Raw genomic sequence first — 72,089 nt, 5'->3', positions numbered from 1 at the left:
CGATTAATTATCTGAGGGAACCATTGACCGACATAATTGAACAAGTTCAATCGGATCGAACCGATCTATTCTGCCAAAGAACCATTGACAGACTTAGTTGTAACAACGAACACACAAAATAAATACAACAAATCGTTTAACATTGCATTTGTGTCCTCAACCGGTGGCTGTGTATCGCTCCATTTCTCTAATCGCGTAATATTATTGAACGAGGGCCTGCGATGTACGTTACCAGGGAAGATGTTCATGTTGAACTTGGGTGACCTTGTCCGACCTTGTCCTCATGATCGACTGAGTCAGCTGATCTGGTTCCCAGGCTGGCGGGGGTTAAATCCCCTTTTCTTGAGCAGCCTCAAGGTGCAGAGTCATGCCGTTGCTTTTAGCTCCCTCCCTAACGCTACGTTGCATTTTAACGTGTGTGTGTTTAGTGTGTGTGTTTAGTGTGTGTGTGTGTGTGTGTGTGTGTGTGTGTGTGTGTGTGTGTGTGTGTGTGTGTGTGTGTGTGTGTGTGTGTGTGTGTGTGTGTGTGTGTGTGTGTGTGTGTGTGTGTGTGTGTGTGTGTGTGTGCGCCTGTGTGTGTGTAACCCTGGATACATGGTTAAACACCAGTTATGAATAATACACAGGTAGGATGTCAAACACACAGCTGTACAGCACAGAGAGAAGTCACTTTGCTTTTACACTGGAATGAAGAGAGACAAGGTTAGCAGAGTATATGTGTGTGTATACGCATGCAAGAGTGCTGTTGGTATGCATGCGTGCACAACTGCGCATGCATGTGAGTGTAGGCGAGTGTTTTTGTGTGCTGCATGTGTGGTGTGTGTGTCAGCAGATTTGGTTATGTGTGTGTGTGTGTGTGTGTGTGTGTGTGTGTGTGTGTGTGTGTGTGTGTGTGTGTGTGTGTGTGTGTGTGTGTGTGTGTGTGTGTGTGTGTGAGATCAGAGGATGTTCCAGGATGTTTCTCACGAGGAGGAAGTGCCTGCTTCCTCTTTATCTGCCAGGCACGTGCATGTTTGCTCACGCACGTTTCTCCATGTAGCTGATGAATGGCTTTAGCACCACCACCCACAGTGTGTGTGTGTGTGTGTGTGTGTGTGTGTGTGTGTGTGTGTGTGTGTGTGTGTGTGTGTGTGTGTGTGTGTGTGTGTGTGTGTGTGTGTGTGTGTGTGTGTGAAACAATTGTTTTTCCTTTAAAGGCAAAAGTAAAACTGTATATTTACCTCAGCAGCCCAATATCCTGACCACACATTATTGTATTTTCACACTGAAAATGGAAGCCAGAAAATAAACTTCCCATCAAATAATCTCTAAGAGGTCTAGTATGGATAGATCTGAAGGGATGGCTTAACTTGGATTTAATCAAACACCATCTTCATTGAGTTACACCCCACCTCAGCCCCTGGGACTGCTTTCATTTTTCCTCAGCTTTAATTTGGTTTCCAACTCCCTGCTCTTCAGAGTTTGGGAGTACAAGACACGAGAGCTAATTGATGGAATTATGGGTAATAAATGATTGACGATGACAAGAATCGTAGCATATATTATCCTTCACCTACTCGTCTTCAGTCTGGAATATCTCAAGCACTCCATTGGGAACGTGTGTGTGTGTGTGTGTTTGAACAGTTTGGGTGTGGGTTGATTTAATATTCCTCTCATGTATAAAAGTTGGTTTCAATTTGTGGGTAAGAACTCCTCACTGCTGAATACCTCAAACCCCTATTTCTCTTTCACTAAAATTCTCTCTCCCTAGGCATTTGTCTCACCCCCTCTCCCGGTCTCTCTCACTCCCCCACCCCCTCTCTCCTTCACTATCTCCCTGGGTCTCTCTCTCCCCCACTTTCTCTCCTTTTTCACTGTCTACCTGGGTGTATCTCAATCGAAGACTATCTCCCCTTCATCACTGTCTACCTTGGTCTCTCTAACTCCCCCACTCTCTCTCCTTCTTCACTGTCTACCTGGGGGTCTCTCTCTCTCTCTCTCTCCCCCTCTCTCTCCCCCCTCCCTCTCTCTCTCTCTCTCTCTCTCTCTCTCTCTCCCTCCCTCCCTCTCTCTCTCTCTCCCTCCCTCCCTCTCTCTCTCTCTCCCTCTCTCCCTCCCCCTCTCTCTCACCCTCCCTCTCTCTCTCTCTCTCTCTTGCTATATCACTTTCCTAGGTCACCAGATTTCCCAGAGTCAGCGTGGGGACACGCTGTTCCCCTCTTGACTTCTTTACCTCTTGAACTAACAACCCCACTCCCGCCTCCCACCCTCCCTCCCCCACGTCTCCGTCTCCCCCAAATGTACCATCTAGGAATGCCAGCTGTCATTCACACCTCCCCCCCCCCCCCCCCCCTTCCTTATCCTCCTACCTACCGCCTTCGGAAAACGCTGCAAAACACTGCGGCGCGCGCACAACAGTGAAAGTAGGCTCACGGCGCACGGGGCGTAAGCTGATAAGCATCGGCGTGTTCCTGTTGTAGTGGAACTCATCAAACATTGATGTCAGAGTAATTGGTTGGTAACCGTTACACTTACTGGCCCATCAATAATGGCAGGGAGGGAGAGAGAGAGAGAGAGAGGTGTCGAGTTACCTGGCCCCACGGATAATAGGCCACAGTGTTAGCCAAGCAATCTGCTGGATATGGGCTCGCAGTTATGAAAGGAGGGGCAAAATATTTATGTAGGGTCGCATTACTGGGACTTTGGAGCTACGGCGGGAGAACACAACAGGGCCGGTCGATGGGGGAGTCAGACACACACGTGGCGCTGGTTTAGCTTATCTGAAGGATCTCCACCTAATATGTTGTAATGGGTTAGTTGTAATGGGTTGTTTCTGATCAAAGCGTGGGGAAAACCCACTTGGATACCTTAATGTCTGAAGAGTGGTTGGTTTTGTTTTAGTGCCGAGGTATTCACCCCTTCATGGCCAGTATAAGATTTGTAGGATTTGTATTAAATTTCCAGTTAATCCTCCAAAAACCTTTTTAAACTGCAGTCAGTGAAAGGAGTACACACAAATCATAATACATACCTGACTGTCTCATCAACAATATGCGGTAAGATTGAAGATGTTAGAAACTGCTGCCATGTAGTTTATGAATGTCCAACTAAACCTCTTGTTCTTAAAACACACGTCAAATCCCAGATGGATACTTCTGCGGATCCCAAAAAGGCGCCGAGGGGTTTCCCTAAAGTTCTTAAGTTGGTGATTTACGACACATCAAAAGTGCAATCTGGTTTCTGTGTGACTAGCTTTCCCGCTCTGGGTTTCTGAGATGCATAGGGAAAAGGTTCCTTGCTGGCATGGATCTATAAACATTCCTCAGTCCCTGATGACGTGCTACTCCACTATGTCCGCTAACATTGATCCATTGAGTCGTACAAGATGCAGGATCTCCGTACAGAACACACAATACAACTCAATGAACAATATCCTGGAATAAAGCCGTTTCATTATCAAGACTTTTCATAACGCAGGGGCTGAGAGAGAGAGCGAGTGAGCGAGAGAGAGAGCGAGTGAGCGAGAGAGAGAGAGAGAGAGAGAGAGAGAGAGAGAGAGAGAGATAGAGAGAGAGAGAGAGAGAGAGAGAGAGAGAAGAGAGAGAGAGAGAGAGAGAGAGAGAGAGAGAGAGAGAGAGAGAGAGAGAGAGAGAGAGAGAGAGAGAGAGATTACTTCCTCTGTATCGGGTTTAAATGGTTTTGGGGACTGCATTGGGTTTGGGATGCTGTGTGGATTTCAGAGTAGCCGCAAGAGCCACCAAATACCTCCAACTGTGAGGGAAGCTCTTGTAGGAGCACACCACGTTTAGGGGGTAATAGCAACACTAATTAAACAATTTGTTTTACAGCCCCTCTAGTGCAATTATGGTGCTTGGAATGTGCCAAATCATATTGTGCTTCACATTAAAAAAGGGAAAGATTACCCACTTTGTGACCGGGTAAAACAATGACAACGATCAAAAGGGAACCTAACCCTCAGCTCTTCTGTATTTATCCACTTATTCCTCCTTCTATTCCCTTTTTACCACTCCTTTCCTCTCTTCCTCCCTCTCTTCTCCTCTTCCTTCTCTCCTCTTCCTCCTCCTCTTCTTCCTCTTCGGTCCTCCTTCATTTCCTCCCTCTCTTCGTACCTCCACCCTCTTCTACCTCTCCCTCATCCTCTTCCCCCTCCTTCTCCTCCACCTCCTTCCTCCCCTCTCCTAATATTCCTCTTCTGTCCTCCTTCCTTCCTTTCCACCCTCTCCTTTTTATGCCTCCTCCCTACTCAACTTCTCCCTCCTCCTCCTTCTGCCTCCACCCCTTTCTCATCCTCCACTTCCCTCCTCCTCCTCCTCCTCCTCCACCCTCCATCAGGATATTGAATGTAATAAAGAGGTTCCCAGGGGCCACCTTAGCTCTCCCCTGCCGCCAGGGCCTTGTTCACTCTTGAAGGGCCAACCAACTGACAGCTCTCCCCTACCCAGCACAGAGCTCTCCTTTAGGGTTGATTTCTGCCTTCCTCACGGGGCTATAGGATGATCATATAGAGTGGCTTTTCCCTAGGCAGCCACATATGTTTTTTATGGTTATAATGTATTTAATGTTTTAATGTGTTTAGGTTATTTTTACTTTCGATACTTTACACTGCAGAAAACCAAGGGCCCCTTGGTGATAGCAAAGACTCTACTCTCTCCGGTTGTTTGTTCATGGATTCTCCTTCCACACCCTCACTTGTCACTCTGTCTCGACTCTAGCCAACCATTAGTTTATTAACTCTTAGCTCTAGACCAGGGGTCTCAAACTCAACTTACCTGGGGGCGACGAGTCTGGGTCAGACTGGGCCGCATCAAGTATTCCACAAAAAAAAGTAGCACAACTGACCCAATCTAAGTTAATGATCGGGCTACAATGAGATCACGTTGGCTATGAAATCGCCTACAGGGGACATTTCAAAGTGGTCGGGGCGTTTTAGCGTTCTTTGGCTTTTGTCGGGACTCAGGACACGCAACTCAAAATTGGGACTGTCCCAGCAACACTGGATCATCTGGTAACCCTATCGCAAGTGATTAAAAAGTGTGGCAAGCGACTGGGCAAAAAATGTGCGTTTGACAACAACGCGCAGGCGGCACCAACACTAAACTTTGATGTCAAGTAGGGGGCCACAAACTATCATCCCGCGGGCCTCAATTGGCCCCCGGGCCACGAGTTTGAGACCCCTGCTCTAGACCTACCGTCTCTGTGGGATTCCTGCTCTGTGTCTGTATTCAAGTCAAGTTAAGTCAAGTGAACTTCATTGTCTCTATTTCTATATTTGTCACTATATCTTAACTTTTTCATTCTTTCCATCTACATTTTCTTTTAACCCTTGTCAAAGTTTTTCCCTCAGTTTGAATTTCTCCCATTATATTTCTCTCTCTCTCTCTCTCTGTATGCCACTCCTTCTTTCTCTGGTTCTCCAGGTCTTTCATTCTGTCACTCGTCCGTTGCCTCTCCCTGCAGTATCAGGAGGTAAATCTGTCTTCGGCACTAGTTGAAAGAGAAGGAACCAAAATAATAAAAGGGCCATCTTCCCAAACAGCGGGGTTGGTGACGACAAGCCTCGTCTTGTACCTGATGAACATTTGTCTGTTTCACGTCATGAAAACAAAGACGTCTTCCAGCTAACACATGCCACATTGGCTCCCTGCCTGGCTGGTTCAAAGTCTGTGGGAAAGGCCCCGCGCGGGCAGACCCTGGGTCAAGGTCACGTTTCATTCAGCCATTCCTCCAACGCCAGGGAAAGGTCAAAAGTGATGCAATAAAAGACAGCAAAAGGTCACCGTTTCATTTTTCAAATGCATCATTTTATCACCATTCCTATAAACATTCGAAAATAAAACAAAAGTGGGCTTAGCCTATAAATCAGGCCATATACATCCGCTCGTCAAAGTCGAATGACGGCTTTTATGGCGTGTCCTTTACTCTCGTGAAGCCACGCCCCCCACCCCGATGACTTAGGACCGATCCCCTTTATATGTGTGTGTGTGTGTGTGTATATATATTTATGTATGCATGCATGTGTCTGTAACTGTGTATGTTTGTATGTATGTATACATTTATGTAAGAATGTGTGTGTGTGTTTGTGTGTGTGTGCGTGCATGTGCGCGTGTTTGCGCGTGTGTGTGTGCGTGCGTGCATGTGTGTGTGAGTGGTGTGTTTATTGCTCTGCATTAGGTAATTGCTAAACAAGAGCGGGGTGGCTATGGGACCATTCAGAGCTGATGGTCAGCGGCGCTCGTCTTTGTGTTGCGGAGGCCGGCCGTGTTTTAAGACTGACCCTGGACCCCTGGGGTTTACGACGGGAGACCCTGCTCGCGGTGCTCATCGTCTGGCCGCTTTAAAAGGAAGACCACCCGCGGAGAGCAGAGAGAGGACTGGGAGGAATCCCATCAGGCCGAGAGCTCACCAGTTTACCAGCAGAACCCCACTGATATTATGGTTCGGTTTTACTTAAAGAATGTTCTTTTTTTATTTCATTAGCTCTTGTTTAATTAAACATGTATTTCGTTATTTTTTTTAATAATTGTAATATTTTGGCCACTTATTTTCTTGATTGATTGTCATTGCCCGAACAATCTGCCACATGTCCCTCGGTGTTCCCTAAAAAGGTAGGTAAGTACTAGTGCTTGCTAGCTCCCTCCTCACACCAAGAAAGCCCCCTGTTAAGCCCCCTGTATGCTTGCAGCATACCCACAACCTGGACCAAGTCCACTGAAACAGTGGCTAGAACCTATTCTTCATTAGTCCGCTTGGTTATGAAATGTTATCTACTCATGACTCTGTTTGTGTTGTATTTTACGTAAATGGGGCACAATAGTGGTTAGGATGTTACCCGCCGAAATGTACTTGTTTCAAACTGCATAGGCTTCGGTCTACCAGTAGAAATGAAGTCACTGCAAAACCCATTGGATAAAGTCTCTGCTTAATAGTGAAAACATAACCAATCTGTTAACTGAGAGGATCACTGTAAATGACCAATTAAGAACTACAGTGAGGTCATGATGATGGAGGAGGCTTTATTATGTCAAGAAGAAGAGACACAGAAAACTTTTATGAGGGAGAATGGAAGAGATGCATGCTACGTATTATCATAGTACTACTCATTTTACTGCAAAACTGATTAGTGATATTTTCAGGGTTGCACGTCTCTGTAAAAATATTAAAAACATTTCCGAGATCGAGCCTTCATGTCAATATTCCGAACTTGCCAGCAACGTTGACCTTCAACATTGTTGTAATTTAGTCTTGCCTTTCTGATCACTAAAGGCAAGATCATTATACATTTATTTTTACAATTTTTTTCTGACCACAGTTTCAGCCGTGGCCAGGTGTGAATATCACCTCTGCCTATATCTCCCCTTTATAACCAACCCACTGCCAAATGCCAAACATAACACATAAGTAGAACAACAAGAAACCAACAAACACGCAGTCCTAAAATGACGTTGGGGCTTGTGTCGATTATTCATGTTATTATGTGCATACGGTCTTGCCTCTAACCGACCCTGCATAGTTTGTTATATTAGATTGTTGGCTCATTAATATGAATAACAGCTTAGGGAAAAAGGAGGGCAATGAAAAATGCATGCTATCCCAAAAACTAAAACAACAACAACGGAATAAACCCACGCCAAAGAGCTAACAAAGCCTAGCTAGGGGTAGATGTAGCAGAGATGTTCTACGTCATCCATCGGCGGTTCTTGGATGGGACCTTCAGGGGGGCACAGCTACCAATGAGGATGTGACATGCACATGGTGACTCACAAACATGCTCCAACCCCAGCTCGTTTAAATGAAAAAGGCTTGAGAATCAAACCCAGCGACAAGGAGCTGGTGATGGTGGGTTATCCGGTCCGGGGCTCCGGACAACTTTCCGTCATTCTGTTCGATCAGTCAGTCTCGATTGCTCAGGTCTGTCCTTGGAACACCCTGCTACTTCAGTTTGAATTGTTATTGTTTCTATTTTCTGATCCGGATTTAACCACTTGCATATGACCAATGATTGTCCTATTTTTGAATATCTGCAACTCGAATCTTTGTACCTGAATAAGTATTGTATAATTTTGATGATTAAACATAATGGTTTTTTTAGGGGTGCTGAGAATAGATTTCAGGGTAAAATTAGCCCCAAAGAACTGCACTGATTTACGGTAACATTTTGGATTTCTATTGTACCGTGTTTTCCCTTGTATTTCAAATTTGCTTTATATTTGTGAATCCTATTCTAGCTTTTTGCATGCTCTTACAAAGTAAATGTACATATCTCATCCCAATTTCAGCCTTTGAGAAAGACAGAGGTAATGAGCGAGCAAGAGATATGGAAAGAGAGAAAAGAGAAAGAGAGAAAACTGTGTACCTCTCGGCCCACGGAAACAAGCTTAGTTACTTGTTGAAGAAAAAAAGAATCCGATTTATACAGGATTAGAATATCAAAATATGTTTTCCCTGCAAAACATTTAAACATGGTCATTTAAGTGTGCTCTGTGTCAGAAGAGCCATTGGATCATGTTTCACCAACGGATGTGATTCAGATCAATCAGGATCAATACTTTTGCCAGGGAAAGTGGTAAACATGTTTTCCTTGTTTGAATGTACTGCACTGTGTTTTTACAGCACTGTGGCTGCCCAGAGAATCAGCCAATTGGATCACACATAAGTCCACAATGAGCTCCTGGCCTGCTTGAATGGCATATTGTTTAATGTGTGTGTGTGTGTGTGTGTGTGTGTGTGTGTGTGTGTGTGTGTGTGTGTGTGTGTGTGTGTGTGTGTGTGTGTGTGTGTGTGTGTGTGTGTGTGTGTGTATCTGTAAAATAACAGCATGTGTTAGAAAGAAAAACTGTGTGAGGGAATGTGAGAAAGACTCAAAGAGAGAGGGATCAAGAGAGAGGAAAGAGAGAGAAAGGTAAAGAGTGAGAGGGGATGAAAGAGCAAGTGAGAAAGGGAGCGAGACAGCGAGAGAAAAGGAAAGATGGAGAATGAGTACAAAAGAGAGGGAAGAAAAGAAAGAAAACGCAGTGTGTTAAATACCTGGTGTGAAGTGGGGGGGAGTTTGGTAGGGGGGGGGAGTTTGGTAGGGGGGGGGGGAGTTGGGTACGGGGAGCGGCGGCCCCCCCTACTCACATTATTCCTATGATCCGTATCTGCGAGTGGATCGTTCATCTCGTTCTCCGATTTGTGCGTTCCCAATTGCAAGGTCCGACTGGAAACGATTTTTTAATTTGAGCGAACGAGATCTGAAGATCCGGGTCGGAAAACAACGTTCTGAACCTAGCATCACCCATGTTAACATGGACCTAGTGGGACCCTGTCGCCCTCCGCGGGGTCACCTCCCACCGCGTGATGGTTGGCAGAACCACACGAAGGCGCTAGGCAGACTGCTATCGGCGCTAATGGCCGCCACGATCGAATCTTTGGTGTGTGTGTTCCATTAGTGTGTGCATATGTGCCCCTGGACCATGGGTGACAGCCAGGTGACCCGTCACGTTTGCAAATTCTGGGTCTGTGCGACTCCTATTGACCACTTTTATATAAATGAGGCATTCTCTACTGGAACGATCAATTTAGAGAGGCTCTGGCCAACGGGAAGCAATTTAATTGGTGGGTGGTCCATTTTAGGGGTCTAGCACTAGGGATGTGTCGGTCGCGACTGATTCGTTACAACGAACAAATCCCGAACGTGAACGACAAGAACTGGTTCGCCAAAACAAGAAGAACTGGTTCTTTGATTCTTTTTTTTTTAACATCAACCAAACATATGGTCACGTAAATAAAATATACAAACGAACAGAGCTCCGTCTCCCCGCGAGTTATATTGATTGAGTCTACAACTTCCTCAACGATTCAGCCAATGAGAGGTAGCAATGGTGTTGGAATGGCACCTGGGTAAACCAATGACAAGGCGGTACCGTCGAATATGCGCGCCTTCTCTCTCTGACGTATCTTGGGTCATACCATTCGACTCATATATCCCCCTACATTTTTTCGAAAATAGACTTGACCTCCATCTGTTTATTGGATAAACGCATTTCCCAATCCCAGGAGTCTTTGCTCCATTCTACGTCAATTTAAGAACAAACAAAGAAATTTAACTGCAGTTCGTATTTTTTATTTATGACCATGCAAGTACTGTAATGCCTGAACAATGAAGAATTAAATGTAAAGTAAAATAAAATTATAAATGTAAAACCATGAATGAAATATAGAGAGTAAGCAAGTGGTATAAATATTGGTGGGACGTTCGACATACTAAATAGCAGGCATCTCCAAACGGCGGACTGCGGTCTTGACGGTTTTATCTGGACCCACGACCAATTAAAAAAAAAAAAAAATTATAAAAAAATGTTTTTTTATTTTTTATTTTTTTTAAGATGTAATCTGACGTAACGAACGAATCAAAACAAACGAATCAAATAAACGAATCGTTATAGTGAACTGAACTGAAAGAACTAGTTCCCGGAAAAGAATCATTTTGCCCATCCCTATCTAGCACACTTGGGAATGAGACAGAAGTGAGGCAATCCCTCCCTGAGAGGTTATCAGAAGACACCAAAGAACACCGCTAATGGGAACCTAGAATGACTTGAATCCGGTGGCAGCCTGACCTATACGAGCTTGGGAATGTCTCTCTCTCTCTTGAATTGTTCCATTGCATGCAACAGTGTAGCCTGTTAGTGCAGTCGGATTCTCTTAGCCTCACGATCATCTTTTCCTAAGTCCTCTTGAATTGTCCTTCACAACATCTTTCTTTGACCTATTGATGTTCTCCATCAAGGTCAAGCAAAATACATTGGCAGAGGAAACAGGACAGGATTTATTTGACTATTGTTTTGCCCGCTGTGTGTTCCCACCCTCCCACAGCGGTCAGCGGTCTCGGTTGGCTCCCTGTTAGCTTAGTTTTAACCTGCCATCTGATCTCCCTTATAAGACGCTGCTGCTTTTCCTCGTTGATTTGGTGCGATTTTGAAGGGATTTACACTACTGTATTTTATTGATGTCATTCGAGGCAGGTCTGTTAGCATGAACAGGCAGGCCAGCTAGCAATGAAGACCAACTAGCTATCGCTAGTCTCCAGTGTTGACTTTGCTTTTATGTCCCCTTGTTCCCTATTTGGTACTCAGTTGTTTTGTCCTCTTTCCAAGGGGCTGGCCACCAGTGTTGGGAAAGTTCACTTTCTGCGTGAACTAGTTCAAAGTTCAGTTCACAAATTTTAAAAATGAACTAGTTCAGTTGAACGTTCATAATTCAAAATTTTGAACTAAGTTCACAGTTCCAAAAATGAACTACTTCATAGTACAATTTTTCAATATGTTGCTGTGAGCTATTATATTTTTCCGGTATTTTGAACATGGAGCGCCCTTTCTGGTTTGTCTAGGATGAAATAGATTGGTTGAATCAAGTATCGTAGCGAAATACAGTTTCTATCGTGTTTTATTGCACATTTAGCGCATTTTGTACATCCCATTGATTTCTGTTGGAAGACTCATTGCTCGTTGGCCGGAAACGGAAGGAGGGGGTGTTCCCAATTGGTTGTAGTCTTTTCGCTTGGTTTTAGCCCTACTGTTGAGACGGAGAACCGAGCAAAAAGAGAAGCAATGATTCAAGGAGATATTCCAGTCCGCTGAGCTATGAGCAAGAGAGCTAACGTTATGGATTGTACATATTTATAATTCAAAATTCGTCCCAGCCTTTATAAAATAGATAACAGAGATAACGGAGATAACCATGGCAACCGGTCAAACAAATTTTCTTTTTGCGATCATTCTGCGTGTGCATCCGCCGTGTTGATAAAACAAATAACCCCCCTATTGAACGAAGTTAAACTGAGTGAGCGTGCCGTTCACAGACACCAGAATGAACGAGTTCACAGTAACGTTCAGCAGGCAGTAATACAGTACGTTCAGTTCACGTTTGCCCAAAATATGAACGCGTTCAGGCACAACACTGCTGGCCACAGTGTGGTGGAGTGGTTGGGATAGCGGGCCCCATCTTCACTTTGCATGTTTTTGATTTGGTTGTGAGGGAGTTTTTGCACCATCACCGTTTGTTATTTCCTTATCATTTGTGAACTGTGAGATTTCTTTATGTATCCAACAAGGTTGTTTTTGGCTGCTCCATAATAGTAAGTAAACCGGTCAGTCCACGGCCATCTCCATTTCATCGATAATTTCCTGTGTGTGAAAGCAACTCTCTTTTCTTCTCATTTTAATAAACTACTCTCAGCAACCGTCGTATTGTAAATGAACCCATCTTGGCCTTAAACTCTTTTGTCTGTAGGAACTAGGGATGGGCATAATTAATCGATGCTCGATAATCGATCGTTAAGAAATGCGTCGATCAATTTATATTGTTATCGATCAAAAGGACGTTGTGTTGCATACTGTGAGTCTTGAAGCATTTAATTGAATATCACTATGTGGGAGAAATACCACCCTGCCGACTGGTGGAAAGTGAATGGAAGAAGGTTCCTGTCAAAGTTAGCGCGACAATACCTCTGCATCCCCGCAACTTCGGTCCCGTCAGAGCGGGTGTTTTCTGCTGCTGGACTGACAGTTACAAGGCTGCGTTCGCGTCTGACCCGCGAGCATGTTAACATGCTTATATTCCTAAATAAAAATATGTAGGCTGGAGTTATGCTATGGACAGTAGGGACAGTCACCACCGTATGTGAGTCGCTCTTTTTATTTCTTAATGTGTTGTCTCTCGCTCCGCTTTTCTTTCGGCTTGGTGCCTCTTGGAGTCGTTACATTTTGCCAAAACTGTGATATTTTAGCAACAAGTTCAGCCTTATATATGTTCAATAAGGTATTGCTTTTAGATAGACTAGTTCATGCAATTGTTTGTAAATGGGTGGCTCTTCTTTTTGTTGCGAGCCTTTTCCGCGCGCCGGCTGCAGCCTATAGGCATTATATGTCGGCCTTTTTTCCCCCGTTTTTTCAAAACAGTTATACCGTTTAATGCCCACTTTTAGCCAACTGCCTTTGTTTGATTATTGTTGTCCGATAAGTTGGCTACTTATTGTAATTGGAATAGGCTACAGATTTAGTCTTGTTGAATAGTTTCCAAACCTGTAAGAGCGCCTGTAGGCGCATTGTTCGGACTTTACGAGCGCCGCATAGGCCTATAAACTATGCCTGTATTTATTATTTTAAAACTGTTAAACAGTTGTAGGTCTTCAAGTTAACTGTATTGTATTAATGTTGGCCCATACATTATTGTTGGAATAAAGATTTCATTGATAAAAACATGCTGCATTTTCTACCAACGGGAATTTCAATATAGCCTAGAAAAAAGTTAATGATTAATCGATAATTGATCGATAACTCTAGCGATGCTCGATCAAGGAAATTTCTTCAAATGCCCATCCCTAGTAGGAACAGTGTTCCATTTAAAGCAGATAACCTGATATATATCCTTTGGTGAAAGGCCCAAGGGGGCGTTGTCTATTTAGGCCTTAATCTTACTCTAGTATTGTAAATGAGTACCAAAGAGGAGAGAGAGGGGTGGGTAGACCATTAGCTTTGTCTTGTGAATTAACCTGGACTATACCAAGACTATTGGTAGAGTTTTGGTGCTAAGTCATCAATCCGGTGGCCGCCTGACCTATAGGAGCTTATGAAATGCAGTAAACGGACCTAACCAATGAAGCCGCCTCCATCCATACAATCACACATGATAATGTGAGTGAAGGTGTGTAAATACAAACGTGAACTCCAGGCAGAGACAGAGATTTCCATTCGTCAGCACTGGCCCCCTCAGGGTATAAATGCAGGCCTATGAGAAGTCCTATGGTTGCCTCTCTCGATATTGGCAGAAACTACAGAAATTTACAACGGGCGATTTCACTCAGAGAACTGACAGTAAGCTTTTTGAATCCAGGTCTTTATTTCAGGATGAAACCAGCACACCGGTCCCGGTGATCTCACTGGCGTAGCTGGCAACTCTGTGTTTACCTGCCATATGATCCCCCTTATAAGACAATGCCGCTTTTCCATTGATTCAAGCCAGGTCCGTTAGCACGGCCTGCTAGACCAGCTATCACTAGCTGGTCTTCAGTGTTGTCTTTGCTTTAACGGTTCCTTGCTGCCTCTTTGGTACTCATTGCAGTCAGTCCACGGCAAACCCCCCTTCAATACCCTCTGCTATTAGTCTCCTATTATTCTTTTTTGCTTTTAGCAACCATCTGTGTGGTTATAAAATAAAAGCATCTTGGTTTGTTGCATTTTCATCAGAGAACCGCTGTTGGGTCCACTTGGTATAAGTGCAGGCCTATAAGAAGACCTGTGCTTGCTTCTCTCAACATTTCAACAGGCAATGTCACTCAGAGAACTGATAATTAGCCTTTCGAAAACAGGTCTTTATTTCACGATGATAAGCCTTTCATGCATGCTCATTTTCGTACTCTTACTCTCTGTTGGAAAGGCCTCTATACAGGAGTTGCCACTCTCGTCCCCCGCTACCACTGGCGTGTGATAATAAAGGACAGATGCTGGCTGTGGGGGAAACCATCAAATCTAAACCAAATTGTTGATATTTCCTACCGTTTAAAAAACGTGTTAGTACTATAATCAAATGTATGAATTGTGAATGTGATTCTCGATTTGCGCTCTCCGGCTGAGGTCTTGGAGGGAGTGCGTGTGCAAGATGGACGGCAAACCCCCTCTAACGATTTCTTAAATGCCCCCGTGCAGGTACGTGCTACTGCTGCTGACGCCAACAACAGGTCAGCAACTGACATTTACATTAACATTTAGCAGATGCTTTTATCCAAAGCGACATACAATGCGCACATTTTTCAGAAGTAGGATACTACAATATATTTCCGTCGGTACAGTAAATGTATTCATAGAAACAAGTGCCAAACACTTACAATTGCTAGGTTAACCCATCCCACGTATACAACAAAGATAGCTAGGACACAATGCTACAAAATGCTAAGTATTATATTTTAGTGCCAGGACGTACATTACAACACACCATAAGCGCATACATTAAAATCAAAGATGCAATCAAATGTTTTAAGATTCGCTAACCATTGCTGCAAGAGGATTCAATAAAGCTCACTGAATATATAAATATGAGAGAGAGAGCGAGAGCGAGAGCGAGAGTGAGAAAATGCTGCAGTCTGTATTAGTTTGTTTTTCTTGAACTAAAGGTTCCACCTTCTCGTACTGCATTAACAGCCACTTACTTTAACTTTTGCTCACTTCGGGTAGTTGGTTTTCAACCAGGTCCCAACTGCTACCTTAATCTTTCTAGGCTGCAGGCGGTGTCTCGTTTAGACCCCTACCCTATGCACATAGGCATGTGCATTGAAGGCTTACCCTTTGCCTGCTACATCAGCGTCTGCAAACCTGGGAAGGCTACTTAGCACCCTGATGTCAGACTAAACGTCTTCCAAGTGGCGCCTCACAGCCTTCACAATAAAACAAACCTTGCGTGTAATATTTGGGACCCCGAGGATAATGTCACATCTCAACGTCGTCATTCAACCCGGTTCTACCTCGTTGTTCTACCTCGTTGTTGAAGGACTTCCTGTTGAGCGCCGGGGAGGGGAACAACCAAACCATATTTTTTTATCTCGAACACATACATGCACACGCACACGCACACGCACATGCACAAGCTACAGAAGCTCCTGTGTTCTTTCTTCATTTTGTACACTGTACAAACATACATTTTCCCATAATTAACTTGGAACTTGCATGTCCACACCTGATTGGCTTGTGTTGAAGACTGAGGGTTGAAGGGTAGAGCAAGTGGCCACCAACTCTGGACGTCAACGTGATGGAGCACACGCACCAGCACACAGTATTTGTGTGTTTGTGTATAGAAACTTGACAAATGCTTGTTTTCCTCTCCTCCTACATATTGTCTATATTTAGTGAGGGAACAGCCACGCTGGGACTTTGCTAATAGGGGAGGTTTTTTTAATATAAGTATTTAAATCCTACGTATTATCAGCATTCGTATGTTATCGACTTTTTGGGGTTATCTTCCACAAATCCAGATCCAGAGTTTTCAAAGTGTGAAGCACGCCCCCAACCCCCAGAGGCATGACAGAGGGGGGCCCGGCTGACCTGGGGGGGGGGGGGGGGTATTTAGTTTGGAACTCATGTTTTGATGTCAGAATGTATTTCACTGCGGAACAATAAACCGACTATGCTTTCACGTGAGCAATGGTGTTCATTCAGACAGAGTCTGTAGGTTTAAATAATGGAGAGATATTAGAGATGGACCAAAATAAAAACAGATGATGCTCCAGAGACAAACCAGACAAGTGACAGGAATGAACCAAAAACCAAGTCATGAAGATATCACGAAGCCTATCGCTCTCTTGGGTTCACATCGAATGTGGGGGGAGATGAGGAGAGAACAGTGTGTATTTTCATGTCTGAACACACTTGACAGTATGAGACCCAACACATTAAGAAGACACTTAGAGAAATGACATCCCAGTTACGTCAATAAGCCACTTGAGGTCTTTCAGAGAGAACTTGGTGAATACCGTCAGCAGGAACATGGCTTTGTAAAAGATGCATCAGTAGGTAATCATCGCATCATACAAAGTCGCATATTGAATGGCGAAGTGCAAGAAACCACTTTGTTGCCAAATATCTGCATTTGTACATTATATATTATTTCTTTATTCATTTCATGATTGAACCTTAGTGTAATAGTTCTAGCAAAGTGATTGCAATTTCTATCTAAATTGTGTCAATATTATAAAGAGCACACAGACTGATGTAGCAATCTGGTGACATATTTCACAATAGTGGTTTGATAAGTTTAAATCACTTTTTTTGTTTGCACAAGAGAAATAATAGAAGGAAGCTGAAAGTTTACACAACCTGCATGAAACTTAGAACTTTCATTTCTACACCTGATTGTCTTGTGTCGAAGACTGAGGGTGGAGAGAGTGGCCACCGACACTGGATATATAAATGTGATGGAGTGTGTGTGCTCCATCACGTATACATCCAGTCATGTACGAACCTTCTGTTACAGCACGAGGTTCGGGGAGCCCAAATGCATAACACACACGAGGGTTGAATGTTTATTTGATGGGAACGGAGCAGAGGCTGGTTGATGCGGGAGGCCAGCCGGGTCGGAGTAGGAACCAGGAAGGCAACCTGTAGGAAAAGCGCTGTGGTAGTGAGATGGTCTGGATTGGAGCAGAAGGTCAGAACCCGATAGACTTGAGTACAAGAACAAAGATACATTGGAACCAGGAACAGTACCAACAGAGGTCGACCGTTTGGCGATCTGGCAATAAATTATTGAGAAGCAGGAGTATATAAACAGGAAGTGGGATTCGGATGATTCTCAGGTTTGTCTGGTTGAGGTGGAGAAGGAGGAGTCCGAAAAAGTTGGAGTCTGCTAGGTGTCTTCCATGCCCATAACATGGAACGCAAAGGCAGACAAACCACACAAAGTGATCCTAGCTCCCGCTTGGATCGACGGCAGATGCTTTAACACTTTCTGGTCATAGGTCGTAAACAAGCGTGTGTATGCAGCAGATAAAACCCTTTAGTTGTCATACAAATATCGAGAAACGTTGACATAAAACGTGTTCGGAAACATTGAGAGTCAGCGTGTCAGCGTGTCTGTTTTTCGCAGGAACGTACAAAAAGCAACATCTCCTGCCCGGGTTGTCGGAATGGCGCATCGGTTACGGAAATAGAAGCGCAAATTGTTTTGAGCCATAAAAAGTTAGATGTTAAAGCGTCAGAGGCTTCATACAAAATCTATACCATTCGATATTTGATTAATTATTATTATTTATAATTGGCACACAAAACTATTTTGGGTTGTGTACTTTTCGTAGCATAAAATAATATCCTAAGTATAAGATTCTGCAATAGTTTTCATAGTAGACATTTGATATACATATATACATCAAGAGGAGTCTCTGAATGGATATCTGTCCTTCAATACTCAACTGTTCATCCGATTGACTTGGAAACGAGGTAGGGCAGTGTGGTGTGTGAAGTAGTGTTTTGGACCCAGAGGGACCCCCGACCCTGGGGAAGGAGGGTAGGGGGTACACACTGCTCCTGGATTCAAGCACGGGTTGGCACGCCGCACTGTCAGAGACCATCAGCGTCACACACCCGTACGATCAATACCTTCCCCCCTTCAAGACCACCGGGGCCTGTGCGTGTCCACAAATAGAACGCCACACACTTCAGTCACTCACTTTTTTTCGCCCTCTCTCTCTCTCTCCTCCAACAACATACTTTTCTGCCTTTCTCTCCCTCGCCCCTTGTCCATCACCCTCCCTATCCATCGCTTCCTCTGTTTCACCCAATGCAGCCAGATCTGTCCCCCTATCCTTTTCTCTCACTTCCTCTCTTCCTCCCGCTCCTCACCTCTGCCGCAATGCTATGCCTCGCATCCAACACCACCTTCTCTTTATTTCTTCCCCTCTTTCTCCCTTTCATCCTGCCTTCCCACCAGTCTCTCTCTCTCTCTCTCTCTCTCTCTCTCTCTCTCTCTCTCTCTCTCTCTCTCTCTCTCTCTCTCTCTCTCTCTCTCTCTCTCTCTCTCTCTCTCTCTCTCTCTCTCTCTCTCTCTCTCTCACCCTCAGAATAAATGACTTTCAGGGCGGGAGGACAAGAGAGCGATTCCTCCTCTTCCAGCTTTGCTTTCTCCTTGCCATATAGTTTGACGAGTAAAATGTATTTTGTTCAATAAATACTCTGCATAATTCCCTATGTTTGAAAGGAAGACATTTGTGGGGTTTCTAGAGATGGTTTGACTGACATACAGACAGAAACACTAATCGATTTACGCTACACCCAAAATCTATATTCTGCAGTCCCTCCACACACACACACACACACACACACACACACACACACACACACACACACACACACACACACACACACACACACACACACACACACACACACACACACACACACACACACACACACACACACACACACACACACGCCTGTCAACTACAGAGGTTATGTGCTCGATTTGAAATGATTTGAATCACTTTTTTGTCACCCGAAATCAAAAGCCTTGTGTTTCGCTTCGCTTCTTGCTCAGACATCTTTTCAAATCCACCTAAATGGGTAAAGATTGTAACTGGAAATCTGTCCAACGAAAAGACAGAGAGGCTGACATTGACCCCTGCTGAACAGAACCATCAGTCAATGAATTCATGCACAAAGCACGACACGACAACAAAAGGTCAACTATGATGCTAATTATCAAGCTGAAATTATATCTCTGCTAACTGGGTGTATTCATAGCAGCTGCTGAAGCCCTCCGTAGCTAACAGCGCACTGTGAAATATAACACAGCTCACAAAGGCAACGCGAGGCATTTCTATTAATTAAACCAAACATTGCTTTAGTGTTTCTGTGATGATCAACACTGACATGCAGGTAAAGAAAGAACATCACTGAATCCACAGTGGCAAAAGTGTGTGTGTGTTTGGGGTGGGGGGGGGGGGGGTTTGGGGGAGGCTTTCTCAGGCTGCTCTCTCAACACGACGATGTGTATTTTTTTGGTCTCTACACCCCTGGTTTTTGAAAAGAATGGAGCGTCCCCTGTCGCAAATTAATCTGTTGAGCGTGGCCCATTCAGCCAGCACTAGGAAATCCTGAGTTTCTTCCACCCCGAGCTCCACTGAAAGAGAGCGTTACGTGACTGGATTCCAGAACGAGGCTTCCATAACGTTCTCATGCCCACCGCTCGCCCGTTGGACAATGGTACCAAAGTGAAAGATATGGATTTTTGTATTTTGTCCTGGCGCCTTCAACAACAGCCATTTTATGTGTTATGAGTTTCGACGATCCGTCCTCGTCTGAATTCGCTTTAGCCTGCCGTATTGAAGTGAGCTCACTTTGTTCAAGGTGTTTATGGTACGACATGTGGCCATGAAGGTAAAATTAAAGCTCTTTTCTCAAATGGTCATTCATTTTAAATATATCTCTAACAGCCTTCAACAGACGAGCGTCGGTGAGTCACTCGAAGAAGTATGAAGAACTGTTATTCCAAAGCTCCCACTGTTAAGTTAATGAAAATAAATTAAACGCAGGCATCCACATCAACGCACGACAGACACTCGTATAGATCTGAGGAACATATCAAGCTCTAACAGAAGATCCATAAAAACATTCAGAGGAAACTTTAATTGCACATTTAAGCACAAGGAGAAAAGAGAGGGGCGGTGTGTGGTAGAGCGGGTTGGCTGGTAACCCGAAGGTTGCTACTTCGATCACCGGCTCCTCCTCGCCGAGTGTCGAGGTGCCCCTGATCAAACTACCTACTTAACCCTCAATGTGTTTTGTTTTGATTCAGACTCGAGCAGAAATGTAATTCAAGACGGAAACTCGTATAGACTGCCTGTGTAGCTGTTCCGGCCTTCGTTTTTAAACATGCATATTTGCTGCTCATGTGTATGATCCAAAAAAGTTCTTCTTAAACTAGCATCCACTCCATCTGCACCTCGTCTCCAGATATTAAGTTATACTTCATAGATAATAGCGTTATCTGTAATGTCCATACATAAGAGTCATTCAGAGAAAATTTTCAGCTCCACGATAATGCCATCAGTGTGACAGCTCTGTTTGAGGTGATGGAGGAGGGAGGAGGAGGGAAGAGATGAGGCGCCATGACAACCACTGCTAACACACGGACCGGGAGGCTGGGCTGTGTTCGCTCTCTCCCTCTTTCGCACTCTCCCCCCGTCTCTCTCCCTCACTCTCTCTCCCTCCCTCTCCCTCTCTGGTACAAATGCACACATTTCTAAAAACATTACCTTTTCAAACCCATGCATTGGCATATGTATGCATGCATATGTAGTACAAAAACACACAAAAACACTCACACAAAATGACCCACAATATACCCCTGGCAGACATGTCATAAATAAATAAATGAATGAATGAAGTCCAACAGGAAGTGACAGTGGAAGACGGATGAGCCACTCAACGATACCTCATGGCCGCCTCCCAGTGGAGGAAGACCATGAAAAACCACAGCAGAGTGACTGTGTGGGCAAAGACCTTCACACCATCTAATATCTAACACTCTTTCACTCCATAAAGAGGCTTTAACTCTGGATAAATGGTTCAAATGGTTGATAATACGTTTAACACCATCCAAAAAACCTTGTATCTACCCTTTCATCTGTATATTTATATCTATATATCCTAATACATAACCTCGTCACCCCCCTATCCACTTCTAAACTCATCCATGAAAATGCATCCAGCCACTCATTTATCCATCATCCATCCATCCCAATAACCAACCATTCATCCCTCCATCTTAAAAACATCCATCCCTCCACCTTGACAACAATTCATCCCTCCATCTTTAAAACATCCATCCTTAAACCCTCTATCCCTCCATCTTGACAACAATTCATCCCTCCATCTTTAAAGCATCCATCCCTCCATCCTTAAACCATCTATCCCTCCATCTTGATAACAATTCATCCCTCCATCTTTAAAGCATCCATCCCTCCATCTTGAGAACCATCCATGATTCATCCATCAACAAAACAGTCCAACGATGGCAGTACCCATCTGTCCATCCTCTCAATATGCCACTATCATAAAGTGCTTCCTCTGCCAATATTTGTGTTTGAGTGTGGGCATGGGGGGGAGGGGGTTAACATCTTGTTAACATCCTGTTTCCCGGATGTAACGTGTGTGCGTCTGCGTGTGTGTGTGCGTGTGTGTGCAATGTGTGCGTATGTACGTCTGTCAAACTCATCACATGCGGTCTGACGAGGGGGCCACGGACACGCAGGAGAACATTTAACACCCAGACGTCTCAGGGCTGCGGACACTTCCAACCTCATTCTCCGAAACGGACCAAAGGGAGGGACGAGCACCGGGGCAACTCATCTCTGAGCTCTGAGATATCTCAATCATCTTGGTTATTCATTGCCTCGGAGCACCTCACATCCTGTTGTTGATACGGCGAGACGGAGCGCGCCGCCTCCTTCTGAAGGTCAGGGCAACCTTATGAGCGGTCAGAGAGCTTAGTTGTTCAACTCAAGGCCTAGAAGGTACAATGAATCATAGGGACTCAGGAACCTTGTTTCTCCTCTTACCTAGGTTGTACTTTCAGATGGACTGAAAATACGTTTTTACCAAGGTAGGCCAATTTCTACTATTAAACATATTGTTACGTGTCAATATATATTTGTCATACACACACACAAACACAAACACACACACACACACACACAGGTTATATGCTTTCTATACATTATATAGCATCATCTTTACAGTTAAGGTATGGTCTTTTGTGGAAAACCAAAACTCTGTTGCTAAGTTACTGGTTGCCTTGAAGCAATGTAAATAGAGCATCTTCTGGATCAAGCAGCTGTTGTTTGAGGTGACGAGGAACTCTAGTGGTTGCCTTAGGTTCACCAGGGAGGACTTTGTCCTTACCGTTGGGTGACAGCTTTTGGTTGTTCTTTTCAGGGTCACTAGGGGCCTTAAGTTGGACTTGATAGCAGTACAACGTAGGGAACTGAACACATTGAAGGCATACTGTACTTGCATGTGTTAAACACGCTGTCTGCTAATACAATGACACAGACTCCGATAATAGAGAACAATCGAAGTATAAAAGGCTCTACCGATATAAACAAACAACTGTAAATAATTAGAATGCCTAAGAAGTGTTGATTCTTAACCAATCCCCAATGACTTCATATTTACATTCTTATTTCAAAAATGAATTAACATAGTCTCTGATCCCGTCTGGCTCAGACTGGCAGAGCAAGGCATTAACATTGCCAGGGTGAGGGGTTGAAATCCCCATGGTAAGAATGTCTGTCCTCACGGAATTGTTTGCGTGCGTTAAAAGCATCAACCAAATATATGCAAGTATATATGCAAATATGCAAATATATTTGCTATCCCAATGATGAAACTGGAGGTCACTTCAGGAATATACAGACATCCATTGAGTTGTTGTGTGCAATGTTTCCATAGTAACGCCAAGTCCACTTCCTGGTCTCCGACCATGCCATTGATATCATGAATGCTTGCTAGACACACACACAGAGACAGAGACAGAGACAGAGAGAGAGCGCTAGTATTCTCTACTCCATGTGTGTCAGGTTGTGCTGCAGGGGCCCACCAGACTGCTTTGATTAAAGGGCTGGGGGGCCAGTATCCTCAAGACCCTCTCCCCATGGGAAACCTAACACTGCACGACTGATGTGTAATTGTCATCAATCTGCATGGTTAAACGGGGCATCGCTCACACCCGAATAGTATGTACGTTCATCCAAGGAGGACAAGGTTCTTGGCTTGAACCCCAATGTCCGCAGTCTACCTGTGGGCATCCCCGAGCAAGTAGGAGTCAAAAAGAATGAACAGGTGATCAACCTGCAAAGAGAACCTGAGAACCTGCAAAACTGTGTGCGAGTGTGTATTTCTGCGTGTGTGTGCGCATATTTTTGTGTGTCTGTGTGTATTTGTGTATTGTTGTGTGTGGTTATTTGTGTGGGTATTTGTGTGTGTGTGTGTGTGTGTGTGTGTGTGTGTGTGTGTGTGTGTGTGTGTGTGTGTGTGTGTGTGTGTGTGTGTGTGTGTGTGTGTGTGTGTGTGTGTGTGTGTGTGTGTGTGTCCGTGCGTGAGCAACAGCGTCTTGGTGTTCAGGTCCTTCCTGAACCTCTCCATCGGCCTCCCTGCCATGCGTTGTCGCCACAGATGTTTTCAACTGTACCAGCCAATCAGCAGCGGCGGCGGCCACCAACCCTGAGCGACCTTTAACCTGCGTGTGCGGTGCACGCCCACGTGCACACATATAAAACCCAGATGGCGAGGCATCATGAAGGCGTAGGGGTGCATGTGGCTCGCTGGTGTTGGATTTCCCCAGAGCTAGAAGGTTCTTTACAAGATGGAGGTGAACCATTTCCTCCTTGTTTATAATAGATTCACCATTTAATCATTTAGCTAGCAGATGCTATAGGGCTTATGCATCAGAATGCATCATGGGAATTTTTGTGCTGGATACATCATTGCCTCATTAAGAGCAGGCGATGGAGTCGTAGTAGTACTGGAAAATCCTAAGCCAACATACACAAAGTATAACTTTGTTTTGCCACGTTTCAAATGGAAAACACAGGATGACAGATGACTTTAAGTTAAGATGAATGACTAAAACATGACCAAACCTACGTTAGTTCCAACATTAACATTCCAATGCTCCGATGCCCCCAACATGGCGCTGGTCTTTGGGATGTGACGTTGCAGTCTGAAAGCCCTGCCATTCAGTGACTCACAGTTCAAACACATGTCACGAGGAGCAGGTAGGGGTTAGGCATCCTGCTCAAGGATCAGCACCCCCTCTAAAATAGCTTCCTCGAGGAGGGGTCCTTCTGGAAACGATACAGAGAACGATCGAGAGGGGAGAGCGAGAGTGTGAGCAAGTGTGTGTCTGTGTGTGTTTTTTTTTGTGTGTGAGTGTGTACTGTGTAATTCAATAGAAGGGGACAATGGACCGTACCATGTTATACAATAGACCATACCATGTGACACACTAGATCATATCATATGACACACAACAGATCATATCATGTCGCACAATGTATCGTACCATGTGATACAACTGGCCGTAACATGTAACACAATGGACCGTACCATGTAACACACTGGACCGTATCATGTGACACATTGGACCATACCAAGTGACACAATGGACCGTACCAAGTGACACAATGGACCGTACCAAGTGACACAATGGAGCGTACCATGTCACAATATGGACTGTACCATGTGATACAATGGACTGTACCTAGTCAAACAATGGACCATACCATGTGACACAATGGATCGTGAAATGGCGCACGGCGAGACCGTACCATGTCACACAATGGACCGTACCATGTGATACAATGGACCGTCCCATGTGATACAATGGACCGTCCCATGTGATACAATGGACCGTCCCATGTGATACAATGGATCGTACCGTGTGATACAATGGACCATCCCAAGTAAAACGACCATGCGATACAATGGAGCGTACCATGTTCCAGGTGCATGTTTCCCCTCCCTCTCCTCAGCGCTCCAGAGGAGAGCGTCTCCATGTGGCGCGCTGCTCTGTGAAGAAACCAGAACCTCCACATCTGCTTCCACTCAAACCAATCAGGAGCGTGGTGCGGCCCCGGGCCGGCGTGTTATTGAAGGCTTGGTGGGGCCCGTGGAGGCGCGGTGGAGGCCCAGGCCCGGCCCCGGGCCTGGGCCTCCACCGCTCTCCTCTGAGGAGGACCGAGCGTGATGTATACAGACGTGGAATTCCTCCATCCAGTTGTTTTTTTCTAAAACCGGGTCGCAAAGTACTTGGACCTTTTCCCGATTCCGGTTTGTATGCTTTGGTTGTTCTGGGCCTCGCTTGTGTGCACCGTAAGTCACTTTGGATGACGGCGTCTGCTGAATGACTGCATGGAAACGTGGATTCCAGTCTGTCAAGCGCTAACCCGCGGACACCTCAGCCAAAAGGGGTTGGAGCATGGGAAAAGGCCTGTTAAACTGAATCAATCTCAATCACAAAATTTAATCTGCAATACGTACCCTTGAGACTCTTATAATGAATTTGTGTTTTTTTATGTTTTTTATCATTTGAAGTATATTTTCATTTTAAACTCTATGTTTTTATGTATACAAGTGTATTCATCTCCTTCCGACGCATTTGTGTCATTATATTATTACTTTTATGTCTACTATATTTCCATTTATCTTAAGCAGTTTGATTGCGATAAACGCCAGGGATTAATGAAGTATTCTGAATTTGAAGTGCCATCATCACCAGCGCATCGGACAGAAATCAGGCTACCATTCAACGGCTGCGCATTGCACGTAACCGACAACTATTCAGTGCAAAACTGTTTTTTTTTTGTTTCAAACTTGACAAGTACAGTCACAACGGTGCAATCATCGTCTTCGTATTACACGGCAATGGTGATTGATTTTAAACTAAGTATCGAAGCGTTATAACTGTGGGGCTCGTGGCTTTCTCAGCCAACTGCACACCAGGAACCCTCACCCAATCAGCCCGCATTCATCAGATCTTCGTTCCTTTATTTGGCTTTGGGCAAACTTAGCCGAGAAGTGTGTCTATAAAGAGCCAGGGGGCTTTTAGGAAGAGGGAGAACACCATCACCCAGAATCACTAAGAGCCAAACTTGGAGCACTTCTTTCCCCGGGTCCCCAGTCCGGCTCCCGGGAACAGCTCTGTGTGCTTTTAAATAATTTGGGGGAGAACCTTTCGGAAGCTTAATAATTCACTAAAGCTTATGAGGACTCTCTAGGCCCAACACTGTGTGACATTACTAGTTTTGTTACCCTGTGGCCGTCTCTCGTCCAACCTTCCTCCCATCTCTCTCTCCTTCCTCCCTTTCTCTCCCTCATCTCCTTTCTCTCCCCCATCTCTCTCCCCCTCCCAACCTGTCCCCTGTCTCTCTCCCTCCAGTCTCTTTCCTCCCTCTGCCTCTGTTCCGTCTCCCTTGTCGGCTTCAATCTCGTCAGCTCAGGGGCCCTGTGTTAGCAGAAGCAGCCACCATCTGCCCAAACTTATTTCAGAAGAGGGCTCCATGTTCTCTGTTACACTGTGGCCCGGGTGTGAGCTAAACGGGGAGGCTACCTCCGCGTGGGGGACAAGGGAACCGGTGAAGCGAGAGTGGGAGAAGAAGAAGAAGAGAAAACGAGCCCACAGTTTTTTTCGCCTCTCTGCGCCTGACGTGTGTGTGCGTTTTCACACCTATTCAGTTTCTGCGATCTGACCTACATATTCGGCCTTGAGTCTAGAGTTTCAGCTTTTTGATTGGTGGACGGCCGGCATAAGGCCCGCCCCGCTGTTAGTGGTTGGCAGATGGCGGTCGATCATTTTCAGGTGTGGTCAGCCGAGTGGGAAAGAACGTCGAGGGAATTTATGAATTTAATAAAAGGAGAAGAATATTAATTATCTCATTTATATTGCACGAAGATAATTCTTGAGAGTGCTCTATGTTACAAAACATTCATAAAGTAGCCTGAAAAAGGCTAAAATAGCATTGATTAATAATGAAATACAAATATAGATATTAAAATATGTGTAAAGATGGATAAAAAAAAGGAGATAAAGAGTGCCAGGAGCGCTGATTGTAGCAGATTTGGCAGTGTTCGCATGGATCCAGGAACACAAACCTGCTTATGTATCTAAGTTTTGCAGCATTCATATGTACTTGGAAGTCAATATTTATACAGTCAAAATGTTTACTTCTGCTCACATTTATATATTGCTTGTACATCTTTTCTATTCGCATTTTGTGTATCGAGATATTAGTTTCTGCATATTATTTTAAACCCGCTTTGTCATCCTGTTAAGCCGAATACTTTTCCTGAAGGTCTGTTGTGATACTGAGGGATGAACAAAGAGTCATCTCATCTCAAGCATTCACGGTGTCGCAATCCCTGCTTTTCAATATGGGACAACGTGTTGCTCATAAAAAGCAAGGCTCACTACAGCCCGGCGTCTACCATGGCCTTCCCTCATCTCCTCCCACGCATCACACGTCCTACATCATCCTAGATCATGTGTCCGGGCCCCTGGACCCATCCACAGGGTGTCAGCCGGGTGAACCCTGCCCAAGGCCCGGACCCTCCTCTGGGGACCTTGTCAGCCGTCTGCCCCCCCCCCCCCCCCCCGGATGATGGAGGAGCCAGCGTCACCTTGTGCTGCCAGCCAGGATTCATCCATAACGCCATCACCTTCACTTGGTCGTGCCACGCCTCTCAGGAGGGGCGGATGGATGCCCCCCCCCCCACCCCCCCCCATCACCCAAGGACGGCTGGGGAATGGCGCTCAGCCCGCTCTCTTTAAGGGGCCACAGCCTCGCTCTCACCTGTCACTCTAAATCTGTTTGTATCGTACCCCCGAAGACAATGCGGCTCGGAAAAAAACAAATAAAAGTTGCAGACGCGGCGCCTTTAGGACGGGACATCACAGAGACTGAGTGATGGCCGAGTGGAGAGGATCCCTTAGATTCTCCTGATCTGAGCCGTACTTGAGGGCAGCAGACGTAACTAAGTAAGTGTTCATGGCCTTCGTCGTGTGTCACGATGAGGACACCCTAAGCTGACGCTAATGAACCCATCAGGAATCCGAAGCGGTACTTTGCGTGGACTCAGTGTTCTGTGGCTGCACACTGTTGCACCCGGAACGGCTCAGAGATCCGTTCCCGGGTAAAACCCCCCCTCCTCAAGCCAAACCTAAAACCAAAACCCACAGCTCACCAATCCAAACCGAAGCCATTTGACATGCAACCCAATATCACATCCACACCAATCCAAACCTAACCAGACCGGGCCAGTCCAAACCAAAATCACAGCAGTGGTATTAACACACTCACCCAGACAAGTGCAGATAATCAACCATTTATTTTGATTGATATCATAATAGACAGACAGACAGCTTTGGCAAATGCGTTAAGATTATGGAGATACAAAGTAAATCCAATATAGGGAAAATGTTGGATGTAGGATGTTTGTAATGTTAATAGGGTTTCTTTCTCACACACACACACACACACACACACACACACACACACACACACACACACACACACACACACACACACACACACACACACACACACACACACACACACACACACACACACACACACACAGTTTCTCAATCCACCGCTTGTAATCAAGTTGAACGATCCCAATTAATCAGTTTACACAAAGATTGCGTAATGGATATTCAATAAGTGTTCAGCGTGGTCCCGATTTTTATATTCCAAACTTCATCTGATTAAAACTACAGGGCAATTACCATAGCAACACAGAGACCATAAATCTGAGTGATGAAAGCCTAGCCCTTCAGCGCAAGCATTTGCCAGCGTTGCATAATAATAGCTTGCTCCTGGCTAATGCATCCACAGCATTACCAGGGATCGCACTGAGGTGGAAAAAAACAGAGCAGTTACCGTTTCCCCTGCCATGAGTGATGTACTTTTCCCTGTGGTGTAATTGGAGGCAATTATGTAAAAAATAACCATTACTCATCTCCATCTCCCATGACACAAGACACAGCGGTGGTACGGGGACACGGCCATCTGTGTTACCGGGGTATGTCTACGACAGGATGTCTTATAGAGACCTGTTTGGAGACCATGACGAGAAGACAAGCCGTGATGAAGGAGGTAACACCTCTGTGATCCCAACAGCCCGGTGCCATTATGGGGGAAAACTGATATGCTGTGGAACATTACATCAGGGTTTTAGGGATAAAAAGCTTTGTTTTAATGCTGAATAAGAGGACAACCCTGACAATGTTAGGGACATGAGTAGAAACATGAGGACACAACTAGTGGGAACTATGGGTACAAAAATAATGATTATGAGGACAGGATCAGTGGTTCTATGGGGACATGGATAGCTGTGTAACGCAGACCTGACCAGTGTTACAATGAAGACAACACAGCCGCAATGAGGAAGATACGAAAGATGGGCTTTAATAGGGACTGCATGGGCACATTAATCTTGGTGTCGATGGAGACAAGAGCAGAGGATTCACAAGGATAAGACCAGCTGTAAAACAAAGACAAGACAAACGACAGGGACAAAGTGGGTTGCTATGGGTACAGGACATACATTGGTATGAGGGGAACACGACCAGCTGTGGAGGAGCTGTAGAGATGAGTGAATAGACTCATAGCCCGTGTAAACACTGCAGGTTAATGCAGAGCATAACGAAGGCACACACAGACCGGCTTGTCAAACAGCTCCGGGTTCCCTATATTAAGGTCACTTGACGTGTGCTTGTATAGACGTTAGAATGTTTACTTGGTTCACGGAGCGGACCAATCAGTGACCTGTTTATAAAAACGGGGGCCTCTATGGTAACTTCAATGTGCCAATCAGTGGTTTCTGAAATATTGTGTATAGTGAACTTTTATGCATATAAATGTTTATACAAACCTTCTCCTCAAAATATATTTAAAATATAAACATTTTCACACACATTGAATTCTGGTTCTTGATTATAAAATTGCTAAATGGTTCTCAGCGTCACTTCTTTTGCGTTGGATAAAATCAACTTCCTAAAAGGCGAAATTTTAACGTACAACTATTTTTTTCTTTCAGTTGATTTTTATTATTCATACATTTATCTTATGTATATCTATCCCTATTATTTCATTATTTAGTGGATCTATATTATTTGTAACACTATGTGGCACAGCAGAAACACTTCCCACAAGTCCATGATGCATCACAGAGACTGAACTTTATTTTCCTCAGTATAAAAGTTCCCCAGTAGCACACTGTGTTCAGAGTCAGGGCGGGGCCGCTCTCCCAGTAACCGGGTGTTTTGTACAGTGCGGGCTGACGTTTTTTTTCAGTGCAGCGCTGTCAGTCATCTAGCAAGTGTAATCAGTTTTAGTATATGCTACACCTGAACCTCCTTAGAAAGCGCATTTGATTGGTTCGCTCTCTCGGGATATTGGGCAATATCCCATGATTGAGATCTCAAACTCGGGATATTGTTTTCATCGCAAAAATGTTCATCTCGTCACGCTAAAAAACAGATAAACCGCTAATAAAAACAAATAAATCCCGGCCAAAAGTGTTATCTTGTTTATTTTTGGAGTGTTCACGTGTAGTACACACTAAAACAATTATTCGCCTCAGGCTCCATGAAAGTGGGGAATAGCCCTAGCTATTCTGAGCACTCTGAACAATATTTTCTGAGTTTTGATTTTATATTATCAGCTGCTTCTGGCTGGTTAATCTAGGGTAATCTGTCAACAGCATTCATTACAGGTGAAATAATGCTAAGAATGATAAAACAACAATATTTTGTGGTTGCTGGCACAAGCGACTCCAGCAAAACATTGGAAATCTTTGGAAAATAATTAAAAAGAAGAGCTCCTAGATTAGCCAATGCTAACTCATTGAACTCCCCTTCTGGACACCCAATGATGAATGGCGAATTAAACTACTGAATCAGAGTAAGTCAAGCAAATGTCAATTTACTGATTTTCGTGTGTGTGTGTGTGTGTGTGTGTGTGTGTGTGTGTGTGTGTGTGTGTGTGTGTGTGTGTGTGTGTGTGTGTGTGTGTGTGTGTGTGTGTGTGTGTGTGTGTGTGTGTGTGTGTGTGTGTGTGCGCGAGACAAAGCTCATTCTTGACTCTGACTGCTCTAACATGTTACATTACATAATATATATCTATGAAGGCTGTTTAGGGTGATTTTGGATACATTGCATTCTATCATATATTCTCTGTTAAAGTATTAATATTGCCAGTTATTCTGAAATACATATACTTGGACACATACACACGACTTAAGTTTCGCAAATCTACCATGCAGACAACATTTTTACTGTACTCCACAAGAAACTGTTATATGAACAAACACAAGAGCGAGCGAGAGTGAGAGTGCAAGAGAAAGCGAGAGACAGAGTAAGCGTGAGGGAGAAAGCCAGAGACAGAGAGTGAGCGAGATAATGAGAGAGAGAGTGAGCGAGAGAGGGAGTGGGAGACAGAGAGACAGAGACAGAGACAGAGACAGAGACAGAGACAGAGAGAGAGAGAGCAAGAGAGAGAGAGAGAGAGAGCAAGAGAGAGCGAGAGACAGAGAGAAAGAGCGAGCGAGAGAGCGAGTGAGCTGCAGACCTCCTAGGCTCTTCCTATTCATTATTAATGTTCGGGGAGGAGAACATTGTGGTAGGGTGACATCCACCACCTCCTCCTCCTCTCTGCCGTGATGTTACCTCAGGTCCCCACAAACAGGGATTACAGACGGTGAAGTCACACAGTCCTGGCTTCAGCAGAGACAGGACTGTCAGTGACCATTGAGCAATTAGCTGCTATGTTCTTCCAAGACTAATACAGATGCGCTGGGATTCTGAGCATAGGCAATGTTTTATTATTTATTTATGTCATGTGAATTATCTCATGAGGTTTATCTATATTTAATGTCGAACAGTTTTTATTAAAAAAAAATTGGTTTGGATAAACTACTTTATTATTAAAGATTTTACACAGAGTATAAAATGTGAAAGTTGTAATACAATAAAATCTGTTTGGTTAGCTCCCTCACCCTGTGTGTGAAAATGTATATTGAACCATGAAAAGTGGTGCAAATTAAACCCAGGATTATTTTACACACCATGACCTTGAGATCCCTTTGTATTTTGTAGACCATGACTTCACAACAGCATGAATCATTAAGCAGAATGTGACTTGATCTAAATAACCTTCCGTAGCAACCTGCTTTTAGGTATGAAACCATTAGTAAAAAATCTGCATGTGATTATTTTATTAATGTTTCCGTTTTTAGTACAGAGCCATGAAACAGTTTCTAAAGTCAACCCTCACGGTAACTATGGTAACGTAACTAAAGGTATCTTTTTTTATTCTAGATATTGGTCCGCGGTTGCTCAACTGTAAGGCAAATACACTTCATAAATATGTTTTTTTAAATAAAGTGGATATTTATTATTATCCGCACACTAATGAGCAATGAGGATTAAAATATTACTGCATCTCTCAGGAGTGTTTATAAGCCCCTTGTTTAACCCTGACCCGCCTACTTTGTCTCATCTAACCAATAGGAATACATGATCCCAGTGTCCAGACTACCTCTGGCTCCTGATAGGTTCCTAGTCAGGCCAAACAAGGCTCATGTTTGCTGTAATTAATGTTAGCCTTACTCATCCAGTCTACGAATTGTTGATTTCTGAATATAATTGACGTCCTTTGAGAGCAACCATGGTCATATGTCGAACACAACAAATATTTATTCCTTGATAATAATAAGCAGCAAACATGCATTATATCAAAGCATAACTTTTAAAGACTTTGATATCATAAATAATTGGAATATACAGTATAATATTATGATGCCAATTATTGATGTAAAATCAGTACAGTGGTTTTATTGAATGCGTCGCTTACATTTTATATCAACACATAATTGAATATTGATTAAACAGGATTGTGAAAGATTTAACTTCAGCAAACATTTTTGGATGTGTGGATTATCTTCTGTGCTCAAAATGGTAAATTGCGATAATAATTTGCACAATATGCACTATATCGGACACTTCACTGAAAAAAAAAAAAAATATATATATATATATATAGATATATATATATATATATATATATATATATATATAGATATATATATATATATATATAAATGTAAGGTATTTAAATCAATCAGAATGATGGCTTCACTTTAAGATTATTTCCAGTTACATTAACATTTAGGGCATTTAGTCAATTTTATCCAAAGCGTCTTACAGCAAGTACATTTTTCAGAAGAAAATACAACAACAATTTTATTATGCACGATACATATTGACCAATCAACATTTTGTTCATGATGCAAAATGTAAATCTATTTATATTGTTTTATGAGTGTTATTAATTATGTAAATCTTTGCTTGTACAAATATAAAAATAGGTTACCAGCTTACAAACGTAGCAAAACTTGGCATAGGCCTAACTGGTGTCTAAATAGCCTTCTTACATGTACAAGTATCTTCAGATAGTCTGCCATTCAAAACTGTCATCATATTTTCATCAACAAAAAAAAGTTTAACAATTTGTGATTTCCTAAGACTAGGATCCTTGCAAAGACAAACCCACTAAATGTTCAGAACGGAGTACAACTTAAGGTGGCTGACGAAACACAAAGAAAAACAGACAAAGAACAGGGAGAGACCAGCTAAAGCACGACCCAGGGACATGAACCAGGGAGATGAACCAGGGTTCAGCTTCAGGAGCTCGTCTGGGGCTTAAGCTTTAACGAGCTACAGGTGTCCAGATAACGAGCTGTGACCACCTGGGACCTTCAAGTGGACAGGTGTGGGAGTACACACACTAGCAACAACACACTTCTAGCTCTAGGAGTAGCATCAGGAAGGATTCAAGTTAACACACACCAGAACCCCCCACAACCCAGACTCTGACCCAGCCCTGACACTGTGATACCTCCGTTCCCCCGGATTTTGATCGGATGGCGGCTGGACCACGTGTGTGGACCTGGGAAAATAAAGTCAACAATCCACCGCGCTATGATGCCATCAAACAACTCATTGTAGCCCAGACGATGCCTATGGCTCTAAAACACTTTCTGAACCCTTGAAGCATTCGAGTCAAACTGGGTTATTTCAAAGGCTCAGGGGAAAAGAATAACAACGACTCATACTGTATGAGCTGCTGGGTATTTAAACGAGACAGGGAGGATTAACAGAGATGGGGACATAGCTGAGAAGGAAGGAAGATGATTAGAGATGGGGACAGAGAAGAGAAGCAAGAAAGATGAACAAAAGAAGATAAGAAAGATGAACAGAGAAGGAGAAGAGAAGCAAGAAAGATTAACAAAAGGAGAAGATAAGAAAGAAAGATGAACAGAGAAGGAGAAGGAGAAAAGCAAAATGAACAGCGAAGGGGTAGGAGAAGAGAGAGAAAGAAAGATGAACAGAGAAGGGGGAGGAGAAGAGAAAGAAAGATTAACAGAAAAGGGGAAGTAGGAGAGAGAAAGACCCAAGGTCTGTCATTGGGTCTGATTTGTTATTGATTTCACAAAATATGAAACATGTGGATCGATCACTTGTCCGTTCATCATGCCCGTGGTTCCCAGGTTTAATGCCGTGATCGCATTTATTAATAGGATGGGCGGGGAGGAAGATGTACACTATGCATCTCTCTAAGGCATCTCTGGGGAGCTAAAACAACGCGCCTCACATCTCCATTTGATGGAAAAAGTTAACAATATAGGTGCCACAGATTTAAAAACAGTTTTACAAAAAAATAAGTCACACTGCATTCATTTTTCCCATGATCCAAATTCTCTCTCTCCCCCCCTCTCTCCCTCCCTCTCTCCCTCCTGGCGTGTGGCCCACGGTTCTGGTTAGGTAGTGGCTGCAGAAGTCTAAATGGACGGAAAAGGCTTCTGTGGTATTGGCAAGCCCTGAGTGAGGCCGTCTATAAGGTGCTGGTCCCGTGCCGGCAGCCAGCGATGGAAAACCCTACGCTTCCAGAAAGAGGCCCCTTCGTTCACATGTCGCTGCCACAATGCAACACAAAAAAGTTACACAAATAAACCTGAAATAAAAGGGACCATTCGAAAATCGTGGTTTTAAGCTCGCCACCCAAAGAGAAAGCCTTCAAGAAAATAGGGAAGAGGAGTATGCTAAGTCTACAAAAGGATCCCAGTTGGTCACCAATTTTTGTTTTTCATTCTCTCATGTAAATTATTTTTCTGATGATTGTCTCGTTTGAAGCAGGCGTTACCAGACGCGCGAGTGCCATTCGCAACACGACAGGTAAAGCCGATCCAGGCAGGTACGGCCCCTTTGTCTGTCTCTCGGTCTGTCTCCGTCTCCCTAGGGGCAGACCCGTCTCTTTGATGAACCCGGGCATTTGTAGATGTGTGCACTTGCGAGTGTTTGTTCTGCGCTGTGAAGGCCTGTGGGTCCGACACGACGCTCATAAATTAAGTTTCATCAGCTGCGTCGCTGGAGCCATCGCTCGCTTCAGCTGAAGACGAGGAGCGTCTGATGAGAAGAAATGAAAGGAGGGTTTGTTTTTGCTTCTACCTTTGTGGACTCCACTGTCCTACCCTCGAATCCCTCTCATCTCTGCACGCTGCTTTCTCTGATTTTGGCGCCGCTTGTCGCTACGTCTGTTTGGGCGCTTTGTGGTGCTAATGAGTGTGTTCTCAAACAGCGACACCAGCTCTGAACCACTGCGGATGGGTTTGTTCTGAGGCTGGATCAACAGGCTCAGGTAAAGTCTACAGGTGACGAGTAAAGTTGAGTTACAGGTACGTGTGACAGGGTTGCTGACAGAATGAAGGTAGGGAGGCAGGCAGTGAAGAAGAGGACAAATTGTCTAATTGCATACATACAGTCTTTATATTCAAGCACAAACATAGAACATAATAAACATACCGTTGAAACACACATACACGTACTCTAGATAGTGTGGTTAGTACTAGACACACATTCCCCAATTGTTTTGCAGTACAGCGTTTATATTTCTATATTTTACAAGTTAATACTGAAAACATTTCATATTAACATTGGAAGGGAGTTTATCACTAACAATCCACACTCAATTGATGCCATTGATTATAAAAATGTCCATAAACCTTGAACATAATATATAGACATTAAAGCAGTAATAGCAGTCATATAAAACAGAGCCAACCATATTTGTTGATACAATGGTGTTCTGTTCAGTGTCAGTAGGATTGGCTCTGTGGTGCGATGGCTTGAACATGTTTAAATACAGCCTGCATGTGAAGGCTGACTACTAAACTGTTGGATTATGAACACAAGCCGCTTCAAAGAGACAGAGAAAGCCACGATGAGCTAGCTGTTAGAACTACATTGAACTCTGCGTGACTAAGGCAGTTTGAACAATGTTGAATCATTCCCTTATAAAACCCTGCATGCGGTGTGAAAACTTCAAATAGAGCAATGTTTCACAGGAACTAATCAACACTCCTTCAAACTATCTTCTGATTCTAACTACCTCCACGAACTACCCTCTGAGCCTTGGATACATTTAAAAAGAAAACTGGATCTCAAAAATGCAGGCTTTGGATAAAAATGCTATCTCTTTCAAAAAAACATTAAAGTTTGTGGTTGATTTGCTTATTTAGGGAATGGCCATAATCAATAAACAAACTCTGTTGTACTTTTTGTTGTTGAAAAAAGGCTAACCGATGCCAGGATAACCGTCTGGAGCGGCTGAAAGAAAACGCTTGTTTGTGATTAGCATGCATTCCTGGCGGAGCAATGCACTCTAGGAGGACACAAGGTCAGACAGGGGTCAGCCTCCTGTACTCTCATTAGGGATAGAGATAATGGATTCAGGGGAGAATGCTTTGCATCTGGGGTCCGGGACCACCTCCTCCATAACGGGGCTCACACACACACACACACACACACACACACACACACACACACACACACACACACACACACACACACACACACACACACACACACACACACACACACACACACACACACACACACTTCCCCATCGTGGTATAAATCACACCGTGTACTTTCCACAGCGTCTCTCACTCTCTCCCTGCCTGACTTCCAAAATCGGTCAATAAAACTAATCGGGTTATGTGGAGGCCTACGTCTGTAACATATCCTATAGACCACAGCTCTGGGTTGGGTGGAGGCCTACGTCTTTAACATGCTGACCAGATCTCTGGCTTGAGTGGGGGGCTTACATTTATGTTTAGGGGATTTTGCTGACGCTTTTATCGAAAGTAGACAACAACTCGACTTAACAACTTCAACAACAAACAACGATTCATTCACACATTCATATGCCGAGTCAACCATGCAGGTCGATGGCCAGCTCGTCAGGAGCAGTGAGGGTGAGCTGTCTTGCTCAGGGACACCTCAAAACTAAGCTAGGAGGAGCCGGGGATCGAACAAGCAACCTTCCGGTTACAAGTCGACCGGCTCTACCTCCTGAGCTACTGTCTTTAACATCTCCTATAAACCAGAGCTCTATGGGCCTCGAGATAGCAGCACAGTGCACTCCCCTTCGAACGCCTTCTCTCTGCTTTCCCTGTGGTAGGTTGTAATTGATAGGTTTGAGGTATTCATTGAAGAAATGGAGGCTGGAGAGTATGGAACGACTAGAGAGAAATATGAGGATGGAAATAAATGACTACATGTTTTGGTTTCGGTAATGAGACCAACATGGTAACCACCAGCATTCTAGCAGGTCTATTTCCATGTTCATAAAAAACATAATTCAAGCTTCCCAAAAAAACGTTTATTTAAATGAAAGGGAACCAGGTAAAAAGGTAATACATATATAATAACACCCAATCATAACTATATATATATATATATATATATATATATATATATATATATATATATATATATTTATATTTATATTTATATATATAACTATATATATCTATATAACTATAGCTATATAACTATATCTCCATCTCCATATCTATATCTATATCTATATATATATATAATGACGGTATAGGCCCTATATAATATTTACTCATTTTGCTAGCGCCATGGCTACCTGCTTTTCAATACTCACTACTCTGGAGGCTCAGCATGGCTGGTCCTGGTCTATCCTTGGATGGGAGACCAGTTGGGGGGGCTCATAACTCTGGCCTATGGCACATCCCCAAGGTCCAATTGCCCCACGATAATTTGGCGACTCGTCTTTCGGATACGACGTTAAACCGAGGTCCTGACTGTGGTCAGACACCATGTTACATACCGCAAGAGAAGGTGTGCTAACCCCGGTGTCCTGGCCAAATTCGAACCCTGGCATTTGTAGCCCCCTAATCATCCAACACCCTCTAATTGGATAGTTTCATCATTCCACATCTCCACTATGAGTGTGTGGTGAGCGTTCTGTTGCATACTGATGCACTTCCACACTGTTTGAGGATGAGGAGTCATATACCCCCAATTAACTGGGGGGGGGGGGGGGGGAAGTTAATTCCCCCCCCCAATTGCAATTAATTATTCCCCCCCCCCAATTGCAATTAATTATTACTATATAACACATCGAATACAATGGGTGCAGGCCTTGATGCAATCAACGTTTCACATGTATTAGCACACATCCTTAAAACTCTCTGCCTTAATAGAGAGAGGGACAAAAAGAGACGATAAAGAGATGGTTGCTTGGATGAAGCTGGAGGGATATAGTGAGAGAGAACGCAAGAGTCTCTCTCTCTCTCTCCCTTGTGTTTCCTCTGGGCCATAGGAGGGGGGGGGGGGGAGGTTTCCAGATGTGGCGTGTTGGCTGATAGTCTGCAGGCCTGCCTGTGGTAAAAGGGATGGGGGGGGGGGGGTCTGTCCCAGCCACTTTAAATAACCAAATCAACCGGCTTTCCAAAAACAATGGCTTCCTGACTCCTGAACGACCCCTGACCCCATTGCTGAGGGGTCACAACCTGAACTTTATACCCGCCTCCACACGAGAAAGTGTGTCTTGCTGGTAGACTGTATAAAGACTATGGATTCTAGCTAGTGAGACAAAACAGACCCTGTCCGTCCCTCCCTCCCCTTCTCATTGTTGTGTAAGATATTCTTGCGTTGGTATTTGCTACACTCAGACATGGAAGCGTGTATAGACAATGTGGTATGTGGGTGTGTGTACACATTATCCACAGAGACACATTATCCATACAAGTGTGTATAAAGCAATGCACAACACGCAATGATTAAATGGATACACCGTTTACAAAGCGCTAGATTGTTCGTACACACCTTTTCAACACCACATCTGGGGCAGAAGTGACCTTGGCCATCCAATCAATCCCTATCAAAGCACGGTTGTATTACAGCATCCTCACGTCATCGGATCAACGCTAGTAAAAATGATAAATTATACTATCCCATGTTTTGGGGAATTGTGATTTTATCACTTACTCACGGAAATATATTCTACAAAGTTTTCATGCATATATTTATTTAGCAAAATGTTAAATGTAATAATTTGACCAAATGTTGAGCGTACTTGATAAATGATTTCTTTCAGATTTTCTCATTTGAAACCATGTCAGAACAACCAGTCTCTACATCCATACATTTAAACCACTGCATAAACATGTTGGGATTTGCATGCTGAAACAAAGAAATGAACCCTTTCTTATGGCGTTGTTTGCCAGCTCACTCTCATCCCTCTGCAGTATAATCACTTGTTGTTGTCCCTGTACTGTGGGGATTGGGAGTAAGGCAGGGTAGGCCACCGTGAGAAGAGCAAGAGACAATGAAGTTTGGTTTGACAGTTTCATCTCTGTCTTGAAACAGAATTTTAAAAGCATGATTGACAGTTTCCAGAATTCACTGCTTTTAAAGTTAGTTCAGAAATATACGGTAAGATGGAACATAAGGATAAATAAATAAAACCTAATACCAAAGCATAAGATTAACCAGGCAGTGGGGGTTTCCTTGCAAGCCTCACAAATCTTCAGCTTCTTCATCTTTTATACACTAAATTACAAACAAACCAATTTAAATAGTAACCCCATAGCTTTTGTTTAATATGACACTCCGGCATTTTTATTGTGTGAATTAAATAAGGTTTGCTGATTTAGTTACCTCACATCAGGGGTAATTGAAACCAGGTAATGCTAAGTTAATTGGATTGTTGGGAAGAATTCATTAGATTTTACTTATAGGGGGGGACAGGGTTTGTTGACTTTTGGTTATTGTTGTATATGCAGTATATATAAGACTCAATATAAATATGAGACTCAATATATAATGATTCATATAATAAAATTCATACAGGCAAGAAATTGACTAATAATAACAGAAGATACTGTTAATGTTTTTCAGTTGTTGGTTATGCTATTCAATCAACTTCTGCCATGGGACACACTGCTGTTCCATTTTCTCAGTGTATATTCAAGTCATTCACCTATACAATACATATGGCATTCCAATTTTAACCGGGAACTATAATAAGGACGGGGAAGAATCTACAATAATGGGCCAAAATAACGCCATTATGTCCAATTTTGTAATCCTTAAGATCTGGAAGGTAGAATGGATGGGGAGAGATTGAAGCAACAATTTACCAGAGGAAAGGTTAATGCTTTAGAATAGGGGCCGATTAATTCACAAGATGGCTTTTTCGACCAAGCTTCCATTAGTCCAGGTCCAGAAAGATGCTGAGAGATGGACTAAAGTGGTATTTGGAATCCCAGGCCACTAGTTGAACAGAAATAGACCAGAAGTGGCTTGTGTGGATATTTTGCCCTGACAAAACAGATGGAAACTCTTGGTTGAGAACAGGAAGGATTTCGTTCTTCAAACCAGTGCGACCATAGGCATTGGATGCACCAGGATGGGACAAGAAATAAAGCCCAACTCAAACTCCTTGAACATTCTTCTTCATCAGGGCACCAGATAAAGACAGGTTTCAAACCCTTTTTTTTCACAATCACATAATTTGAACTAATAACAGCAGTCACTAAGGATGGGGCAGGCCTTCACAGGCCTTCACATGGGCACCATCTTGAATCATCATTCAATTATATCCGACCATCGTAACAGATGAAGCCCACAAAGGAGACAGTAAAACCACTCCACCTTCTTGAACGGTTTATTCAATGGTTGTCTTTTAGGACGATGGAGTGTATGTGCTAACGTGACCACTTAGAGTAATATGGATGGTAACGTGGTCTAGTGGCATGACCAGAGGTCCGCTGGGAGGGTCAAACATCAGGATAGGACCATCTAATCTTCGGCTGAAGCGAGATACCCGATCTCCAGAAACTGGGGTTAAGCAGCAGGATCCCAGAGTGGATGATGTTTGTGACACGATTGGCTTCACACCGAAAGGCACCCCGTGGGGAACCCAAGGAGAACAGGAATAATAGGTTCCTGGTGGGTTACTTGCTAATACTCTCTTATAGGGAAATGCGGAGATTTCGACCTCCAACTGAGAAGACCAAGAAATCTTTTCCAAGAACTTCACAATCCCTTTCTCCTCAGCCTTCCTCCAAAAGTCATTTTACACTAAATAAATGAGGAGCTTTTTCACCATCTGAAAGACAGAGCTGCCATAGAACTATTTTTTTTTGTCATTGACATCTGCGAAGAAACCAATGCCGCTGCAGTAGAGAAGATTGTCGACTGCACTTCCATTGTAGACCATGTCCAAGGGGTCCGTTATTGGTCAACACAGCATTGAGGGGGGAGGGGGGGATAAAGTGTCAGAGTGATTGTCAACAGAATACAAATAAAGTATTCAGGGAACCAAAGGCACAGGATGAATGTGTGATCCAAGGTAAGCAGATCGTTGCTGTTTCCAAGAAATGTACTGTATTTGAGTTGGAGAGCAACATAGTTTGTTACACTGGGGAGGTTTTTAACAGAAAGGACTGAGATAGCCTACTTGTTATTGTGTTCTTTAATTGAGAGGTTGCCAAAACATTTCTTTATTTTACACCAGCGGTTCCCTTTACACGCATACCTTCACAGCTTCCGCCGCAGTATCACTCCTATTATTTCAACATGTTATTTTTAACATGTGGATTATTTATTCTTTGATCTGAACACAACAGAACTCTGTGAGAACACAGGGCTGATCTTTAGTTCCAACCCCAAGAACAAAGGCCTTTGTAGTCTTGTGGAAAACATGAACTGATGTTGGCAGCAACAGTGAACGGCCTGTGACTCGGATATAAAAGGCAATTAGGGGAGTAGTATTCTTAGAAAGCTTTAGATGGAGGAGGAGAGAAATGGGTGATGGAGGGAGTGAGTGATGGGGGGGTTGGGGAGAGGGAGAGGGTGGAATTGTACAAACACGGTTTGAAGTCATTATAAACTTGGTTTGAAATTATTTGTAAGCAAAGAGACATGAAGGAGAGATCAGCAAGGAGTATTTTGTGAATTCCCAAAGCAACTGTTTCCATCGGTTTCCATCAGTTTGAAGTCCCCTCCTGCTGGTGTTTGGACCGAGTGCTGCCGTTGAAAATGTTGTTCCCATAACAAACACATTTCACATCATCTTAAGGAATGTCTCAATATACACATTTCCATAAAGTGTGTGACCCTTAGTGTGTACATATAATTAAGTTTGACGAATGCATCATAAAACAAAACTCGGGGAAGTTATTGTGTCCTGATCAAAGATAACTTTTTGGGGATTTTTACATTCATGACTAATTGTAGGAAACCATGTTATTTGCAAAGACCGCATTTCTTCTCAAACTCTACATTGTGGCGAGCTCCAGATTCCCTTCACACTTTTCCACAACACGATATCCAGGGTTCAGATGATGATACACATCAGGACGGTTATATCCATTTTAATGGCTTCAGACAGCCTATCTTCAGGCAAGCTTTGAGTCTTGCATCATGCTTCACTTTACAGATACCTCTACTGGAGAGAATTTCAACTTCTGATGGGAAATCAATAATCAATGAGGCTCGCCTGAAAACAAGTGGGACTCCTTTTCCTTGTAATACTCTTTAGTTGTTTAAATAAAGGTTACTTTTACAGAGTGCTATCCCCAGTTAACCCAGATCTCCACAATAACCCCTTTATGTTTCAGAATGACGTAATGCAGCGGCGCTGGAAAGCATGAACTCAACCCCCCAATACACCCCTGCCCCCCCTTCCCCCGAGGGGGAATTTGAATCGGTAATTTTCTACTGACTGGGTTAATTAGGGTCTTGGTGGCTTACAGCTTTGCAAGCTCAAAGCACTGCATTATTCCCTTGTCAACCTATAGATACGTGGACTTAAACATGATGTCAGTCACGCCGTGACCTCACTTCTGCCACTCATCGTGATTGGCTAAGAACCACTTCAGCATTGTGGGAAATTACATTTCCGTTTGAGACATCCGGAGCCAACGCTACGGTAGATTCTGACACATGTCGATGAAAGACCAGGTAGGGGTCAGCACATCTTGCTATAGGACGCCAACAGCTGAGGCATCCTGGAGCAAGAGTTCCTTTGGGGGATCGAACCAAGTACCTCTCGACTCCCTTACAACATCCGAACAACTACGCTATCCATAATGTTAATATAGGGTATGACAAAATACACTTATTTATCTCCTTCAAGGAATACATTGTGAAATTAAACTAAATCTAAACTAGGCGAGCGCTCCCCTCGTGCGATTTTACGAGGTGAGCACACGCCAAGTTTAGATCGCCATTCATTTTACAAAAGCGTTTACCGTTTGTTAGCCAAAGCCACAACTTCGGACGACTGTCGAGCACACGATTGACTGGCCGAGATCAAATAAATCCCTTTACTTATCGTTTTGCTGCTGCACATGAAAGACGTGCAGTTGACTTGTGCTTCGTCGTTGAGCAGATGATTTGATCCAAAGTGACAAAGTGAGGTTGATGACAATACCAGCATGGAGAATTTCAATTCCACACAACAATAACGATAATACACAACAAACACCACACGAAGGAGCAGACAATGCCTTCTAGGGGTCAGAGGTTGACGCTGGCCATTCAACCGGTGAGATGATGGATAACAGATGCATTCTGGGGGAACCTATTGGTCCACCTGCACAAGCCCAGTCATGTGACCTTCTGTCCGCACCCTATTCATAAACCACGGGGCAAGATGGAGAATTGGATTGGGGGGAATATCGGGGTGCAGAGAAGTAAGCCAGCACAGTGAGGCATGTCGATTCCTGCATTGTTTTGGGCGACCATCATATATCAGCCTGTTCTGTACTGCACCCTCAACCAGGATGAGCCTCCATTCAAATCAGTGTGCATCATAGCGTGTTGGGTTTGGGTCAACGCAGATACGTCTTAGTTGACAGAGGTTGCTATGCATGACGTTACCCTATAGATTAAACATACATGGAGTTAAAATCAAAACAACTGTGTCGAAATATATAATAGTACTCACACAATGCATTTGAAATTAATTGCCAATGATGCGTACATTCTGGATCTGACCAATTATATAGTCAAATATTTAAATTACAGGCATACAAAAATCTTAACCATTTGGATGATTACCACTTAACATAGCTTCTAGGAAAACAGGAAAAATTGTCAAGGAATTAAGAAGAGGGAGAGATATGTTTTTTTGTTTTTTTAAAAGGATAAATCAATTCCACACCCTTGTGTTGTTTCCACACAGTTGTTATAGGGCTGTCAAAGTTCAAATAAGATTTGATGAGGAAGCTTGTGCAATTTTTAAAACAAGTCCGTGGTCCCCTAATCTCCTCGTACAAAAAGAACAGCATGCAGAGGAATTCAGCCAAACAGTAGCAGCCCTTACTCCACCTGAAAGATGATTGACATTCTTTAACATCCGACACCAGACATCTCGCATTAAACAAGGACTGTTGCGTCACACCACTCTGCCAGAGGGCACAATTATTCTGGCGTTTATATAATTAATATCAGAGTTCAAAGCCAGAGAAACAGTAGCTTTTGTCATGAGAAGGTCAGAATCAGTGCTGTGGCTGGCAATCCTTCCAGAAGTCACGTCAAACCAAAATCTGTTCCAAACATGGCCTCCTAACAACCTTCTGTACTAGGGTGGCAGGTCTGCTTCCTAGACTCCTCCTGGCCAAGCTGTTGAGGTGCCCTTGAGGAGGGGTTTTCAAGCTGCGGCCCACCCGTAAGGGGATTCACAGGATTGGGGGATGGCCAAAACATACATTGTACTAAACATGGGTAACACCTAACAACACAATTAGATTAATTATCATTAATTACAATACAATTAGATACATCAACCATGAATTAACATTAGCTGATGAAGTAATAGGAATTAAATAAGTGAATTAACATTTAACTTATGGCTTAGTAAAAATTTACTATATTGTAAAGCAATGGTATCATGTTTCCTACGGTGATGTTAACTATGGTATTAATCTATGCATTATTAAATAGCCTTATACGCTTTGCTAATTCTATATAACAATGCCTATTATTTAACTAACGCTAATGAATAGTTAATTTATGTACCAATGCTGTAACGTGATACTAAAACATTTGTGTACAGGATGGCTGGATAAGCTGGATAAAAGGGATAAAACTAACCCTAGTACAGTGATGAGCGGAGAAAGGTTGAGGCCTTCATCAGTGAGCGAGAAATTTAGTGCCATGTTAGGTCCACTAAAAGAGTAGTCAAAGTATAACCAGAAAAGCTTTTTACCTGGGAATAAAGATTGACATGGAAGTTTTCTTTAAAGAAGGCCTAGCATATGGTATATGGCAAACATGCTTGCTCTGAAACGGCCTACTATGAGTGGAAACTTCTCAGAGGGGATTCAAAACTGGGAAAAATTACACTTCTGTGCCGAATAACCACCTTAGCCTCTTGCATTCATGGTTATTTTCCTAGTAGGTGGTTCAGAGCACAGTATAGCCATTGTTGCTAGTTTCACAGATTCAACCAATTGACCCTGAGTAGAAACGTAGAAAAGGGCCTTCAGCAGAAAAGGGCCTTCACAACTCATGAACCTTCTTAGAAATAAAAATAAAAAACATCTAACATGGCCTCGAATCAAGTCTCATGCTATATGATGATTGCTACCCAACAAATACATTTGAGAATCCATCGATATTTCTACCTAGCCAATCTTTATGCTCTCCCATTTTGGGAAAACACAAAGAAGGCTTTTGTTTTTAACTCCAACCCAAGCTTCCAAAGATAACAATCGGACGCTTCGTCGCTTATCCTGTTTCATGTAAAAGTTGTCTGTTATTGACAAGACGGGGCTCGTTACGCTTGTGGGATTCAACAACACAGCTGACAGCAGGCTTGATTTAGGAGAGCGCACAAATAGCTGTAATTAAAAGGCTGCGACTGTAACCCGGTCCCTGGCCTTGGGCTATATTATTGAGAGGGAAAAGTGGTGGGGTTTGTTTGGACGTGTTGCACCAACTGTACAATGAAAGAGCCAAATGTCGAGGCGTAGAGGAGCATGAATTCACGTTGGCTGCCTCTTAGAAGCACATTCATACACAAGACTGAGGCCCCCAGCTAACGTGGAAATCCCGCTCTTTGGTTCGCACGAGGTGCATGCATGCATGGCGTGTGTGCGTGTGTGTGAGTACACACATACACCTATCCATGGATTAAACCCAATCGTATGAAGCGTTATTGAACCATGTAGGAGTGTATTTATATATATGTCAAACCAACAGACAGAACCGAAGATAAACAGTTTCACCAGACGGAACTGAAAGCTGCGGCCGCGGGGCAGACGTTGAGTGCCTTTGACAGACGGCTCTCAGCCTGACACAGCGCCACTTCACGGCGGCTCAACGCTCCTGCGTCACCGCCGTTATTCCGACTCATCGTCGGCAGGATTCGGCACAATGGTTGGCAGGGAGCTGGCGGACGACTCCGTTATTAAACGTCATTAGAGGGGCCAAATATGACGGGTGGAGGACGGCACCGGGCCCACTCCAGCCGATTTGAGACAGAAGCAGACGCTTAAAGTCCCGTCGTAATTATTAGGACTTTTTTTTTTGCGCTTCTCCAAAAAACATTCTCTGTATCCACATTAAGCTGTCAGTGTGGCGCCTCAGATGGGGTGTGTGTGTGTGTGTGTGTGTGTGTGTGTGTGAGAGACACGTCGTGGCTACTGTTGAGTGTGGGTGAATAAACAAGTTAATAAACAAGTCTACAAAGCCCCCCCCCCCCCCCCCCCCCAATATGGGCCTACATAAGGGAGTCACCGGGAATGTGGAGGCATGAATATTCCTAACAAGCCCCTCTCCTCATTTCCCAGTCGTACCAACTGATACGTCTCTCTCTCTCTCTCTCTCTCTCTCTCTCTCTCTCTCTCTCTCTCTCTCTCTCTCTCTCTCTCTCTCTCTCTCTCCTCTCTCTCTCTCTCTCTCTCTCTCTCTCTCTCTCTCTCTCTCTCTCTCTCTCTCTCTCTCTCTCTCTCTCTCTCTCTCTCTCTCCCCCCCCCCCCCATGTCCCCGGGACTCCTGTTATTGTTGTTGGACTTCCAGAGCTCCTCTGGGCTTCCTCACTTTCTAGGATAGTCGCTCCTTATCTCCTCAGTTCCTCCTCCTCCCCATCCCCCTCCATAAACAAACACCCTAATGAGAACATCACTTCATCACGTTCTCTCTCTCCTCCACCTCCTCCTCCTCTCCATACCTCACCCTCTTTCCCCCTCTTTCTCCCCTCTCTATCACCCAGCCCCCCCCCCCCCCCCCATCACTGCTTGCAGTATCTTCTTTCCTTCTCGACGACGCTCACTCTTTCCCCCTCACCCCCCGTCTCTCTCTCCTCTCCCCATGTCATTCCCTCCTCTCCTGCCCGCTTTTCCTCACCTCTTCTCCAGCTCCGACCCTCGCCTCCATCCCCCCCCCTCTGCTCCGCCCTCCGCTCCACCCTCTCCCCACCACCACTCCATCACTGTTCTCCAACCTCTCCCTCCATCGCTCGGCTATTTTTCCATCCTCTCCTCCCCAGTCCCTCTCCCCCTCTCTTCTCCCTGTTCGTCTGGGTGGGAACCGTTTGGACGGTCCACAGAGGTCCAGTCAGCCTGTCAGCGAGTTATCCGACACTTGTAGTGTGAAGGACAGCAACCACAGGCGATAGTGTATACACGTTTATCCCCGTCAGATACACATATCTGTACTCGTATACAGATACACACTATGTACACACGTGTAATCATATAAAGATACAAACTATGTACACACGTATAATCATATACAGATACACACACGCAGGGCCATCCAATACAGATACACACTATGTACAAAGCTATAATCATGTACAGATACACACAGTAAAATACAGGAACACACATACATGCTAAATACAAAACAAATGAAAAAACAAGGACATTTGAAGTTTGATAGTCCATATAGCAACTAAATAGTTATTATTTCCGTTTGCCTATTCTTATCATGGCGAGTAGTACTGCAGTTAAAAGTACATGCACAATGATTTACTATGATGTGCTTTAAGTTTTGGCAAACTAACAAAAAAACAAGCCAAAGTGGGCTACTTGACTGGGGAATCATTCTATGTTGTACTTACAGCCTATTGTTTATGATCAGTCATGCCTGCTTATGGAATAAAATCCAAATATAGATCCTGGCAGGGCCAGTTCCCATGCTGCCTGTCAGATAGACACCAGGCCTATTGCCAACTGTCTCAGAATTAATATTAATCAGCAAGCTAGAACCTTTTGCCTGTTCTAAGTATATATGTATATTAAAGCTAGAACCTTTTGCCTGTTCTGTATATGTATATTAAAGCTAGAACCTTTTGCCTGTTCCAAGTGTATATGTATATTAAAGCTAGAACCTTTTGCCTGTTCTAAGTGTATATTAAAGCTAGAACCTTTTGCCTGTTCTAAGTGTATATGTATAGTTATTAAACTGTGACATTTCCAGCGAGGACAGGGAACCAGAAACGGGTACTATCCCCAGGCCCTCGGGGGCCTGGGGGCCCCTATAGTAGTATCATCTTTTAAATCGAATTTACAGATTTTCAATTGTTTAATATTGATTATTATGTTTTACATGTTAACATTGTCTATTGCTATGTGCTGCTATCAGTGTGTCCTTTTTACCGTTTGAACATACTAAGATTCAGTAAAGTTGTTGAATTTCATAAACAATGAATATAAAGACAAGATAAACGTAAATATAATATAAACATAAAGTTAAACATCAAGTAGATTAAGTGTTAGTATATCCACATATTCAGTGTGACAGAGTACCAGTGGGAGATTGTACGCCGAATATTTTTATATTTTTGGTATGAAATATGCATGGTTTGTTGGGGGACAGACAGAGAAGCTACAAAAGATTTGCATTTCTTATTTTTGAATAATAAGACGCCCCAAAAATATGTCCATCACGTGAACTTGTTCTTGAAGTGTGTTTTGTATAGCGTATTGTTTACGGGTGTGTTTATGTGGGCATTGTTGTTCACGAGTGTTTGTTACATGTATGTTGTTATGTTATGTTTGTTAGGGTTGTGTATGTCAGTGTTGTTGCATGAGTTTGTGTGTTTTGTTGCGTGTGCATGGGTACGTGTGTTCGTTTTGTTGCGCGTGTGTGTGTGTGTGTGTGTGTTTTGTTGTACGTGCAAGGGAATATGTGTGTGTTTTGTTGTGTGCGAATGCATGGGTGTGTGCGCACGGGCATGGGTGTGTGTGTGCGTTTGTGTTTGCGCATTGGTGTATTTTTGCCCGTGCAAACAATTGTTGTGTGTGAATGCATGGGTGTGTGCGCACGGGCATGGGTGTGTGTGTGCGTTTGTGTTTGCGCATTGGTGTATTTTTGCCCGTGCATGGGTGTGTGTGCGAGCGTTCATGGCTGCGTGTGTGTGTGTGTGTGTGTTGGGGCCCCTTTCTGTTCATGTGTGTCTCAGAGCTCGGCCAGTTGGGGGTCTTTGAGATTTCACGCTACTTCCTTCAAAGATCTTTTTTTCACTTAAACGTCTCAATTTTCTAGCTGGGGATTTTCCTGACTTTACCGTTACTTTAATTTCACAGCAATAAAGCGTAAAAGTAGGACTATAAATAAAACATGTTGGCTAGAGATCCCTGTATCGCCGGATCTTATTCTGGATTAAACCTGATCTGCATTCTCAGCTGCCGCCTGAAAGCTTCACACAGTTTAGCATTTCGACCGACTTTTAAATGTTATTTTTATACATCAGATATAGTACCACTCAGCTATAGTGACACCGGAGGCTATACCCTGGTAAAATAATTTCTTTGCATCTTAAGAACATAGTTAACTTAAGATATCTTTGGTTACTATTTCCATTCTGCATATGAACAGCTGGCCAAGTTTGAACAGAAACCAGTACCATTGTAACACCACACTGTTCTCATACTGTAACATGAAGAGAAGGCGGTAAATAGCCTGTGACATTCCCTCAAACTTTATGACCCCTTTCCTCTAGATCCTGTGGGGTTGATGACTCACATTGGCAGATTGACGTCTCAATAATGGATGTTGTTGAAATACCACATCCATCTCCCCAAACCAATATAATTGCCTGAATTCGGGTGGCCATGTTGTGGTTTTAATGAGTCAGGTAAAATCCCCTGGAAATAGACGATCAAATGTCGTCAGAAACCAATGAGCTACCCAATTTAAATTGTAGAAAAAAGTATTCAAAAAATGTTAACTCTTTACCCAAACACGGCAAGATTATAGAAAGAAACCAAAAAGGTTTCTTACACTTTCAGGATAATTCCATATAACAAAGATAAGTCTAATTTGGAAACAGACATGATTAGGCCTATATATATATATTTAAATTTAGCTCTCTGAAGATCCGTTCCTTGCATTAAACAATTCCATGATGTATAATGCATCCTGGATGTATCTATACAGAGGTCATGCAGTTCATGGCAGCAGTCAAAAGTTGAAAGGGTCGGCGTCGCTGTGCTCGAACCACCGTCCAGTGTGCTGGCGAAGACTGACTCCTGTTGGCGATGTTGTGTAACTGCATGGCAAATACAAGCTCTTCAATGTCACCAGTTTCAATAGAAAAACTGAAATAAAGTCAAACGTAGTTTTGAACAGAGCGCCATGTCATACGAATAAGAACCGGAAACTTGGCAGAAAATATCTATGCGTTCAACTTTCCCTCTAGGCTTATCTTGACCACAGAGTCTGACAGAAAAGCAATTAAACTAATTTATCGTGTGAAATAAAAAAATGCATTTCTCCAATTACGACGAGTTAGAGTGAACTTTTCATAAGGCCTGTCTGATTTATGATGGGAAAATTAGTCTTGGCTCGGATGAATGAAATCCGTTGACCTTGGCGTGATGTAAGGTCACGGGATAATTAACCAGATTACTCTGCATCAGAGCGAAGTTAATAAAACTAAAGATTAAAGCCTATAGCTTTGGATGAAGGACAGATCGGCACGGACCCCAAGTGAGTGTGAGATACGCCTTTGAAATGGAGGGCATTGGAGAGGATGCATGCATAGAGTAACACCCATTGACATCATTAGGAGGCTATTAGGAATTGGCCTGTGATCATCATTTTATGATGAATTACTTTAGATTCCAGTGGTATAGCTTCAACGTTATTTGTTTTACATGAGAATCCTCTGATGAAGAACTATTGTTGACAACCCTATTTTATAAGGTAATTTTCATAGCAAAGATCTGCATAAGGCATGCAATAGACAGGTTAGAGACTAGAAAAGCAATAGTCATGTTTTGTTTATAATGGAGGTAGCACCCCCATGTGTACAATTTGTGTAAATGCATCCTATGACAGGTAGGCCTAGGTGAGAGCTGCTGCGTCAACTGTCTACAATTTTTTCACCAAGAGACTCCAATTTTAAAATGCTCCGGTTCGCTTGGAATCTCGCACTTTCAGATTTTCAAAATATTTTAAACTTTAAGATATTCTACTTTTAAAATATTAGTTTTTACAATCAAAGTCAATGGGAAGAGGGCGAAGCTGTCCGCCGATTCTCAGACGCCTCAACTACTACATTTTTAACCGTTAACCTTCGTTCAAGCGTTTAACAAATCAACACACTTCAACTGTTTAGAAACCGAATTTCGATATCAATTTTACTTTTTTCAGAATCACAGTTTCATTTCAAGCCAATATTTAACCTAGAAAACCATGTCAAGCTTAAACAGATACGTTATTTCATGTAAGTGGTGCCAAAATTATTAAATTGCAAATAGGATTGCTATAAATTGGGCGTTTGTCTGTGGAGACCCCCGTTTCTATGGCTAAAGGCTTGCTACATATCCGGGTGCACTCCTGGTAGAAGCTAAATGCTAAAAACAATGCTTGCCTGTCCAATAGTAATTAGGGGCGAGGGTGGGCAATCAGACCGGTCACTCAAACCTACGCATCAGTTGTAAGGAGCTTTGATTCATGATGTATAATGGATTGATCCAGTTGCATGGTACGCCCAACCATACGAGTCGTAAGGTCCAAATAATTCCAGCTTTCTTGTGGCATTTCACAAAGGCACGCCCCCTTTTGGTCGTAGTATAAACCTTCCCACTCAGTGTTCTGAGAGTACCAAGTAGAGCAAAGACAACCGTACCACTCGCCAAACAAAGATGGCTGCGCCCGTAATTGATGGTAAGTTGAGATGTATTTTCTTTCTCTTTGTACCACGTTGGGGGCTTTGATGTTAATGCTCTTACACACTTTATTACATTGCTACTTCAATCCGGTCACCAATTTATGCATTGCACGGTCTTGCTGTGCATGCAATACAATGTAAAGTTCTGTAAAGCCCTCATTTTTTTATTTTTATGATTCAGATGGTATCCAGCCGAGTGCAGCACGTGGTGGAATGAGGGGTTCAACAAAGACCAGACCCTCTATTTCATCGACCTGATGGGTCGATGACAATCAAAAGGGCAGATACTTTTGTCTTAAGCGACTAACAACGGTTAATAAACACATTGACACACTGGAGTCAGCCATAAGAGGCAACAGCCAGCTCGATTGGAGCAGTTAGGATTAAGTGTCTTGCTCAGAGACACATGACACGCTAGGAGGAGCCGGGGATCTAACTAGCAGCATTCTGGTTACAAGTCAACCTGCTATACCTCCTGAGCTAAGCCGACCCCATACAACAAGCTCATAGCAACTATAAAATGACAGCACTTGTCCACGTCAGTCTGCGTTACATTTCCAAGATACAACAGGTACTAAAAACTTTATTTTCAGCATGCTGCTCACCAATTATTCTTTATTGTACTCTTTGTAGTTTAGTATGTAGTCTAACGACCTCAATAGGCCTACCTATTAATAAAATCACGGTACTGTCAAGTATTGGTAGGCCTACTTACCTTCCAACTTTGAGACACTTTGGAACCACCTTGACGTCAATTGTTGGCATAGATCGTTCCAGTTTCATGTGTTCATCTTCACACGGCTTTTCCAAATGTGCCCACAAAACCTGTCAGTAGTGGGAAAGTCAAAACGGAAAGAGTCAGATTCTATTTTGTAGCCACGTCAAATTATAAAAGATGGTCTAAGCCTAGGAAAACACTGAAAGCATATCGGCCTTCTAGGTTAATGTTTCAAATTAATCTAATATCATACAAGGAGCATCTCTGTAAATCAGATACTAGTTGACTTGTTACACGCTCACATAACCTCAACTCCTCTTTTGTAGGAGAGAGGGAGGAAGGGGAGCAAAGTCATGGCCATAATAATCGAGAACAAACAAGTGGAACTTTACTGAGGCCCACAATTATATAAACATACATATATATGCATACATACATACACATTGTTGATGGGTGCACTCACACTAGGCCATCTGGCCGTGGCCGTTTTCACACCTAACCGTGCTCAACAGGCCCCATTGTTCTCTGGCCTGCACTCACTAGGCCACCTGGCCGTCGCAACTCTGGCCTGGCCACGGTAGGCTCTTGTACATACGTCATCACGTCGTAACACGTCATCACCAAGCGTCCGCTGCATGGACCATAATCATGACCATAATAAAGTCTGCCGCCAGTCAGAGTATTAACAACAATGGACAACAACACAGAGAACAAAGTTCGCACTTTGCTGAGTCTTGTTGCTTATTTGGAGCCGTTCTCAGATAGAGCCCACTCTCACTGCTGTTTTTTTCGAGTACAGACTTCTCTATGGGACCAACGTTAACCAACAGTTGAACCGCTTGACGCCATGTTAACCGTTTAATGGGAGAAGGCTCGTCGCCTTTATTACGTCCATGGTCGTCGCATGGACTATGCGTCATCCAGCTCAGGTTGCGTAGCCGTGCGTGTACGCGTGTCAGCTCATTAGCATCTGTAACGTGGCGGGCCGGCCCGTACCGTAGCAGCACACCTCTCCCAAGTGGTTGGCCTTGCCTGTGTGACCGGTTCGTTCTGCGTTGTGTTTCTTTCTAGCAATGAATGACGTGACCCACGATGTGTCTGGACTCGGGCACTCCGACGTCCATTTATTTGATCTGAATACACACATGTACAAATAGCTTCCTCTTAGCACTTGTGCCCTTACTCCAACTCCTCTCTTCCCAAGGGTATCGCAAACAAAGGGCTACATACAATATTACAACAGAAATGATTGAAATAAAAGGAATAAAAGACATACCTGAATACACACATGTACAAATAGCTTCCTCTTAGCACTTGTGCCCTTACTCCAACTCCTCTACGAAACACACAGGGGGGGAAGGGGAACTAGCATGACTACACGAGGGTCAGGTGTATGCTAGGACATCGCAACAAAACACAAAGTTCCCCAAAACACTGAAATCTATCTAATAACTATGGATAGATATATACCCCAGACTTCCAATTAAACAATCTATAATCAAAATAACTAATATAAATAATGATAAATTATAAGATGGTCAAAGATTTGATTACAATATAAATGTACACACCTCTTCCCAAGGGTATCGCAAACAAAGGGAAGAGGGCAGGGGGCGCGGGAAACTTATCGGGTACTCTGGAATGTGGGCGGGAGTATAGAAGGAGGTGGAGCCAAATCAAATAAATAAATAAAATAGAGCTTAAGGCGGCATGGAAAGCTAAACTTCAGGTAATACAGAAAAACAAAGGCAATTGTGTAATTATAATTTAAAGGATATAACACACCCTGTTACACCTGGCCAGACTGGCCACACTCACACTGGCAGATTTGAGCACGGACGGTTATGTGTGAAAACGACCACGGTCAGATGGCCTAGTGTGAGTGCACCATCTTCTATCCCAACAATGTGTATGTATTAGGGCTGGCCCGAATGCCATTTTTCAGGCTTCGAATGGTTTTCCGAGCGAATATTCGAATAGCCTACTCGTTCCAGAAAAAAACACCATCAAAAAAAACATTAATAATCCCTATATACTCCCTGGAACCGATTTTGACAGTATCTGCATATATTGATGAAGATTTAATAGCTTTTGAACGTTAATTAGTAGGCCTAAGTAGGTTGAAGTTCCTTAGTTTTCCCCCGTGAAAGCGAACAGCTGTTGCTCCGTTCCAAATCAACTGTTCTCTGCCATCTCAGCCCGGCCCCTTACGGGAGCTTTTCAATTCATCCTGGAACGTGCATCTTTTCAGGGAATTTGTACAATAAATCCATAACAAATACCAAATATTGATTGTCTTATGTGTCCATATTATATCCATTATATTGACCGGGTATTCCCAAGACGCTCACGCTCTGCAGCAAGCCAGTCACAGTTGATTGGCGCGGCGCTGTACAGCGAACGTAAACAAACAACTAAGCTAAGGTTTTAAGTATTACTTTTCCTCCAGAGATCCCGCTAATGTTGTGTTATAAAGTAAAGGGAAACAAGATATCTATTCTTCCTCCACCTCTCTCGCTTCTCTGCTTGGTGTCGCTGACGCTTATAGTTTGCCTCCCTCGCTCTGGTAACGTCACGTACGTGGAAAAAAAAAAAATGCTGCTTTATGCTTCGAATACTAATTTTCCGAACGAGTATTCGAATATTCGAATAATTCGGGCCTGCCCTAGTATGTATGTATGCATATATGTATGTTTATATAATTGTGGGCCTCAGTAAAGTTCCACTTGTTTGTTCTCGATTATTATGGTCATGACTTTGCTCCCCTTCCTCCCTCTCTCCTACAAAGAGTCACCAAAGAGACTTGTCGGTTTTACTGTTCAAGCTTTGTTGTGTCCTTGGACTGCTGAGTCACCTATACTATAGTAGTATAGCTGACTGTATTGATGGACTACAGTCCCCCGTTACACCGCACTACTGCAGGCCACGGACGGAATGCATAGCGAGCACTTGCTTACTATCCCCCCATTAGTTGGATAGCAGACAATCTGGCGCTGTCATCCAAAGTAGTTTGCAGTGAATACAGATACAGTTAATTAAGGACCAGATAGGGGTTAGTGGCGTCTTGTGTCGATTATATCTACTGTAAGGCTGTTTCCATTGTAGTTCGAATCCACCTCTCACCTGAGAGGCCATCACCATAGCTAGACTATCCTTGCGTCAAACATACAAATGTTTTCTAATTACAATTCCCCAATAAGTATTATTTTAAATCAACACAATTTCTGAACAAATATTTCATGAAATAATGCATAGTTTATGAAATTAGAAAAAAAAAAAAATCCAAACGTTCAAGAGGGCACCATATGCATTACGCACCACGGGCATCAGGGGGCAGTATAATCAAGATACAGAGACAGACGATGCGAGGGTGAGGGGGAGGGAAACCAAAAGGTCAAAATAATCCCTTGCATGGCTGGTGTAAAGACATTCCCGCCGCCAGCAGGTGTCTGCTGGATCCACCAGAAGACATTCACACCAGCTGGACTGAAGCCAAGGGAGGGGGAGAAGGAGGAGGTGGGAGGCGGAGGAGAGCCATCTGGGCAGAGAGATGTCAAGGCGTTGCTGGCCTGGACGCTGTGGAGACTTCACATGTTGGTACAGCGTGTAATCCAAGTGTTACATCCACTGGTGCTCAGCAGCCTTGAATTAAGGCTGCCTGTGGTTGTTGGTCGCCTGCCAACACTAATATATGTTCTGTTGGGGGTGGGTTCTTATTTTCACCATCCATGATTGGACTTGGAGCTTTGACCTAGTGAGGACATCCTGTACACCTTGGCGGTTGGAACGGAGCCTTATAAACAAACAGCTTCAGCATGTGTGGAAAAGCAGACATTGACGCACCTTGAGAGTGTGTTGACTTTGTCCGGACAGTCCAACTTCTAGACACAAACAGAGAGGGGGGAATTGAAAGGAAGAGCAGAAACCAAAATCAGATGAAACTAAGATGCAACTTTATTAATCCCCCGTAGGAGAAATTTGTTTGTTGCAGAACAGCCTATTATATATATATATATATATATATATATATATATATATATATATAATATCTGTAGCTTCCTGGCTTCTAAAGTGCTGGTCCACTAATTGCTAACGAGCCACAGGTGCACTCCACTACCATGGTCCACTAGTCTACAAACCTGCCTGAATTTCTGTGTTCGCTCAAGCACCAACCAATCAGATGTCTTGAACAGAATCAGGTGTATGGAACACTCAAGGGCCAATATGCACTTTTGTGGCCTCTAGAATGTTGGTGTGTTTGCATTTATTGTGCTTTTAATCACTTTGGATGAAAGTCTTGTCTTAGGCCCCGTTTACACGAAGGGAAAACGCAGATATTTCCACGTGGTTTGGCCTCTCATTTACACGAAAACGCTGTTTTTGTCACAGAAAACGATCATTTCTAAAAACTCCGGCCAAAGTGGAGATTTCTGAAAACGCCGGTTATCTGTTGTCGTGTCAACGGGGAGAAACTGGGTTTTAGGTTCTGAAGCGTCACATTATGCGCCAGGAAATGCTTAACGTCATATGAGCGCCCTATGTTTACAGTTTGTTTGTTACAGGATGACGCTCGTGTTATTCGTTGTTGTTGATTCTGAGGATTCTGATTGGCTTGCATGGCTTTATCCTTCTCCCTACTAGAGTTTAGATTCTCTGCCCGAGCCCGACCCGACCCGACCCGGCCAATATTTCCCACCACTATCCTCGGGTCGGGCCTTTGATCTACGATATATATATATATTTTTTATCATTGGTTTATTGGCCTAATCTGAGGAGAAATCGATGCCATAAACAGAAATATTATCGGCCTTTATCACACTGGTCTTCTCAATGCCGTGGAACGCTCCGTTCACTTGCATGGGTAGTAGTCCGGTGATTTGTCAAGCCCAGCGTCTTCCGTTGCTAAGCGACGTCACCGTCTTTGCGGACAAATTATTTCTCTGCTGATCAACACTAAGAATGCTGGTAACGAATAAATTGTAAAAAGAGACACCATGTGAAGTAATTTTTTCGATTTGGCAAGTAGCCGTGTAATAAGCGGGATAATGTATAGAACGTCGCCGGTCATTGTCGAAAATAAGCCCCTTCAGGGCGAAGCAAGACACCTTCGCAACGCGTCGGTCGGTATACTGTTCGCCCTGTCGGGGCTTATTTTCCCGATAATGACCGGCGTTCTATACATTATCCCTCACATATATATTTTGCAGAGTTTGTACACAAATGTGTACAAAGTTACATATTTATTAAAAAAAAAAGTCGGGTTGAAATCCTGCTCGGGCTCGGGCTCATAATTACGGTTAATGTGTCGGGTCGGGCTAGCCTGGTTCTACCAGACTCTCGTACTTCACTTCATTTAATTTGTACAGAGAGTCTGGACCTAATCAATTGACAAACGTTAGCTCACTTGAAGGCGGGTGTCTGTTGAAGTTTAAAATGTTTGGATCTGCCCAGTGCCACTCTGGATCTGCCATAATAACCAATCGCTAACGTTTGGTTGTGACGTATGTCATGCGCCGGGAATCACGCGCAGGTTGTACACAAACCATCACCTTGCGCGTCTGCACGAAAATGTCCGTCAACGACAGCTGCAGGTTTTGTTCGTCGAATTTAATTTATCAGGGAAAAATTGCACATTGTAAATCAACTACCGACCTACAACAACAACTCAAACTGGCGTACGACTTTATCGTCATTGTTCTCAGACACGCCCTCTGTTCGCTGATTGGGGGCCGCTGTGGCGGCACCAGAAAACCAAATTACATACAGCAGGTCCAGAACTAGTACTGAAGGGAAATTCAAATTGAGCGGAAGTACTTAGGCGGGCGGAGCCAGGCTAGGGTCGGGCCGGGCTCGGACAGAACGTGCACGGGCTCGGGCCGGGTCGGGCTTGATTTTCTGGGCCCGATCTAAGCTCTACTACACTGCCGCCCATAGGTTTGGCATAGTTATAATGGTGCTCGACGGCGTATTTATGCGTTTTGATGTAAACTACAACTTTTTTGAAAACGATGCTGTGTGCACAATGTTATTTTTGAAAACGGAGGGGGGGAAATATTAGTTTCTATAAATACCCTGCTACGTATAAACGTGGCCTTAGTGTGATTTTGATGATCTACATGTGCCGGTAATCAGTATGATTACGATGATTGTGTCGATGATTGAATCAATCATCGACATTTTCTCTTACTTTATATCCTGTTGTCCTTTGAATTCATTGCATCATGGTTGGAATAAATTACCTGAATGCTGGTTGAAGCTTTTTTTTTTTTTAAGACACATTTTATGACTACAGAGGAAAAAGTGTAGATGGAGTGTTTAAGACTCTATTAACAGACATTAAAAATAGCTCTGGTTTAAAAACAATCCAGGATCTGAAAAAACTTTCAGCACACCATTTCACACTGTGCATGGATTGAACAGGTTGTAGGGCTTCTTGACTTACCAGGGATTGTCTTCAAGAGAACAATCTGTCGTCACACTTTGAAGCCCTACGTTTTTATGTCAGTATAACATATGAGAGTGTGGGAGGTTCAATTCAAATCCAACACTCCGCAACTATTAAACTATGAGTGACATTGACAGTGCTTTGTACTTCCAACTTGAGTTCGAGTTCAAGAGTTTATCACTGAAACACACTCAATTTGTTTGAGGTTTTAATACGATATGTTGTTTTCAATTTCGATTTCCTAGTATTACACACTGCAACTGTCAGTGTTTCATCTGTCATATTTTTTCCATTGTGTTGAATTGGTTGTCCTGTTTTCTGTGGGTTTCAATTATCCAAGGCAGCGTCTATTCTCAACCTTGTTGTGATTGCATGACTCATCTGGTAAAGGTTCCTGAAGCAGTTTAATGTTTCATTTCTTTAAGGTCCCTCTATCTCCACCCAGGTGGCTTGTTCATTGGCCATATCCATCCATCCATCCATCCATCCATCTCTCCCTCCCTCTCCCTCTCTCTCTCTCTCTCATAAAGTGTACACCACTCCCACTTGTGTTGTCACCAATGGGTTCAATTTCAAACTGCTTTTAACCATGGCTAATCGACATCACACCTGGTGCTACAGCAGTTTTAAAGCACAGCACCGTGTGTTTGTTTGCTATCCATCGCCTTGTGTTCCCTGTGTATCCTGGAGATCCACCCCTTGCCCCGTACACGGCATCAACACCGCGAGATCCTTTGGCTACACGCTGGCTTCATGAGAGTGCTTCTCACAACCGGAAACACAGAGTCACCTCTGACCTTTACCAAGCAGATTATTCTGCAAAGGAAAGCGAGGGTTGTGTTTAGAAGGCCAGGTGTAGATTGGTTTTGATACGAGAACGTAACCTTCAACCCCCCCCCCCCCCCTCCCAACACCTTCTCCTTGATTCTCACTCGCCCGGCCCGAAGCATTCCGATTGGATAGAGGTCACACAAACACGACTCGTTTTCTGCCCGACGATAATCCTGTTGGTTCCCGCCCATTGAATGCTATACCATGTCGTCTTTTAGCAAACACTTTTATCAAGAGCGACGTACTGTGAATTCAGGTTATGGAAGGGTTGCTAGGGGTGAGGGCGACTTGAAGGTTAGGCTGTGAACAATTGGATACCAAACCCATAACGACTACACTAACCTGCACACACATGCACACACACCCACACGCACACACACACTAAAATACACCCTCAGTGTTGATTTTTACAACTACGTTGTTTCACCATTTCATGAATTAACTTTGAACAAATAATTTATAGGGATTTACTAATAATAAAATCATCATATTCTGATGTCCGCTCTGGAAGAAAACCAATCATTTAGGGACAAATTTTATGTAAATTATACAAATATATGCACCTTCCTTCTTTTGAATAGCTGAAAAATGTTGGACCTAAAAGCCAAGTGTCCACAGCTCTTAGTGTAGTGCTTCTCTCAGCCCTGCTATTATCATTCTGATTATTGTTATTAGCTCTAGCCTCCACCAAGGAGGAAGTCCTCTTTTAGCCACTTTTCTTTTGTTCCATTTCCTGCTCAAGCCTTTGATAAACAGCCCCTTTAAGAACCTATTTTGACTTGTTACGTATTTTTCTTAACCTCAACCCTGTCACCCGTGGCTCTAAATTATAGACGTACATCAAATTTCAGCAGGGGTTGAGAATGCTGTGATAGATTATATTGTTTTTAGTCATAGTGTTTCGTGATTGGTTTGAGGACATTTTGCTAGAAGAAAAGGAAGCGTTTCCCCAAATTCACCCACATGTGATACTTCCTTTGTTTTAATTTCTGAAACAAATACTCACGTACACTCACATTTAAGCTTCAAAGTTAAGATAAAAAATGTTTTATGTGAAATGACATAACAATTTGTGTGCCAGGCAGACCAAAAGGAAGAGACAAGAAAAATTGTCAAAATAAGGTTTAAATTCTCCAAACAAGAGTCCCCTTGATCTGTTTTCTCATGACTCTTAAGGATGACTTGGACCTTCTGGTGGTTGGGTGCGCTTTTGTTTTGAAGGCAAATGTCAGGCCATAAGCCATTGTTTGAAAGATCAGTTGGTTTAGCGGCACAAACGAGGTCATATCATGACATCATAAATCAATAGCAAATAGGGTGTTTTTGATCAGTGCTTCACAAAGTGGATCAAACACGGCCACAGAACAGAGAGAACACAGTAACATCCACCTTCACATGGCAACGTGTATCTCGCGTTTTCCTCACACAATCAGTCTCAATGCTGTTCATATTTAGGCCATCCGTATATGCTTCGATCCAAATTGACTTACAGGGAATCCAGATAAAGGACTTATGGCAACAAAGAAGTACTTATTCATGACAGCACAAATAGTATTCTTGGTGTCGGGTCCCTTTTTCTATTTAAGCATCTCCTGGGGAACTGTTAATGAAACCAAACACGCGTACAAGCGACACACATGTGTCGCTTGTACGCTGTGTGAGAATTGGTTAATTTTGGCCAGTGACTATAATGTTTTTGTTTTGGTTCTGCTCTGTATGCTGTAAACTGCTCCAGTGCTCAATGTAGAAATTGCCAAAGGCGTAATAACATTCATTTTACAATGGTGTTGTCTCCTCTAAGGGCCTCTAACCAGCCAACTGTGTGTATGTTTGTGTGGAGAGTAATATTGAACACAGTTTGTTTTAACACAAAACACATTATCCTGCCCTGTTTAAAATCTGCAGGCCTATCCTCATCAGCAAGGGAAAAACTGGTTTATTACCATTTTAATTACAGACACTCACATGGAAAATACGATGACAGACACACCCATTTGGAGACTTAATTAAACATTTGATTAGACTTGGAACATTCATCGGTGTCTGGAGGTGACCTAGTCGACAGGTCACACATAAATGTGTGTGCGGTGTCAAACTCACACCCACACATGCATACATACAGCACTCACACACCAGATGAGCCGTCAAGAAGCAACGTCTATTTCCATGCCACGTAGCCCGGACTTTGAAAAAAGCCTCCCAGCAGAGGGCGCTGTTTGTCTTCACCAGGTTGCAGTACTCTCTGACAGAACGTCCAGGACAGGCGATAACCGCATTCCCTGTATCAGCCAGGAGGTGGCAGTGCAGCATCGCAGCACGTCCCTCTGCGGCCTCCTTTAGGACAGCCTGACACTCGGGAGGAGGAGGACGGAGGAAAGCAAATTGAAATCGAAATAGAAAAGTGGTAGAAATAAAAAACAACCGTTTCGGCCAGAGGTGGCACTCTTGTTACACCGGTGGTTCACGGTGGAATCAAACACCAAGGCAAAGATTTGGGCGTTAGAGCCAAGACGCAGGGAGAGGGGTGAGGGTGTAGGTGAGGTGGTAGTCATAGGGCGAGGGCAGGGTGTGAGGGAGAGACAGAGATTAAGGAGGGGGTCTGAGCGCATGAGCTGAAAGGGGATAGGGCCAAAGGACCGGGCGAGGCCTGGATGGATGAGCGTATTTATCTGCCACTGTCATGTTCTTGGACCGCTCCTCTTATCCACAGGCCTACAAGGGAATCTGTTAATTATCTCCTTAATGCTGTTTGATTACATGGCGAGCTGTTGTCGAGAGGATCTCCTCGGCAATTGAACCCCCCGTCCCGGGTGAAGTATGAGTGTCCCGGTAGGGTAGGAAAAGAAAAAAAAAAAGTCACCGTGCGAATGTGTAGTGCGTGTTTGGTGGGCCACTTGAGTCTTGTTTAGTTTCCTGGGCGCGCTCGCTCTCTCTGTGTGTGTGTGTGTGTGTGTGTGTGTGTGTGTGTGTGTGTGTGTGTGTGTGTGTGTGTGTGTGTGTGTGTGTGTGTGTGTGTGTGTGTGTGTGTGTGTGTGTGTGTGTGTGTGTGTTTTATTTGATGTGACTGTACGCCCGCCCTCTGTGTGTCCCTCTCTCTCTCGTTACCATGGCCACCATGCTGAGCCCAAGACGCCATCTAAAATACAAATCCCCCCTCCCGTCCGCATTAATACGCACTGTACACATTCCAACGAAAACAGAAAATGTAGGGGGGGGAAAAAATAAAAGCCATAAAAGCAATCATAACTTGATAGCTTTTTTTTATTTGTTTTTATCACGATGTGACTCGCATGGATTACCCTGGCCTCTGGCGGCAGGTTTGTTTCCCCCGGGAACGACCGAGAGACATCCGGCCTCGTAGTCTATTCCACAATTAACCCTAACGACCCCCGTAATCACGTCGTGTTTTAGGTCACGTGTCTCGCAACGACGACACGCAAATCTGATCGCGGCCGGCGTCCAATCGCACAACGACATAAAGCACGATAATGGAAAGCTAATGAAGTGTACACGCCGCTCATAGATCTTCCTCTTCTGACATTAAACAGAGACCCCCCCCCCAAACACCACCCCCCCAGCCCTGTGCCACAACAAAAATGCTCTAATGAGATCTGTTGTGCAGCCCTGTGCATTACAGAGACCCTAGGAGGGGGTTTTATGAAACCTTTTTCGGGAGATTCAATCTGGGCGGCAATATTTACAAGCCGTTTCACAAAGAACACCATTCGTTTTCTCCACCCCCGTCTTTCCCTTGAATGAATTCGGCTCCAAACTAGCAAATAAATGTATTCTCATATATATATATATATATATTTACAGCAGCAATACTGCTGTCTTAAAGCTGCCCATTAATTCCCACTAAGTGCTGTCAGAATGGACCATTAAGCAGACTGGTGATAATCCGGTAATCACACTAGCCTGTTTATGTACATGTAAGGTAAGGTTTAAGAGATGTTTATATACCTACAGGTTAGGTTAGGGTAAAGAGATGTTTAGTTACATGTAAGTTAAGGTTTAAGAGATATTTATTTACAGGTAAGTAAGGGTTACAATCCGTTTATATACGGTTAAAGCAAGGACTAAGGGATGTTTATATACAATTTAAGTAAGGGATAAGATATGTTAATGTACAGGTAACGTCAGGGTTAAGTGATGTTTATGTACAGTTAAGGTAAGTATTAAGATATGTTTATCATATGTGAACATAATGTTTATTTATAGCTTAAGTAAGGGTTAACCGATGTTTATGGAACACCCAGAAAGCATTATTGCTCTGGCTCAGTGTGTGTGTGTGTGTGTGTGTGTGTGTGTGTGTGTGTGTGTGTGTGTGTGTGTGTGTGTGTGTGTGTGTGTGTGTGTGTGGAGAGAGAGACCTATGTGTGTGTAATACCGTCTTGCAGACATACAAGGAGGCTTAAACGATGAGAGGTATTTAGATTTTTCTAGATTAATACGATTGACTGCGAGTGAAGTGTTGTTCAATCCTGCTCTAATACGATTACCTGGTGTAGGCATGAATGACGCTGACAGAGGTGGAAGACATCGCAAACAAGGTTAGCTAAATCCAAGGTTAAGATAGCATAGTCACTGTGGCGCCATTCAGCTCCCTGCCCGAAGGCATGTTGTTCGTGCCCCAATGTCAACAGCCTACGGCCCTCAGGCATCTAAACTCTCCCTGCTTAATTGCATGTTTCTGAATGTGCTAAATGGTCCTACATAGCGAGATGGTGCTACATAGCTAGCTTGTGCTACATAGCTAGATGCTGCTAAATAGCTTGGTGGTGCTACAAAGCAAGATGGTGCTACATAGCTAGATGGCGCAACATAGCTAGATGGCGCTACATAGCTTGATTGCGCTACATTGCTAGATGTTGCATAGATAGATGGTGCTACATAGCCAAACATTTTTAGCAATCTTACACAAACGTTAACAGGATAAAGATATGGGCATCTCGTGTGGCGAGTTTAGTTCACCGGCTGGTTCCCATAGGGTAGCACGTGTGTACATTAGTATGGCCTGTTTTGCATATTATATGTGATGCATTATGTAAAGAGCCTAGCACTTCATGCAATAGAAGCATGCCATCAGGGAACAGGTGTGCCATGACTTCTGCAACCGGAGTGCTGAAACACACCACGTTATTCTTGGAAACCGTATATTGTGCAGCGATCGGAACAATAGCTTACTCAACTCGACACGTCGTCTTCCGTCATGGAAAATAGAATAAGAAAAAGTCTTCGTCGACTGTATTTGATGGATTATGCTAACTACTTTATTCTTACCAGTTCTATGTGTATATGAAAAAAGGCTTATTCTGTGTGTATGACATGCTTTCAAAGTTATTTGGCAAGTGGTTGAAAAGACTAGGATTAGGGATTATAGAGTCAAAATCTGCCATAGCAAACTTGGGGGGTTGGGGGGGGGGGGTACGGATCTAGCTGTTATCATGGTTGTCATGGGGAGGGGGACGGGGGGACTGGGGGGGGGGGGGGGGGGGGGGGGGGGCGGAGGGGTTGTACAGAGAAGGGAGCAGCTGTCCCCACCACCAACAACCAATTGGTTGGAAACAGGTGAAGAATGATCCATGATTGTCTGGGCTGACCCGTCACTGTGCCTGTCATCGAGGCCTCTGATGTCCCCTCTCTCAGAGGGGGGCTTTTTTTATTGTCCTCCTGCTATCTTTGCCCCCCGAGCTCTGCTGTTTGTGTGTGAGTTGTCTGTGTTGTCTGTGTTGCGTGTGTGCGTGTGTGTGTGTGTGTGTGGATTTTCGAGGATCTAAGGATGACCACGTCTGAGACTAGTCTCCGTCGAGCTAGCATGCTAGGGCAAGTGACCGAGCTAGTCGGCACTGGAGCTAATGAGGACACTGAGAAGACAGCACTGCTTGCTCTCTCTACATTTTTCCGAGATCAAGGGCGGTTTTTCACCAATCTTAGCAAACTCTGTCAGAATTGTTAAAGTTAGGCTATAAGTTGTGGAGAACAGCCCAAAATCGGTTGTGGGGTGGCATTTGAACATTGTTCAGGAATCTTTCACATAAAGCAACAGCAACAAAACAGAGTCACCAAACAGCATTTAAAGCAACCATTAATTGTATGTATTATAAACAACGACCAGTGCCCTGGGTAACATAGAAAATACCTGACAAAACCTTTTGCTTTTAGTTAATAACAACTGCCATTAACAAAGTTGAACCACCACAACAATTTGAAATACTCCAACAAACAAATCGATCGGTTCAAGATTCTGTGTTCAGAAATTTCCTGGGGATTTAAAATATGAGCCAGTTGTTCCCTTCCTTCATTTTGAGATCAGACTCCCCCAAATGAAAAGCTGTTCTCGATATTTGTTAAAATGACTTCCTCAAGGGGATGATAAGGAAATAAGAGAATGAGACAAGAGAAAAATTATAGAAGCTCCCTGGGATGCCTTCAGGACATAAAACCAGACGCATGCCCTTTGTTTATCTGTCTGGGATATACTGTGTGTGTGTGTGTGTGTGTGTGTGTGTGTGTGTGTGTGTGTGTGTGTGTGTGTGTGTGTGTGTGTGTGTGTGTGTGTGTGTGTGTGTGCGTGTGTGTATGTGTGCGTGTGTTAAACATGTGCATGCAAAATAACTGGCCGGTGTGTGTTTGTGTCTACTGTGAGTATTTTTTGTGTATGTGAGACGTCTGTTTATGCAGATTAACATGTAACGCTTAATCTACAAAAGTGTGTGTGTGTGTGTGCATTATTGTGTGTTTGTGCGTGTGTGTAATGTGTGAGTGAAATGTGTGTGCATGAGATATGATAGCTGTGTGGGCACATGAGAGAAAGACCAATTAACGACGTAGGAAGTATAATGAATGCTAAACACTTTGATTTAGCAAACAGCTGTCTTAATTAATCACACGAGACACACCTTTGTTTTGGAAACAACAATGCTGTTGTTGTCATTGCTGTTATTGTTCAAGACTGGGTTGGGTTTGTATCGCACCTTAAACGCTGCAGTGTTATAACGACAGACAGCAGCAGCAGCAGGAGTGAAGGTAAAGGTTAGTCTTTGCGGGGAGGAGCTGAACATTAATCACCAGGGAAAAGATCAAGTGCATCCGATAACAGCTGGCCGGGGTGGTGGACTCCCAGCCCAAACATGCTGGGCTCCATTCCCAGTGTCCACAGCCTCACCTGTAGACCCTCACTCCTATGCTCGCTCTGTCATGGGCTGCATCTGTCCAATCCCTCATTTTTTTACAAATGATCAAACTTGCTGTTCAGGACAGTGAGGACCCAGTGGGCGTTTTAAAGTTTCCTTATACTGTGTTTTTTTTTTTTTTTTTTAATGAATCAATGGCGCATCGGAGCCGCACATCCACGGACAGATGTGCAGCAATGAAGAACCAGTCATGCAGTGGAAAGTGGAACAAAAAAATGAATGCAAAAATGATCTGTTCCGGTTCTCTTTTGAAAAGACTTTAACCACACATACCTTGTTCCCAGGAAATATTGAAAATAATAAAATAATAATAACAACCGGGCGGTTTGATGACTCTTGGGTTTCTAGCGAAAGCTAAATATTTAAACGCTGAAATGAATAAGATATCAGGATAGTAGAACTACCTATTTTTTTTGTGCTTCAACTGGTCCAAAACGGGTAATTAGCGGCCCACGTTGACTACAGACGGATCCATTAAGACAGCCAACTGTCTCCTTAGCTATTCCCCGCCATAACTCTAAACACTAGTAAATCATCTCCGACACGCTACACATGCACCACGCTCAGTTTCATCCCATCACACACTCGTTATCCTGCTCGGCTGATTTCCATTGGAAAAGAAAGACACAAAACTGCCTCATCTTACCCCACTGAGCTTCATCAAAGGCGCGTTTTTCTCACCTTGTGCTTTGTAGCTTTTATTTTTTATTTTTTTGGTACATTTTCTTCCCATTTTTATCTTTCTTAAGGGAGCGTTAGTGCTCGCAGAGCGAGGGATTGCCTCTTTGATTTGAACAGTTTGTTTTGTGTTTGAACAAGATGTAATGACATTGTCTGCTAGTTGCCATGGCGGCGACAGAGTGCCTGCAGTGTGTTTACTTTATCCTCGTCGACGGAGGAGGGAGATCTCTTCTTTTTATTTGGGTGTTCATACTTTTTCCCATAAATGCTGTGTTCACACGCAACCTTGTCTGATCGCCTTCGATGCAAATCTGCTGTTTACAATAACCTAACTCAATAAGTCTGATGTGCACATCCGTATACATATATGCACATAGATATACACCCACACATATAGTATATGCGGATTATGCTTATTCAGTTAACTTTCTGTAAACAGCTGATCTGCGTTTTCAGTGGGTTTTCTATCAGGGGAGGTTTTCGTGACTTCTGCACAAAACCGACCTCAAGGACAGACAAAGCAAACAAACTAAAAACAAACTCAAGCTCAACCCTGTGCTGTACACAAACCTCTACCCACACTCATCCAAACACGACCCGTTACACCTTGAACAGCGACAGCCTCATCTCATTAGATCCACCTCATCTGTCGCCCCCCCAACGTCCCCCCTGCATGAGGCTATTTAATCCAAGATGGAGGATTCATTCTTCTTCCCCCTTCATCTGTATGATGATAAACTCCCGCCGGCCCCAGCTGCTCCTGCCACGCGAGACACGGCTTTACAATACCCGGCGGAGCAAGACAAACGGTAATGACATTTGATCCCAGAAGCAGCAGAGAGTACCAGCGACGATCCCCGGGCTGAGAAGGACAAAGAAACCAAGATGGCCGTCCGGCCGATCGATACTTCTCCCTCTGTACTAATGTAATACGCATTAAACACTCCGTCCCCCCAGCTCCCACGTCCACCCTCAGGACGCAGACACACATATCAATCAGCCGCCGATCACCCCCCTGCCAAACACGCCGACACCATATGTGCAAACACAGTCAGGGTGTGAAGGCTCGGTCGGTAGAACAGACATAATGATAATGCGTCTTATTTTGTGTCTTTATGGACATGACAGTGAAGAGAGACAGTGAGGCGGGGTTGAGGCATAGAGTGAATGACATGTATGCTAGGATTCCCAGGTCGGAATCAAACCTGGGTCACTGCTTAAGTTTAAAAGTAAACCAAAAACAATCAACTTCAAATGTGATTGAGCAACGGGGGACGTGAACTTCCACGAGGTCATTACACTTACAATCAGGGGATTTTGCTGACGTTTTTATCCAAAGTGACTTACAACCATTCAGTCACATATCCACACACCGACAGCCAGCTCGTCGGAAGCAGTATGGGTGAAGAGACTTGCTCAGGGACAACTCGACACTCCGGGGATCGAACCAGCAACTGTCCGGTTACCAGCCAACCCGCTCAACCTCCTGAGCCACTGCTGTGGTTGGACCCCGGTCCAGTGTGTCGCACGGAGTCCCCGAAGCGGAACAGGGGGCGGTCTAGAGTGAGGCCCTGCACGTGTGGAAGGCGTCAGAGCAGCACATGTTGGATGGGAGGTGGTGCGTTAAAGAGTTTTGTGCTTGGTCGCCAAATTGGCATCAGTGTTTGTGTGTGTGTGTATTATCCTGGGTGGTGTGGCTGTCTGAGCACACAAATAACCTTCATTCGAGGAGTAGGATGGGCGGGGTATGGATTTGGAGGGGAGGATTCGAGAGACCTCCCCCACTGTTGAGAAGGGAGTTTATGAGGAGGGATGTCCCAAATGGCTGTTGACAGGGCGGGAGGATAGGGGGGGGGTAGGGACTGGGGGACATTCATCAGGGAAACAAGCCACCAGAGCACATTTAGAGCAGAGGAATCTCATAGAAACAAATCTAATTCCACTGGGCCACCAGAGCCCATTCATAATGTTACAATCCTAACAAAGTCACAGCCAGGAAGGAGAGGTGGACGGGGGGGGGGGAGGGGGAGAGAGTGAGACAGACTGACAGACAGATTGACAGATGGACGAACAGACAGACAGACAGACAGACAGACAGGAAGGAAGGACGGAGGAGAAAATGGCTATGGGGGATTTGTACCAATCAACTCTGAGGGGGAAGAGGGAATAACTTAAACTTAGCATTGGGAATTCAGTCTACAGGGGGAAAACTGGGGAGTTTTTTGCTGCAACGTCCCTCAGAGTTGGGGCGCCCCGATGGCTCACAGGGTAGAGCACGTTCCACTAAGGCTCAGGGCAGATCGCAGCGACCCAGGTTCGATTCCTGCCAGTGGTTTGCTGCAGGTGCTCCCCTCTATCTTCCATGCCTCCCCGTCTATCTCAATCTATCATGAAGAATAAAAATGCAAAAATAACAATGTAAAATAAAGAAGAGAATTGGAAAAATGTTCCCCCTTCCTCTGTCCTTTGTACTCAGTTCCTCAGCTGCAGGTCTCTGTCATCACGCCGACAGCACCACCAGCCGAGTGGCTTTAGCCCCACCGTTCCCCCCCAATGCCCCTGACTGAAGACAGGCCCCCTCCCGGGAGGGCTCCTGGTATAAAGGAGCGGGAATAGGTTCTGGTCCGGTCGGACAGCATGGCAGCCCTGTTGCTCCTGACTGGTTTGGTGAGGAAGCGTAACAACCCATTTACATGTTTCACCCACCCTGAGTGAAAGCAAAGAATGGGTTTGAATTCCTCTGAACACCTTGGTGTACAAGTCGCAGGGAGTCAGAAACAGGCCCAGAATCCAGCATACAGGGAAATTAAATGAAACAAATCGATGCTAATCATCACATTCCATCGGCTGGCATTGAATCAGAATCGTCCACTGAATTCCAAAAAGTTCAGATCGCTTCGGTTGGCGTTTATATCTTTTTTTTACCTCTATTTTCCCTTTCCCCTCTCCCTCTTTCCCTCCCCTCTCCATGAGTGAGTGCAGTCCGCGGTGTAATGATCCACTTATGTGTGCGAGCGGTCTGGTGAGACAGTGGACTCAGCAGTGAGTTTCACTTCAGAGGCCCGCACAACACCTCGGGTGGCGGCGCCCGCGTTCGTAAGCGTGGCGCCATTCGGCCGGCCCGCTCTCTCTCTCTCTCTCTCTCTCTCTCTCTCCCCCCACTTCCTGTGTAATCCCAGATCAAAGGTCCGAAAGGAAATGGGAATAGATAGATTCTCCGCTCTAACAAGCGCGCTTTCTCAGATGGGGCCCCCCAAAATTGCCGCCATTTCTTCTTTATCTTCCGGCCGCAGGTTAGTGCACTCTGATGGTCTCGCGGCCCCCCGACAGATAGAGCGTGTTTTTTGGGCGAGATAGCGAGCGAGCGAGAACACGCGGGCGGATAAGGTCCGACGCCCGGCGCCGTATCCGGGACGTTTGATGTCTGTTTTCATCGTCCGCCTCCCCCCCCACACACACATACACACTCACACACAGATTTTCACGGCCCCCATAGCAACGGTGGTTGATAAGCAGTAATGCGGGGAATTCATAGCGATCCCTTTAAGTAGTGGAAGTCTCCGCACAACGCAGGCGTCCCCTGAAGGTTCAAGCACAACTTTTAAATAGAGGGCGGGGCACGGC

At 43.9% G+C, this 72,089-nt stretch overlaps 1 long non-coding RNA gene across 1 annotated transcript; it reads right to left on the bottom strand.

The window, feature by feature from the left end:
- Nucleotides 1-16,665: 16,665 nt before the first annotated feature.
- On the bottom strand, nucleotides 16,666-55,103 carry LOC130372634 (uncharacterized). The gene is made up of 3 exons (XR_008893386.1): nucleotides 54,589-55,103; nucleotides 53,310-53,419; nucleotides 16,666-17,126 (listed from the first exon to the last, which is right to left on the bottom strand). It is a non-coding gene; the product is annotated as an uncharacterized LOC130372634 (long non-coding RNA).
- Nucleotides 55,104-72,089: the final 16,986 nt, after the last annotated feature.

The sequence above is a fragment of the Gadus chalcogrammus genome, chromosome 19 (assembly GCF_026213295.1).
Source record: "Gadus chalcogrammus isolate NIFS_2021 chromosome 19, NIFS_Gcha_1.0, whole genome shotgun sequence".
NCBI classification, from domain to species: domain Eukaryota; kingdom Metazoa; phylum Chordata; class Actinopteri; order Gadiformes; family Gadidae; genus Gadus; species Gadus chalcogrammus.
This window is presented reverse-complemented; position numbering and strand designations above follow the sequence as displayed.